The sequence below is a fragment of the Palaemon carinicauda genome, chromosome 28 (genome assembly GCF_036898095.1).
Source record: "Palaemon carinicauda isolate YSFRI2023 chromosome 28, ASM3689809v2, whole genome shotgun sequence".
Classification (NCBI taxonomy): domain Eukaryota; kingdom Metazoa; phylum Arthropoda; class Malacostraca; order Decapoda; family Palaemonidae; genus Palaemon; species Palaemon carinicauda.
The window spans coordinates 83,731,236-83,782,167 of NC_090752.1; the positions used below are offsets into that span (position 1 = coordinate 83,731,236).

At 39.5% G+C, this 50,932-nt stretch overlaps 1 long non-coding RNA gene across 4 annotated transcripts; it reads left to right on the forward strand.

Moving 5' to 3' along the window:
- Window positions 1-13,896: 13,896 nt before the first annotated feature.
- LOC137621681 (uncharacterized) lies at window positions 13,897-48,070 on the forward strand. Of its 4 annotated transcripts, none has more exons than XR_011040299.1 (5): window positions 13,897-14,139; window positions 15,636-15,910; window positions 16,426-16,560; window positions 38,535-38,654; window positions 47,994-48,070. It is a non-coding gene; the product is annotated as an uncharacterized lncRNA (long non-coding RNA). The 4 variants fall into 4 exon arrangements; XR_011040298.1 differs by lacking the exon at window positions 47,994-48,070 and adding an exon at window positions 39,593-39,812 and having other exon boundaries at window positions 13,898-14,139; XR_011040300.1 differs by lacking the exon at window positions 47,994-48,070 and adding an exon at window positions 39,593-39,805 and having other exon boundaries at window positions 13,943-14,139; window positions 15,636-15,837.
- The last annotated feature ends 2,862 nt before the right edge of the window (window positions 48,071-50,932 follow it).

A 50,932-nucleotide genomic window follows, 5' to 3' on the forward strand; every position in this document is an offset into this window, starting at 1 on the left:
TCCCCCCAAGCTAGGACCAAGGAGGGCCAGGCAATGGCTGCTGATGACTCAACAGATAGACATATTGGCTCCTCCAAAACCCCATCCTTAGTTCACAAGGATGGTGAGGTTGCAGACACTATAAGAATATATATATATATATATATATATATATATATATATATATATATATATATATATATATATATATATATATATCCCTTTTTGAGTGGTGATACCTTGATGTAGTGAAAGGGTTTGCCTATCGCTATGATCAAGCTGTAAGGCTACTATTTAGATTTTAGGGCAACCCATACTAGGTTGGTTTGCTGTGAGCGATCAGACCAAAGTCTCCTAACATCACCAATTTGCAGTGCCCAGCGTGGTGGTAAAAAGGACATGTCTGAGGCCGTTGTCCTGCTGTGAACTAGAAACGGCTGCATTTGTTGTTGTTATATATAGATAGCCTATCGCTTAATTACATTCATAAATCAGGTTTAATTTGTCTGTTCTTATTTTGTATTTGGAGAGAGAGAGAGAGAGAGAGAGAGAGAGAGAGAGAGAGAGAGAGAGAGAGAGAGAGAGATTAATCCATCTTCACTGTTATTTCAAAAGCACTCGGACTCAGGGAGCCTCTCTTATGGTCTTCATCTGAGTTGAGCGATATTCTCATATTATTTCGCCCAATAGATGTAACAATTTTCTTCGGATTTGAGCGATAGTTTCATATAGTTTCGCCCTTTTGAATATTGAGGAATGTTGAGTGCTTCGCCGAGTTCTATGGCTGAACATTTATGGTTCTGAGCGAAACATTGTGAGAAACAACTGAAGGTTTAGTCAGTATTTCCCGTTGTGATAAGACTTTTCTATTTATTTTCGTCTCCTTCAGAGTTTTACAGCAAATGCTCGAAAAGGCACAGTAGACCCACCGAGAAAGATGTCTAGCAATAAATGGCTAAATCTGCAGGAGACTTTTAAGACAGAAGGGCGTGATACAACCAACCTCCTTCTCTCTCTCTCTCTCTCTCTCTCCCTCTCTCTCTCTCTCTCTCTCTCTCTCTCCTCTCTCTTTCTCTCTCCTCAATGTTCCGGTTAATGAAACAAGACGATGTGTTCGAACGATCTCTAGAAGAATCCCAAACTGCCATTTCCCGCCTTTATTTCCCGCCCTCTAGTCTTGGGTAGTGCCATAGCCTCTGTACCATGGCCTTCCACTGTCTTGGATCAGAGTTCTCTTGCTTGAGGGTATACAATGACACGCTGTACTACCTTATATCTCTTCCTTTTTATTTGAAGTTTTTTATACTTTATATATGAAATATCTATTTTAATGTCGTTACTGATCTTGAAATGATTTATTTTAACTATTCATTACTTCTCAGGTATAGTTTTATTTCCTTATATGCTTTCCTTACTGAGCTATTTTTCCTTGTTTAAGCCATTGGTCTTATAGCATCCTGCTTTTCCAACTAGGGTTGTAGCTTGGCTTGTAGTAATAATGATAATAATAATGTGAGGGAGTATTGTAGCCAAGGGCCTCGGTTAGATTTCGCCAGTTGTGAGATATATTATTATTATTATTATTAGCCAAGCTACAACCTTAGTTGGAAAACCAGAAAGCTATAACTTCAAGGGCCCCAACAGGGAAAAAATAGCCCAATGAAGAAAGTAACCAATGAAATAAATAAACTATTATTATTATTATTACTACTAAAGCACTCGGACTGGGAACCCCTCTCTGTTCTTCCTCTGAATTGAGCGATATTCTCATATTATTTCGTCCGGTCGAGCGGGTAGTCCAGTGAGTAATTTTCCTCTGAATTGAGCGATATTCTCATATTATTTCGTCCGGTCCAGTGAGTAATTTTCCTCTGAATTGAGCGATAGTCTCATATTATTTCGTCCGGTCCAGTGAGTAATTTTCCTCTGAATTGAGCGATAGTTTCATATTGCTTCGTCCTTTGGAACACGCATTTATTTACATTACTAATATAATCTATGTGGATACACCAAATTGAAAATGAATTTGCAACATTCTAGAAGTTTCCTGTATACTGCAGAACAAAGGCCTCAGACATGACTTTCTACTTGGATCTGAATATGGCCTATCTATGCCAGTCCACGCCCGCAAGCTTTCTTAGTTCGCCAATTCATCGTCCCTCTCTCTCTCTCTCTCTCTCTCTCTCTCTCTCTCTCTCTCTCTCTCTCTCTCTCTCTCTCCTCTCTCTGTAGACCTCGTGGCATAGTGGTATAGTTTATATATGAGAGATCTTATTTGAATTCTGTTGCGGTTCTTAAAATGCTTTATTCTAATTGTTCATAACTTCTCTTGTAGTTTATTTCTTTCCTTGTTTCCTTTCCTTACTGGGCTATTTTTCCTTGTTGGAGACCTTGGTCTTATAGCATCTTGCTTTACCAACTAGGGTTGTAGCTTTGCAAGTAATAATAATAATAATAATAATAATAATCATCATCATCATCATCATCATTCCACAACTGACCCAGGTGAATGTGACGGAAGGTGAGAGAAAAATATATTATAATTATTATTACTTGCTAGGCTACAACCCTAATTTGAAAAGCAGGACAATATAAGCCCAAGGTCTCCAACAGGGAAAATAGTCCAGTGAAGAAATGAAACAAGGAAAAATAAGATACTGTAAGAACAGTAACATTAAAATAACTATTTCCTATATAAACTATAATAACTAAAACAAAACAAGAGGAAGAAAAATTAGACATAATAGTAGGCCTATGCCCGAGTGTACCCTCAAGCAAGAGAACTCATGCAAGCTACAAACCTAGTTTGAAAAGCTGGATGCTCTAAGCCCAGGGGCTCCAACAAGGAAAAATAGCCCGTTAAGGAAAGGAAATGAAATAAGGAAATAAATGAACAAGCGAAGTAACGAACAATTGAAATAAAAATATTCTTAGAACAGCAACAACGTTAAGAAAGATCTTCCGATTATAAACTATAAAAACTTATATATCCAACTATAGTGCAGGAAATAAAGCAAATAAAACTCTATAAAGAATATCTATAACCAAGTAAAGTAAAGGATATAAGGCTAATAAAACTATATATATACATCTATTGACTTCGAGATAGAACCTCCAATAAGTGGACTTGTTATACTCTCTCTCTCTCTCTCTCTCTCTCTCCTCCGCTCTCTCTCTCTCTCTCTCTCTCTCTCTCTCACACACACACACACACACACACAGCCAAACAGTTTCATGATTTGAATTTGTTCCTTTGCAGAGTGAGCGTTTAGCGTTAATAGATATAAATTTATTTCTAAAACCAGATTTTTCGATATAATATCTCAGCTTTTCCCCAGCTAAAAGCTAAGCCCTATCCTTGTAGCATTGGAGCTAAATTTTTAAAAATCATAGTTATAAAAGCTATTTTTTATTCTATCTTTTCATTTCATCTGAGACTTTCGTCTGCTAAAAATAAAACTAGATTTCTATCGCTAATTCTCAAACTTAATCTTATATTCCCTCTTCCTTCCGATTTCTTATCAGGACTTTCTGCTATTCTCCATTCTCTCTGATCATTATTATTATTATTATTATTATTATTATTATTATTATTATTATTATTATTATTATTATTATTATTAGCTAAGCTAGCATCCTGCTATGGGTTACATGGAGGTAAATTGTTGCTTATTCCTACATGACATAGGCCTAAATGTTATCATTCATTTGAGCTGTTCAATTTTCGTTCGAACCTTTCTTATATACACGAGAGAGAGAGAGAGAGAGAGAGAGAGAGAGAGAGCGAGGAGAGAGAGAGAGAGAGAGAGAGAGAGAGAGAGAGAGACCCATTTCCTTGTATTTCCTTAATTCCAGAAGTTAAAATACTAAAAATCTTAATTTAAGTAAAATTCAATTACCCACAGACTCAAAGTTAAAAATAAGATGGCAGTAAGCTATTTAAATGGCTGTTTAGGTCTAAATGTTATCATTCATTCGAGCTAAATTACAAAAAAAAAAAAAAAAAATATTCATACTTGTTTGAAAACCATTGCAAACTTCATTTTGAAAGAGCATACCGAATGGGAATAAAACTAAAACATTATAAGTGGAATGATTTAAAGATTGTACAATTTACTCTATATCATTATTACCTAACTTTAGGGATATCAATAAAAAAACATTAATTTCTGATACATCTAAACCGAATAAAAGTGTAACAAACACAAAATCATCAACAGAGAAGAGTGTAATTGCCCTAACAGCGAATGTAGAATAAGTATATTTGTGAAATGAATAATATAGCTATACTGATGAAAGGGAACTAGAATAAAGAGTTAAAAGCTAGCGAGAGAAAATATGCTTACTGTGGAAGCGCCTCATCCCGGGCGCATTAACCTTTAGCCATATTATTATTATTATTACTATCCAAGCTACAACCCTGGTTGGAAAAGCAAGATGCTATAAGCTCAGGGGCTCCAACAGGAAAAATAGCCCAGTGAGGAAAAGAAATAAGGAAAAGAATCAAGGCATTAATGTGCGGAGCATAAACACATCTCCATCGTGAATGTTATAATGTTGTACACAGTTATGTAATAACAACTGTAAGTTAGAGGAGGCTATAACGATCAACATACACATCATATATATATATATATATATATATATATATATATATATATATATATATATATATATATATATATATAATATAGTATATATATATATATATATATATATATATATATATATATATATATATATAATATATATATATATATATTATATATATATATATATATATATATATATATATATATATATGTATATATATATATATATATATATATATATATATATATATATATATATATATATATATATATATATATATATCCCTTTCTGAGTGGTGATACCTTGACGTAGTGAAAGGGATTGCCTATCAATATGATCAGCAAAGCTGTAAGGCTACTATTTAGGGCCACCCATACTAGGTTGGTTTGCTGAGAACGATCAGACCAAAGTCTCCTACCATCACCAATTTGCAGGGGCCAGCGTGGTGGTAAAAAGGACATGTCTGAGGCCGTTGTCCTGCCGTGAACTAGTAACGGCTGCATTTGTTGTTATATATAGATAGCCTATTGTTTAATTAAATTCATAAATCAAGTTCAAATTGCTTGTTCTTATTTTGTATTTGGAGAGAGAGAGAGAGAGAGAGAGAGAGAGAGGAGAGAGCGAGAGAGAGAGGAGAGCGAGAGGAGAGAGAGAGATTCCATATATTAATCCATATTTACCGTTGTTTCAAAATCACTCGGACTAAGGGAGGACTTATGTTCTTCATCTGAGTTGAGTGATATTCTCATATTATTTCGCCCAAAGGATTACATAATTTTCTCCGGAATTGAGCGAAAGTTTCATATAGCTTCGCCCTTTGGAATGTTTAAGAATGTAGAGTGCTTCGGTGAGTTCTATGACTGAACATTCATGGTTCTGAGCGAAACATTGTGAGACACATTTCAAGGTTTAGTCAGCATTTCCCACTGGAATAAAACTTTTCCATTTATTTTCGTCTCCTTCAGAGATTTATGGCAAATGCTCGAATAGGCACAGTAAATCCACCGAGAAAGATCTCTCTCTCTTTCTCTCTCTCTCTCTCTCTCTCTCTCTCTCTCTCTCTCTCTCTCTCTCTCTCTCTCTCTCTCTCTGTCTCTCTCTCTCTCTCTGTCTCTCTCTCTCTCTCTGCATATATATACGTGCGCACACTACTCAATGTTCCGGTTAATTAAATAAGACGAAGTGTTCGAACAATCTCTAGAAGAATCACAAACTGAGATTTCCCGCCTTTATTTCCCGCCCTCCTCCGCTTAGGTCAATTGGCCTTGACTTCCACTTAAAGCATAACGTCATTGTGCTATGAATATTACAAAAAAAAAATAATTCTTGAATCATATTAGTAATAAGTGTAATTAATGTGTGATAATTCCTGTTTATTTGCACAAGAAACGAATGACTTGATAACAACTTGTGTCAAACTTAAGTCTAAGTCAAAATGATAGTTTTGAATGATTGTGCTTCTGAGGAGAAGAGCCCTTCTTATTCAAGACGTCTGTTTTATCTTGCTAAATGAATAAACACAAACACACGCACGCACACACACACAAACTATTTATTTAGGATAAACTTTACAAAATTTCTATTTTAGACAATAAATAATAAAATATATAATAAAAACAATTATTTGAAACTAAAGAATTCATAGAATTACTTTATTAGATATAAAATATTATTCAAAACGTCAAAATAACGTCTTAGTTCAATATAATTTTTGTCAGCCGATAGCATTGGAGAAAGGTAAGCATAATTTCAACAATTATTTTGCTTTATTATGTCCTGATATTAATTATTCATTAAGTTTTCAAACAAACATCTGATATTTAAATGTTTATCAATATTATTTATAGTCGGCAATAGATAATAACAATCGGAAATTTATGAAAATTCAAACAAAATTTTTAATGAATGTTGAAGCGGTTATTTACGATTGTCACACAAGACTCTTTTATTTTTAGACATTTTTCACATTTACGTAAATAATTAGCTTTTTTATCCCATTTTATACAGAAAGATAAAGCTTATCTAGTCCATCCTCATACCTTCTTGTTAGAATAGTGTTAATAATAATGTTAATAAAAAATATTAATAATAATAACAGTAGATATTAAAGGAATTTTATGAAATACGAAATTTGATTTCAAATTCTACTCGAAAATAGAATTTTTTTCCTCAAAGGAAACTGATTAAATTTCAGTCTGTCATTGGTGTGAAGGAATTGCATAAATGGGTAGTTGTATTTGATATCAAATACATAATGGAAAATTAATTACTTAATTGGGAAATAGGTTGGTAAGTATGGATTTATAAAATTACACTAAAGAACTATATATATATATATATATATATATATATATATATATATATATATATATATATATATATATATATATATATGTGTGTGTGTGTGTGTGTGTGTGTGTGTGTGTGTGTGTGTGTGTGTGTATACCCCCACGCCTAGAGAACAGATCCAGAAATATATAAACTGAATAATATGCTGTCTTTCTATACCACAATTGCAAGGAGCTCTTGGCAAAAATGGAAGAGCCATTATTTTCTATAGCACAATTCCGATGAAAGGAAATTCATTGGACATTTTCAAAAAGAAAAAAAAATTTCATTTCCTTTCAAAAAAAAGAAAAAAAACTCTTTGAATTGTATATAGTTGGATATGTCTTTTGGATGAATTTCGATCAGAAATTGAAAATTAAATATATATATATATATATATATATATATATATATATATATATATATATATATATATATATATATATATATATATGTGTATATATATATATATATATATAATATATATATATATATATATATATATATATATATAATATATCGTGATAGAAGAATTAGAAAATATATATATATCATAAGAGAAAGGTTTTAAAAAGTATAAAAGAGAAAAATTGAAGAATATATTATTATTATTATTATTATTATTATTATTGTTATTATTATTATTATTATTATTATTATTATTATTACATGCTAAGCTACAACCCTAGTTGGAAAAGCAGCATGCTATAAGCCCAAGGGCCCCAACAAGGGAAAACAGCTCAGTGAGGAAAGGAAATAAGGAAATAGGCTATAAGAGAAGAATATTAAGAAATAAAAGAGAAGTATGGAATAATATATAGAATATAATGTATTATAAAATATAATATTGTATACGATATATTATATAATATACGTTATACCAAAAAATATACAATAGATATTTGAAATATTGAAGATAATAAATGATAGAAAATGGTATGATATAAAATTAAATATATAAATAAAATATTTAAAACATATAAATTTTATATTATTTGAAATAGTATATAATAGGAATTAGATAAAAAAAGATAAATATTATGTATAAGATATAATATATAAAATATATAAAATATAATGTATTATATATATGTATATACATATATATATATATATATAAATGTATATATATATATATATATATATATATATATATATATATATATATAATGCACACACACACACACAAACACACACACACATATATATATATATATATATATATATATATATATATATATATATATATATATATATATATATATTCTATGTAATATATATATATATATATTCTATGTATTATATTCTATATATAATATTTATCTTTTTAAAATATGATATATATAGAATATAATATAATGTGGTATGTACAGTAGAATATATATATATATATATATATATATATATATATATATATATATATACATACATATATATATATGTGTGTGTGTGTATTTGACATTTTGATAATTTGTATCTAGGCCTATCCTTAAAACACTAACAATCCATACATAGTGGGAAAGAAAAACTGTAAAACTGTTTCGTAAACTCGACCGATATTCAAATAATCATAAATAATAACATGATATCGATATCTCTTATAAAGTACGTAATCTACCAATAGCCCTATCTCTTGACAGTAACTACCTATTTCCTCACTTCCTTTCCTCACTGGGCTATTTTTCCCTTTTGGAGCCCTCGGGCTTATAGCGTCTTGCTTTTCCAACTACGGGTTGTGGCTTAGCTTGTAATGATAATAATAACGATTATAATAAAAACAATAATGATAATAATAATAATAGTAGTAGTAATAATAATAAGGATAATAATAATAATAATAATAATAATAATAATAATAATAATAATAATAATAATAATAATAATAATAGTATGGATAATATAAAGAAAACTGTGATTAACTGTTATTACCATAAATGACTCCTATACCCCAAAGAGGAATTTAATTTCTAAAACATAATAAATAGTGGAGCCCCATTGATAAAAACTGTCCCACCCATAGAAAGGATTTCACATATACTAATTGAATAAACTTAATGTCTACTGAAGCCAAAATGGAGTTTTAGATATGTATAATAACCCACCAAGTTATCGTAACTAGACGTTAAAAAATATCTAAGAATTACTTAAAATTTGATTGTTTTCTAAGTCTAAAGTTTTTTTTCTTGAAAGTCATATCTTCAGTCTTTCAGATGTCTAGTAGTGCTGTTATAGTCTACATTTTATGATTATAAATATTATAGCCTCTATTCTAATATATCTCACAGATATATATATATATATATTATTTCTATACGCATATTGCATCAAATTTGTCCACTACAGTCAATTTACAGTTTAATTTTTGAAAATAAAAATGAAAAAGGTTTAGAAATTTTTTTATATAGTCTACATTTTTATATTTATATATATCAGAGAATCTATTCTAATATATCTTACAGATATATATTATTTCTATATGTATACAGCATAAAATTTGTATATTACAGTCAAATTACAGATTAATTTTAGAAAATAAAAAAAGTTTAGAAAATTTTGTAATATAGTCTACATTTTATATTTCTATATGTCAGAGCCTCTATTCTAATATATCTTACAGATATATATTATTTCTATATGCATACAGCATAAAATTTGTATATTACAGTCAAATTACAGGTCAATTTCAGAAAATAAAAAAAGTTTAGAAAATTTTGTAATATAGTCTACATTTTATATTTCTATATATCAGAGCCTCTATTCTAATATATCTTACAGATATATATTATTTATATATGCATACAGCATCAAATTTGTATATTACAGTGTAATTACAGTTTAATTTTAGAAAATAAAAAAATTTAGAAAATTTTGTAATATAGTCTACATTTTATATTTATATATATCAGAGCCTCTATTCTAATATATTTCACAGATATATATTATTTCTATATGCATATTGCATCAAATTTCACTAATACAGTCAAATTACAGTTTAATTTTGGAAAATAAAAATGAAAAAAGTTTAGAAAATTTCTTATATAGTCTACACTTTCATATTTATATATATCAGAGCCTATATTCTAATATATCTTACAGATATATATTATTTCTATATGCAGACAGCATCAAATTTGTATATTACAGTGTAATTACAGTTTAATTCTAGAAAATAAAAAAAGTTTAGAAAATGTTGTAATTTAGTCTACATTTTATATTTCTATATATCAGAGCCTCTATTCTAATATATCTTACAGATATATATTATTTATATATGCAACCAGCATCAAATTTGTATAATACAGTCAAATTACAGATTAATTTTAGGAAATAAAAAAAGGAAATAAAAAAAGTTTAGAAAGATTTGTAATATAGTCTACATTTTATATTTCTATATATCAGAGCATCTATTCTAATATATCTTACAGAGATATATTATTTCTATATGTATACAGCATCAAATTTGTATATTACAGTGTAATTACAGTTTAATTTTAGAAAATAAAAAAGTTTAGAAAATTTTGTAATATAGTCAACATTTTATATTTCTATATGCCAGAGCCTCTATTCTAATATATCTTACAGATATATATTATTTATATATGCATACACCATCAAATTTGTATATTACAGTGTAATTACAGTTTAATTTTAGAAAGTAAAAATGAAAAAGGTTTAGAAAATTTCTTATATAGTCTACATTTTATATTTATATATATTAGAGCCTCTATTCTAATATCTTACAGATCTATATTATTTCTATATGCATATGGCATCAAATTTGTATATTACAGTCAAATTACAGATTATTTTAGAAAATAAAAAAAAATAGAAAATTTTGTAATATACAGTAGTCTACATTTTATATATCAGAGCCTCTATTCTAATATATCTCACAGTTATATATTATTTATATATGCATACAGCATCAAATTTGTATATTACAGTCAAATTACAGATTAATTTTAGAAAAAAAAAAAAAAACAGAAAATTTTGTAATATAGTCTACATTTTATATTTCTATATGCCAGAGCCTCTATTCTAATATATCTCACAGATATATATTATTTATACATGCATACACCATCAAATTTGTATATTACAGTGTAATTACAGTTTAATTTTAGAAAATAAAAAGTTTCTTTATTTAGAAAATCCAAAATCCTGCTTGAAATCTTAAAGAAGAAGACTGGCGCCTTGTGTCACGTGACTTCTGTGTTTACAATTGTTGGTTTATTTTTCATCAGGGAATACTGAAGAAGACAAAAGTAGGGATAAAATAATAAAACAGGAATGTGAAAGAATTATTAGAAATCTAAATGAAGAAGAGGCATTGATGATATTAGGGGATTTCAACGGACATGTAGGATTTTTAGGTTACCAGAATTTAGACAGGAACGGGGAAATGATTCTCGATTGGATGAATGACCATGGGTTAGTCCTATTGAATGGAGATTCAAGATGTAAAGGTATATATACATGGGAAAGATTGCAACAAAAAAGTGTAATAGACTACGTACTAGTAAACGAACAAATGTATAAGCACTTTAGGGAAATGATTATAGACGACGAAAAATTGAATTTTGACATCTCAGATCATAATCTGATCACTATAGAACTGGAATTCATGAGTGAACAGAACAAAAATTTTAATAAAGGAAGGTGGGAGGAAGTAAAATACTTTAGGACAGATGAAAATAGTTTAAGAGAATATACAACAAGAGTAGAGGAAATTGTAAGACATAAACAAATAGACAGAATAGAAGGTATGGATCTGATAATGAAAGAGGCTGCAGAAGAAAAATTGGCAAGAATATATAAAAGGAAAGTTCTTGATGAAGAAAAGGTACATGAGCAACCCTGGATGAACGATGAAATAAGAAAAGGCATAAAGGAAAGGAAGGATTTAAACAGAAAGAAAAGAAATGAATCCAACATCGAAGTAAAAAATGTATTAGAAGAGAGATATGATCAAAAGAAGAGGGAAGTGCAAGAAATGATAAAGAAGGAAATTACTAGATTTGAAAAAAAGGTAACAGAAGAAATAAAAATGGATAAAAATAAAAAACTCTGGGAGAATATTGATAGAATAAGGAACAGACAGAAAGCCCATGGCAAAGTTATACAACTTTATGGAGAACAAGGAAATAAGCTAAATAAGGAAGAAACAAAAGAGGAATTAATCAAGTACTGGAAAACTATATATTGTAAACATGAAAATAGAATAGACTCAGTTTGGAATGAAGAAAAACAGATAGAATATGAAAATGAAATAGCACATCAGGAAGATACAACAAGAATAGATGAATATAATATCCCGGACATACTTAGGGAACACTATGACCTTGTAATGGTGACAAAAGGAAAAATAAAACCAATGAAAAATCCAAAAATCACAACAGAAAAAGTAAAGAATTGCCTGGGAAAATTAAAGGCAAAAAAAGCGGCAGGACCAGATGGCCTAAAACCCGAACTATATAAGGCACTAGGAAAAAGCAAAATATGTCTTGAAACCTTACAGAAATGTTATCAAAATGAGTCGGACGAAAAAGAAAAACCAAATATGTGGAAGAAGTCAAGAACAAAGATGATTGAAAAGAAAAGAAGGCCAATGGCAAAAGACTTAAGACCCATAGCTCTATTAAATATTTCTTATAAAATATTCATGATGATGGTGAAAGAGGAAATAGAAAACCACATAAGAATGAATGAAGAAGACAATGAATGTCAAGCAGGATTTACAGGTGGAGGCAGGATAGAGGACAATATCTTTATATTACAGTATTGTGTGGAAGAGAGCTATAGTAACAAGAAACCTCTAATAGTAACTGCGATAGATTTTAGCAAAGCATTTGACTCGGTAAAAAGGGAGGTATTAATAGAAGTTTTAAAAGAATATAAAATTAACACCAAAATCATAAGTGCAATTGCAAATATTTATCAAGGAGATACTACGGGCATTGACTTAGGAGAAGGTATAGAACAAGAAATGGATGTTGCAAGTGGAATTAAACAAGGTTGCACAGGATCAACTTCACTTTTTAAACTGATTACGTATATTGTCATGAAGAAAATAGAAGAGGAAGGAAACGGTTTCAGAAATCAGTTAATAAAGATAGAATCCTTATTTTTTGCAGATGATGCCTTAATAATTGCACAGGATATACATAATGCTAAGCGTAACATTCAGATATTAGTAGAAACTAGTAAAAAATGTGGGTTGGAAATTAATAAAGAGAAGAGTAATATTATGATATACAATATGAAAGAAAAGCCAGATAACATAGAGGGAATCAAAGTAGTAGAAAGTTTGACATACTTAGGAATAAAGTGATGATAGGAAAAACGTTCTGGAAAAGTATTGCTTTACCATCTATTTTGTATGGAGCAAATGTTATAAATCTAACAGAAACTGAAATAGAGAAACTACAAAGAATAGAGAATGGGGTATATAGGAAGATTTTAGGTGCCACTAAAAGCACAGCTAATACTGCTCTAAGAGGGGAGATAGGTGCATCTTCTATGAAAGCAAGGGTGATGGATGGGAAGCTGCAGTACTTAAATCGTACCCTGAATGGAAAGAAGGAAATACTGAAAATGATTATCCAGGATATTCAAGAAAAAGAAGGAAGATGGTGGAAACAACCTGCAAAGTATTTGGAAGAATTAAGTTTAGGTATAAGACAAATAAGAAGAATGAACGAGGCAGAAATAAAAACGGAAACCAGGAAGTGGGATACTGAAAAGTGGAAAGAAGAAATAGAAAGTAAAGTGAGCCTAGAAATATATAGAACGTGGAAGAAAGAAATCAAAGAAGAGTTAATTTATGACAATACATTTGCTTCAGTGATATTTTTTAGAGCAAGAACTAATACGTTAAAACTAAATATTGTAAATAGACACAATGGAGGGAATATAAACTGTAATTTTTGTGAAAATGAGGAGGAAGATTTGATACATTTTTTGTTATTTTGCCAGGAATATAGAAAAGAAAGGAATAAAGTAATTGAGCTACAACAACCATACGAGGAAGACCCAAAGAAAATAGTAGGATTATTTTTATTGAGTGAAACAAATATAGAAAAGAAAAAAGAAGTATTAAACATAATGTGGAAGAAAAGACAAAACAGTACAAGAAGATAAGCGTTAGAGGCGCCGTTGTAAAGGCTATGCCTCACCCCGGAACCTGAACCTGAGTTTATATTTCGAGTGTAAATAAAATCGTTAATATTATAATATATTGTAAGTTATATATCTTTCTTAGTGTTGCTCCAGTCTAAAAATAGTATAATAAAGAAATTCTTGTCTTCATATAAAGTTTTTTTTTTTTACATAAATAGGTCCAGTATATACGTATGTGTATGGCATCCTATAACCCATATCCTGTAGGATATCGAAGCTGCAGAGACGTATTATATTTATATTAATGGATAAATTTTGCCCTATATACTTTATCTAGGGGCCAGAGTTAACCTCCTGGCAGTTATACAAGCCAGGATCCCAAGAGCATTAGTATATAGGACCTACTTCAGGTTAGTTTTTACCTTGAGGTCAGGTTGACCTAAGGTCAGGGGCTAAGACATGCTGACTGAGGTTAAGAGGTCAAATATATATGGGTTTAATGATGTGATTTAGCCTTTATCCTTTTTTACTATTATTAAATATCTTATCCTTGCTCAGGGATTTTGGTTGGTATAGCCTGAATTGGATTTGATTTATGCGTAGATTAAATTGTGACAATTGACTAAGAGATCACCATTTCATATAATTTGAATTCTGCATCATATTATCAGCCCAAAATAGAACACTCTTAGGCCCCTGAGGTGTACTTGACACCCCTAGGGTGGGTGTGACACTCGATTGGGGTCTGCGCTTATGAAACTTTCGCAATAATTATTGTGGTATTTCAGGTTAATACATTTTCTCGAACTTTGCCTTTTTTCTATTTGACCCTCAAAACCTTGACAAGAAACCTGCCACAATGACCTGTATTTAACCTGTCTTGGCCTGCACATAGGCCGGCCACAAAATTACCTCAAATTGTAAACAAATTAATATTATAGAATATCTCCTTGTCAGTCTAAGGACAGAATAATCTCTGAGTTAAGTTAGTTAAGGTTTTGGTCAATTTCAAGGACGGTTCCTTCTGGGAGACGCTGGTTTTGGCATACCGTGCTCAGCGGGAGTAGGCGTCGCAGGACTTGTGGTCTGTTTATTCATGTGGCTATTTTACTTTCTGTAGCAATCTCTGATTTTGTTCCTTTTTCTTTCCTCCAATTTTACTCAAAGTTTTCTTCCATTTTCTATCGTTCAAGATATATACCCAATATTCAAATCTAAATGGTTTAGCAGATTGAATAGAAATGAATTACAGTTCTACGACAATGTACATCTATTCATTATCATTTATTCAATTGGGATTTATATTGAAAAATAATTCACTTAGTAATTTAAACTAAGACTATATCATTTTTGTTTATCTTATGTTTCAGACTTTTGCATCATCAAAATGAATTCTGTATTACCATTGAGCATTGACTGTAGACAGATGGTAGACTATACAGTACAGTACAATAATGTGTTACCTTGAGCAGAGTCAAACATCTGTCTTATTCCTCATAGTTTTAGCCTTTTCATTCCTTATTAAGCGGTTTTTCTATGTGATTAAGAATTCCATGCACAGCACAATATGCAGTATTTCATATTTTTTTCACAAATTTCTTTTTTATATTCCTCAGGAAGACGTTGTCATTGCCTTGTGGTATCAAGCTGATTGTCCTAATCTTTGCTGCGGCAGGAGATAACACCCGTCATATTGTCAGGAGTCTCACCGTCCAGCCCCATAGCAGCTCAGCTTATTTTCCATCATTGCCGTGACTCCAGAGCCCCTCCTCGTCTTCTACGGTGTCAGTAGAGTCAGACACTTCATTGGAGATGCAGGTTATCTATGAATCCAAGGTTCTCAGTGGCCTTTGGGTTAGGTTACTTCCATTCTCTATCTTCTCCTTTGACCGTAAGATTTTCTTATTTTCAAGTCTCTGCCTTTGATAAGTATAAGTCTGGCTTAGTAACTCTTTTAAAAGAATGTCTATATTCAGTATTGTATGATACTCTACCTACAGTCATTATCAACTTCTTGCAGAGGTTTTAGAAATGGATTCCTCTCTAGTGATAGAAATAAGACCACACTATTTTATGATACATTACTGTATTGAACTGTATTCTAATATCTACTGCTAATCAGATATTCATAACCAGGTTATGTCTATGACCATTCTGCTTTGGTGAAGAACAGGTTTACCTATTCTTTTGCAGCCTTGGGTTAGTTTTAATAGTATTCTGTAAAACATTATCTTTAACCAAGTCAAGCATTGCTCAATATTCTTCATAATTTGATCATTTTTATTCCTTGATAATTTAAGCTTATTTCTTCATAGGATTATAAATTATATGTTCACCACAATATGTTGTGTTTTAGGATTAAACTTTTATTTTTTATTGTATTCTTAAAGATAAATTTTGTTTCAGGGAGACCTTGAAATTGTAATTGAAGAAGTCGCACATCCCAACCAAGGTAATGCAAGGAGACTGCTGTGGTCATATTGCCAGCGTACACCGGGCTTCCACATCATTGGATTCAAGCTCTTCAAGTCATCTGTGATGGTAACAAAGCCCAGCTTTTCCTTCTTCAGTGGGGTAGCCACTTTTATCTATGATTCTAACATCTTCCAACATCAGCATAACATGAGTTTGTTCCTGTGCGGATACAAACATCCGAGTCATTTATATGGGTTTACTCCCAAGTTGTTTTGCTATGACCAGAAAGAAAAATATAAAACTGGCAACCATGTATGGTTACCAGGCAGTGCCATGGTTGGCTAGTGCACTTATACCTTTGAGATGCCGAATCACTCTATTTATAAATGATCTCCCACACTACGATCATGACCCCATGCTGGATTCTTTCTCTCTCCAGGGCTTTTTCTTTCAGTGTGCTTTGTGAGGTGAAGGGCTTTTAAGGTACAGTACTATGCTGACTTGCCCTGGTCTTGTTGAAGGTCGCCCTTGAGGAACGTAAGGTGGGTCCAGGTTGATCCGCACTCCTCGTACTTGAACTGCCGTGGTAAGCCGTGTGAAATTTGGTGGTAGTGGCCACCCTCCCAGTGGGAGAGGTTCCATGCACGTTGCAAGAAGAGAGCTAAGAAGGATGGGTCCCCTTCCCCGTCTTCTGTTGAGAGCAAGAAGCCTCCTGTGACCCTCTTAACTGGGGGTGCAGCCATTATCTCCATAATTTTCAGATTAGTGAAACTTTTTAATGTTTGGTTGCCCTTAGTTTAGTGCATAGCAAACGTTAATCCCTATGTGATACTTATCCTTTGGCTTCAGCTCCAGCACAGCCTGGACTGGACTAAGTTCCAGTATCTTTAGTTCCACATTACAGTGAACTCTCGCTACTTCGCGGTTCGACCATCGCGGATTCACCACTTCGCGGATTTTTTCCATAACCCATATATATACAGTAATATATATATATATATATATATATATATATATATATATATATATATATATATATATATATATATATATATATATATATATATATATATATATATATATATGTATGCATGTATTTATGTATATATGTAGGTATGTATATGTGTATACATATAAATATATATATATACACACACACACACACATATATATATATATATATATATATATATATATATATATATATATATATATATATATATATATATATATATATATATATATATATATATATATATATATATCTAAAGTAGGAAGATGTGATGTAGTTCTAAGGGAAAAGTATGGGAAATATGTCTGGGTAATAAGCAAAGCTCTACCTCCAGTTTGTTTCTACATTATGATCAGAGATAAATGTAAACAAAACATTGGTTGCCATTTTTTATCGTGCTTTTTAGTATGTTTAGGAAATGCATGATATAAAATCACCTTTAATATTTGTGCCTGTTTTAGTTTAGGGTACTGTAGTACATGCATTAAGTGTTCTGTACATTAAAGGGTAGTTTGTTAACAGTACTACGTACAAGGGAAGGTTTTAAAAGTCTGAATATACATGTTGAATAAATAGGTAAATATGGTGTCACTACTTCGCGGATTTTCACCTATCGCGGCCGCGACTGGAACATATCTACCGCGATAAACGAGGGTTCACTGTATACCAATACAGTATACTCAGATTCCCATCTCCACCCACGAGTGTGCTCATTGGTGATCGTCACGCTTTTGTTTCAGATTTTCAGAGCCAAGGTGACTTCTCACTTTAAGAGGACTCTCCAGGAAAAGTGCTGAAGATTTCACCCCACAATCATCTGAGAACTTCTTCCCATGTGCTGAATGAGAATGACGTGTCCCCCTGTATGGAGACGGCCATCCTGGAAGGTGCTTACTTTTCCCTGGCTTGTATGCACCAGTTTGGGTTGCTCTGTACACCAAGGGGCCCGCAACATCACCTTTCACCACAGAAAAACCCAACAATTCACCATTAACTTCTTCGGATGTTGATAGGACATCCACAGTTGTGTCCATGACAAATTCCACTGTACAGGTTTGGCTGTTTCATCAGAGTACGAACGTTGGCTTCCCCTTCCCAACGTCCCTTTCAGAAGGCGAAAGTTATAACAATGTCAACAAACGTCTCAGCTCCAGGTGTCTCAACCACACGTATTGGCATACCCTCACGTGTGTGTGCTAATGTCACAGATACGCCACCATCCCTGCGGGCGAGTGTGCAACCTGAACGTGCCACTATCTTATCACACACTTGTGGGGACAATTGACAAATTTGTGCTTTGACTCGAGCGCGTAGCCTTGTGGAAGTGGCTAATGAACGCGTGCTACTTTTAACTTTGGTTGATACCCAAATTGCTACTAGCCCATGAGTTCAAAACTCTTCCAGAACCTATCCCGTCTTTTAGACGAAATAATAAAATAAACCTAATATTTTACCAAGGTCTGCACAGACATATATTAATCCCAACTTACGTACAGTATTATCCCACAAGCTGCTGAGAGAGTAACAATTTCAGATATTTCTCTTCAGAGACATGAAAGGAAAGAGGTGGCAGAACCCTATATCTTCACCTCTTCTAAGAGAAGGACACTCCAAAATCTAACCATTGTTTTCTATTCTTGGCTAATGCCATAGCCTCTGTATCATGGTCTTCCACTGTCTTGGGATAGAGTTTTTTTTTGTTTGAGGGTGCACTCAGGCACACTATTCTCTCTTTATTGTTTATATATGACAGATCTATGTTAAAGTTGTTACTGTTCTTACGATATTTTATGTTGTTATTCATTACTTCATATATAGTTTATTTATTTTCTTAGTTCCTTTCTTCATTGGGCTATTTTCCCTGTTGTAGTCCTTGATCTTTTAGCATCCTACTTTTCTAACTAGGGTTGTAGCTTAGCATGTAATAATGATAATAATTGGAAAAAGAGACCCGGTTCTCCTCAATATTATTTTGCTTCCGGAAAAAGACGATTCCAAGTACAGTAGACCTCTCCTAAGAAATCTTTTTTTCATAACAGATTTCAAGTTCAGATTAAGAGTCCCTCCCCTGCTGTCCAACCTCATCCCAACGTGAATAGAGACTCTTATCGCAGGAGTGAATAAATGTGGCTCTGCCCATTCTTTTACAGCGGCCTCTTCTCACCGTCCGAGCCACAGGCGTGAACGTCTAAGGAAAGGTGAAAGCCTCCAGTATCTTTCTGAAGCAGGAACCTCGCCGCATAATTGCTAGGCAGGAGCCCTCATACAATGACCCCTGATGGAGCAAGAACCAGTTCTACTGGTGTAGCCCCTTCAAGATTCCAACCCTCACATACCAGACGTCAGATTTCCTTAAAGTTATGAGTCTTATACGTTAAGAGCCGTTACTGCACCTTTTTAGCATCTGAGATGCAAAAGATGCAGGTAGCTGCCATGTCAGCTATTGAGGACTGCTCCTTGCTAGACCACTGGTCAGGGGCAATGTCATGCTTTGCTACTACAGAAAATATGAAGAATCCTAACGTAATTAAACAGTTTGAGGAAATATCAATGTCTGGGGGCTAAGGCCTTGAAATTCCCGGTCCATCAATCTGTCTCTTTGTGGAGGTTGATTGATTTGGAGTGTACTGGCATCCTGACATCTAAGGTCATTGACAATTATCATTGTGTAGAAATTGTCTTCGATCATAGAGACAGTGTCTTGGCAAGGTGCTCCAAATAGTTGTCCCAAAATGATGCGCTATACCTGCAAAACTCTAACGTTGTGGACTTTCCTACATTTTCCTTCCACAGAGGTTGCTGTGGCAGAAGCCGACCAATCCTTGTTCATGAGAAGAGCTGCTCCTAGGATGCCCTTCCCTCAACAGCCTCCAAAACAGTGTCCAATTAACAGGGTCAGCAGCACTGGCTCCTCCCACCTTCAGACAGTCAGCCACCAAAAAAGCAGGATCGGAATCCCAACTTTGGCTGGAGGGTGTTGTGGCTCCCGCTAGGGAAGGCAGATCTCCGGACTCACCACCAGTAGGGGGATGCCTGCAGAGCTATAGAGATAGATGGCAGTTCTCCATTCAGAATATCACATCCCCTTCAGGGACTGACCTCCCCCATTAGCTCAGACTTTGATAGTCCCACCATAGAGGTGGAAGTCTCTCAGATGCTGGCTAAAGGGGCCATAGAGGAGGTCTAAGACAGATCCCCAGGCTTCTTCACCAACCTCTTCTTGATAGAGAAGTTCTCGGGAGGCTGGAGACTTGTCGTAGACCTCTCCCACTTGAACCAGTTTGTGCTCCAAACAAGATTCAAGATGGAGATCCCATGCACTGTTGTTCAAGCCTTTAAAAAGTACAACTTCATGTTGACCATAGACCTGAAAGATGCTCACTTTCAGATCCTTATCCATCCCAGATCTAGGAAGTATCTACTATTTAAAGGTGTTGTGCTTCGGCCTGTCCACAGCAACCCAGGTCTTTACCAAAGTCTTTGCCCTCGTCACTGCTCTGGCTCACGTCATTGGTATTAGGCTGCTGAGGTACCTAGATGACTGACTTCTCTTGGCAGACTCAAGATCTCAGCTACTGCACCACAGAGGTCTCCTCAATTTTTTTAGGGAGTTGGGAGTCCAGTTGAACCTTGAGAAGTCCAGTCTCGTTACCCAGCAGCGCCTTTGATACCTCAGTATGGACTTAGAATCTGTCCAAGCCAGAGCGTTTCCCTCTTCAGACAGGATGCAGAGGTTCAGACAAGTGGCAGAATCTTTTCTCAAAAGGGAAACTCTCCCAGCTTTTTTTCAGCAGAGTTTTCTGGGACATATAACCTCCCTAGAGAAGCTGGTTCCCTTCGGAAGGATGTGTCTTCTCTCATTGCAGTGGGCTCTAAAGAGTCAGTGGTCCCAGACATCAGACCCTCCTGGAGCTTTAGTTGAGGTTCCATGAGAAGTGAGAGGGGATCTGTTGTGGTGATCGAGGACAGAGAACTTGTTAGCCAGAACCCTACTACAGAATTTCTTCTCTTTACGGAGGCCTCTCGCCAAGGATGGGGAGCCTACCTTCGGAGATTTCAAGGATATGGTCACAAAAAGATAAAACCTTACACATCAATTACTGGAAAATGAAAGTGGCGAATCTAGCATTACTCCACTTTTCAGAGACCCTCAAAGGTCTCTCTATGTGGTGTTGATGAGCGGCAACTCCAAAGTGGTGACTTAAATCAACAAGCAAGGAGGCTCAGTATCCCATCTGTTGAGCGATAGCCTTGAGCCAAGTCTTTAAACTAAAAAGACTCGATCTCTTTTCCTTGTGGGAATTATCATCTCTTATCAGCAGCTTTGAACAGACCTGCCCACCTCAGGAACTCAAACCCCCGTCTTGGAATGTGACGAGGGTCTTGCCATACCTTAAGATGGCACCTTACGAACCTTTGAATAGGGCCTCAGACCGAGACCTGACCCTGAAGAAAGTTTTTTTCTTGGCCCTGTATAATTTGAATACCTTCAACTCTTACTGATATGTCAATTGTCGTAATTAACATTCGGATGCCACCGTTCACTTTAGGACAATTGACTTATTCAATATATGTGTAACAATGCAAACCTTGGCATAAGTCTCTTTTTATACTTTATTTATGAAAGATCTATTTTAATGTTGGTACTGTTCTTAAAATACTTTAATTTTTCATTAAATCTTTTGTATTTTATTTATTTCCTCTTCTCACTGTGCTATTTTTCCTTGTTGGAGCCCTTGCCTTTATAGTATCCTGCTGTTCCAACTAGAATAATAGCTTGGCAAGTAATAATAGTAATAGTGTACTTCACAGGCTTAGTTTAAAAGATTAAAAGAATGGCGGAGGAAGGGACAGTGTCATTGCGCTAGCAAGCAGGACAAGGCCCTAGAGACTGACCATATATACATATGATCAGTGCCCAAACCCCTTTTCCACCCAAGCTTAGACCAGGGAGGGCCAAGCAATGGCTGCTGATTACTCAGCAGATAGACCTATAGGTTTCCGCAAACCCCCCATCCTTAGCTCACAAAGATAGTGAGGTTGTAGCCACTAAAGGAACTAACAAGTTTGAGTGGGAATTGAACCCCCGTCTGGTGATTTCCAGGCAAGGACGTTACCAATTAGGCCACCACAAACCCTGCTATTGAATTAAAACTGGTACGTGATGTTGGAGACGGATGAATCTTCATATTTATAGTTGAGGTTGAGGGAAAGGCTGATCCCCACAGTTTCTTCTCAATTCTTTTAGTTCTTGAACAGTGCTGTAGTTGGATATGCCATGAAGTGACCTTAATAGGGAATCCATCCAAACCTGGTGCTCTGTAATGCAGAAACTTCCTTTAGGACAACGATCCTATGTCAAACAACATGCAATTCGTAGCCTAAGGTATACTGTACTGTACTCCTACCTAACCTACTGATTACACTGCATAGTTAACCTGGCAACTCAAGAATCTTGACTTACGGTTGGTGGCACAATTCCCATCACATGCAAGCTTAGCATTGAGCAATTATCAAATCGTGTAACATCGTCATAACAAGACTTAATAATTTGTTGTTTTTTTAAGAGATTAAGAGTTATGAAAACACGTACATCATAACTTAACACAATTTCATACCTTTTACAAGGGAGAGATTAGACTTTCAAATGATAATAAAGGAAGCAAAATCTCTCCCCTCTCGAATCATCAGAGTTGTCTTGATCGTAAACACAAATACTCCTCCTTTGTTTACAACACAACTCCTCCTCCTTTGTTTACGCTTACTTTACGCACCAACGTATGCACACTTGATCCTAAACATTCTCTCAATTTTGAGTGGTTGACTTAACATCTTGATGAGATCAAATCCAATTCTTTTATCCAGTCCACTAATTGTTAAGCGATTTACCATTAAGGTAAATGAAGAATTTCCACCAGCTAAGAGAGTGAGCAAACTGCATGGCTTGTACTATCATACCATATATCACATTCCAAGGGTTGGAAGAACCTTGCTTTCTACTCTGTTCCAGAATTTGTGGCTAAAACTCAAAATCCGGCCATAAACGACACCAGATTTGACTTTACCGTCGGCTTTTTGTCGATCGAAGATCTTTAATCTGTTTGTGAGCACAGGATGCACCGAAAAGATTCCTAAGAACACAATCTTTTTCTGGTTCCACTATCTCTTATCCTCAAAGTCTACAAATCCTCAGGAAAAGTTCCACCAGAGTTCGTGACATTCTTGGTCTTGCTGCAACCCCAGCATTTTGCGAGAACCATTCAGTAGTACAAGTCCTTAGTGCAGAAGTCTGGAAAGAACAGACTACCTTCACAGGCCACTACCTAAAGGATTGTACTCATAGATTGGTGGATACCTTTTCTATGGGTCCCATTGTTGCAGCACAACAGTTGATCTAGGCAAAGCTCTTACAGGACGCTCAATCTTCAGTCACGTCATCAGTTATTCTCCGCATTGAAGCGTGTGAACGTGGAATGTTGCCTTTCTTCAATTCCTTCTTCGTAAAATTCCAGTCGTCATCTGATATTGTCTTCACCAAAGGAACCCTTATGTCAGTCTGATTGTCATGTATTTGTAATTTTTTGTCAGTTTTGTGGTTACCTAACAGTGATGTAGTAAAACAGTAGGTAGAGACCAGTCCAACGGCTTCCTCCCGCCTGGGGAAGACTCCCATATAATTGACTCAGAGGTTTGTGTCCACATTGAAACAAGCAATACTCCATAACTAAGCCGGGAAGAATCCCAGTAATCCAAACGGTAATTTTCACTTGGAAGTTGTTTTGAAATCAATTGGAAAAGTAATATTATAGACAGGATGGGTGTTTGCCATATTAACTGTTTTCCCATCCTTTGTGGAATGTACAGTAACCTATTGTTCATTCTGGACTGCTCTCTCCTTTTGTGGGGAAATTAATTTATTCTTTGACTACATACTGTACCAGGTACTTACCAAGTACAGGGAAGGCCTTATCAGGCTATCTACCTCATGATGGCCAGATAGGGGTTGCTGGAATCTTCTCCTTTGCTATAGGTCCTGGAAGACTGGCATATTCCAGGGAAGTAAAAGAACCAAGTTTGGTTCCAGTGGGACTTCCTGTCCACCAATAAGAAAGTGCCTCCCTATTTTAAAGGATGAAAGGTCTGTATATGCATAGGATCAATAGGTTTAAAAGTAATTAAAATTTACCCTGGTTTTGCATTCCTTTCAAAGTTGAGCTTGCCCAGGACTGTGATACCCTATCTCGCAATCTGTTGGACGGAGTTTTCCTGATGGTATCTAGTAAAGTTTGGAGGAGTTATCAGCAGATGTTGGCTGAACCTTCCTGGTCCTAGCCTGCCTGGATAGGGTTTTGGTCTCTGATCATATGTATATATGGTTGTTATTGTTGAGGATGTCCTTTCCTTTGCTTCTCTGTCACTCAGGAGTGACCTTTTAAACCTCTACCACCCCTCTCAGCTCTGAGCCAAAGGTCAAAAGTTATGTCTCTTTGACAGGATGGGGGGGGGGCTACTCTACTATGCTCGCTCATTTTAGAGGACTGGTTTGTGTATTTAGTAATATACAAATGTTAATGTTTGTGATATTTGAAGAAGCAACTCGCATATTCAGTAAAAGAGTTTTTTCAATATTAATCTTACCCGATGATCATGTAGCTGTCAACTCCGTTGCCCGACAGAAATCTACGGTCGGGATACGCCAGCGATCGCTATACAGGTGGGGGTGTACACAACAGCGCCATCTGTGGTCAGGTACTCAAGTACTTCTTGTCAACAAGACCTCAATTTTTCCTCTGTCGTGCCGCCGGCAAGACCTACATGGATACGCTGTTGATTTTGGAGTCTTTTGTTCACGAATTGGTGAAGTATTTGCTCTGAAATTTAGCCTTCGCTGTACAGGAAGCTTTATCCTTAGCTTAGCAAGCTTTTGGAATTAATTTGATTCATTGGTTAACGATCTTTGCTTTACTTTGGAATTCCCCCTTGACTACTTCTAAAATTCAAGATGTCTGACCATTCCCAAGTTCCTAAATACAGGCAATGTAGTGTTAGGACTTGTAATAGGCGTCTTCCGAAGGCCTCTGTTGATCCTCACACCGTATGTTCCAATTGTAGGGGAAAATCCTGTCAATTGGAAGATCGATGTGGGGAATGTGCTGGGCTTTCGGAATTCGATTTTAATGAATTCCTCAGATATACACGTAGGTTAGAGAAGGAGAGAAATAGGAGGAGTTCTTCTCGCTCTGTGGATTTTTCCTCTCCCCATGCCCCTCAACCTTTTCCTTCCCCTGTGGTGGTGACTCCCGAACCTGCTACGAGTGCTCAGCCTGCAATGGCTGATATGTTGCGTGCCATTCAGGCTCTCGGTGATAAGGTGGAGTCGTTGGTTAGTGACCGCAATCAGCTCTTGGCAGATGTCAGAGAGCTGAAAGCGAAGAGTGCAGTGGGAAGTGTTAGTGCTAGTGCTGTGCATAGTGTCAGTGTCAGTGTTGCGCATGAGGATACATCTGTGCGTGCCAGTCGTCCTCCCAGTCCGGGACCTCTTGCAAGCTCCCAAGCCCAGGGGAGAAGCAATGTCGAAGGACCAAAGGGTTCGGCAGGCCTTGATCGGCGCACGGATGTATTCTCAATGGTTGCGGACGCATCTGCTAAGGATCGTCCCTTCCACTCCCAGACGAATGAGCCCTTACATTCCTCGTCTGTGGAAGAGGTTTCCAGGAGGAAACGGTGGACCAAGGTCTCACGACCGCTCAAACGTAAGGTCCCTTCCGAGCTAGTCCAACGGCCCAGGTGTAGCCACTGGGTCAGTTCGGACTCGCCGCAGTCCTCTGATGACTGCACACCTCCCAAGAGAGGTAGAGTGGTCCCTCAACAGGCCTCTGCACCGTCTGTTGTTGCTCCAACCACAGTAGACCCTAAGTGGTCCATGCTGCAGACTATGCAGTCTCAGCTTGCGGCTTTTATGCAGGAGTATCATGCAGAGAAGGTTAACACCCCTCCTGTTATTCTTCAACCCGCAGAGGTTGTGCGCTCTGCAGATACTGCGGCTGCCTGCTCCCACACCCTACCTGTGAGAGCTCCTCCACCGATGCGCAGTCCTCACTGCCAGACGCATGTTCTTGCTGCACCATCTGCTAACGTGCGTGAGCTGCCGCATCAGGAGTTGCCGGGTTCCAGCACTATGGGGCATTCTCCTCAGCCCATGCAGCATCATGCTCTGCAGACCTTACAGCATGCTCCGCATACCATGCTGCATGAGCCTCATACCATGCAGCATGAGCCGCATACCATGCAGCATGAGCCGCATCCCATGCAGCATGAGCCGCATACCATGCAGCATGAGCCGCATGCCTTACAGCATGCTCTGCATACCACACCGCATGCTCCTCAGCCCACCGCAGACCCTCCCACACACCGGCCCTCTGCTTTTGTTGTTGCCAGCTCACAGTCTGTCCAGCAGAGGCATGATGATGGATCCGCAGGTACGCGTGCATCCGTTCTGCAGGATTCAGCCGCTCAGCTTGCTACTCTGCCTTTGCCACTCACAACTCACCTTTCGGATGAGGATGTATCGGAGGATGAAGCTGCTCATCTGGATGATCCTCACTCTGATGTTGAAAGACCCAAGTCTTCGCCACCCTCCTTAGACTTTCGCAAGGTCCTTGCTTTGTTCAGAGAACTGTATCCTGAACACTTTGTGTCTGCAACCCCTCGTTCTCCGCCCTCCGAGTTTGCTATGGGCATGCAGTCTGCTGCGCCTGCCTTCACCAAGCTTGTTCTCGCCAGATCATCAAGGAGAGCTTTGAGGGTTATGGGGGACTGGTTGCATTCCAAGAAGCAACTGGGAAGGACCTCTTTTGTGTTTCCTCCTCCCAAGCTGGCTTCTAAGTCGAGCGTCTGGTATGCCACGGGAGAGGAACCTGGCTTGGGGGTTCCTGCCTCTGCCCAGGCCGACTTCTCAAGTCTGGTTGACTCTCCCCGCAGGTTGGCTATGAGACGTTCGAAGATCTGCTGGTCACTTTCCGATCTTGATCATTTGTTGAAGGGAGTCTTCCGTGCCTTCGAGATTTTCAACTTCCTCGATTGGTGTTTGGGAGCCTTAAGCAGGAAGACTTCCCCTTCTGACAAGGACTCGGCCATGCTGATCATGTCCAGCATGGACAAGGCAATACGGGATGGGTCTGGTGAACTTGCGGCTTCATATGTATCAGGGGTCCTCAAGAAGAGAGAACATCTGTGCTCCTTCTTATCTGCTGGTATCACTCCTTGCCAGAAGTCAGAGTTGCTGTTTGCTCCTCTCTCCAAGTGTCTGTTTCCGGAGGAGTTGATTAAGGGGATGGCTGCCTCTCTTATCCAGAAGGATACGCATGACCTCATGGCTTCTTCTGCACGTAAGGCTAAACCCTTACCTTCCGTGCCTAGACCCTTCCGCCCTTTAGCAGCTGATACACCTGCTTCTAGGTTCATCCCGCCCTTTCGTGGCAGAGCCTCCAGCAGAGGAGGTACCCGTGCAGACAGTCACAGAGGCAAGTCCAAGAAGGGTTCCAAGTCCGCAAAAGGCAAGTTTTGACTGCCTTCCTCTCCAGACAACAGTAGGAGCCAGACTCAAGACCTTCTGGCAAGCTTGGGAGAGCAGAGGTGCAGACGCTTAGTCTGTGAAGTGGCTAAGGGAGGGATACAGAATTCCGTTCTGCCTCAATCCCCCTCTAACTACATCTCCCATCAACCTCTCTCCCAACTACAAGGAGAAGGACAAGAGGCTAGCGTTGCAACAAGAGGTGTCGCTCTTGCTACAAAAGGAAGCAGTGGTCATAGTCCGGGATCATCAATCCCCGGGCTTTTACAACCGTCTCTTCCTTGTAGCCAAGAAGACAGGAGGTTGGAGACCGGTGCTGGACGTCAGTGCTCTCAATGCTTATGTCACCAAGCAGACGTTCACGATGGAGACGACGAAGTCGGTCCTAGCAGCGGTCAGGCAGGAGGACTGGATGGTCTCGTTAGACCTGAAAGACGCATACTTTCACGTCCCCATCCATCCAGACTCCCAACCTTTCCTAAGATTCGTCTTTGGAAAGGTTGTGTACCAGTTCCAAGCCCTGTGCTTTGGCCTAAGCACGGCACCTCTTGTGTTTACGAGACTGATGAGGAATATTGCGAAATTCCTTCACTTGGCAGACATCAGAGCCTCCCTCTATTTAGACGACTGGCTTTTAAGAGCTCCCACAAGTCGTCGTTGTCTGGAGAATCTCAGATGGACTATGGATCTGACCAAGGAACTGGGCCTCCTGGTCAATTTAGAGAAGTCCCAGCTCGTCCCATCCCAGACCATTGTTTACCTGGGTATGGAGATTCAGAGTCGAGCTTTTCGGGCTTTTCCGTCGGCCCCAAGGATCAACCAAGCCCTAGAGTGCATCCTGAGCATGCTGAGAAGGAACCGATGCTCAGTCAGGCAGTGGATGAGTCTAACAGGGACACTTTCATCGCTGGCCATGTTCATCGAGTTAGGGAGACTCCACCTCCGCCCCCTTCAGTATCATCTTGCTGCTCACTGGATAAAGGACATGACGCTAGAGACGGTCTCAGTTCCTGTTTCAGAAGAGATGAGGTCTACTCTAACGTGGTGGAAGAACAGCATTCTTCTCAAGGAAGGTCTTTCGTTAGCTGTTCAGACCCCCGACCACCGTCTCTTCTCGGACGCATCAGACTCGGGCTGGGGTGCGACATTGGACGGACAGGAATGCTCGGGAACATGGAATCAGGAGCAAAGGACACTTCACATCAATTGCAAGGAGTTGTTGGCGGTTCATCTGGCCTTAATAAACTTCAAGTCCCTCCAGCTGAACAAGGTGGTGGAGGTGAACTCCGACAACACCACAGCCTTGGCTTACATCTCCAAGCAGGGGGGACTCATTCGAGGAAGTTGTTCGAGATCGCAAGGGACCTCCTCATTTGGTCAAAAGATCGAAGGCTCACGCTGGTAACGAGGTTCATTCAGGGCGATATGAATGTCATGGCAGATCGCCTCAGCCGGAAGGGTCAGGTCATCCCCACAGAGTGGACCCTTCACAAGAATGTTTGCAGCAGACTTTGGTCCCTGTGGGGTCAGCCAACCATAGATCTGTTCGCTACCTCGATGACCAAGAGGCTCCCATTGTATTGTTCTCCGATTCCAGACCCAGCAGCAGTTCACGTGGATGCCTTTCTGCTGGATTGGTCCCATCTCGACCTGTATGCATTCCCGCCGTTCAAGATTGTCAACAGGGTACTTCAGAAGTTCGCCTCTCACAAAGGGACACGGCTGACGTTGGTTGCTCCCCTCTGGCCCGCGAGAGAATGGTTCACAGAGGTACTGCAATGGCTGGTCGACGTTCCCAGGACTCTCTCTCTAAGAGTGGACCTTCTGCGTCAACCTCATGTAAAGAAGGTACACCCAAACCTCCACGCTCTTCGTCTGACTGCCTTCAGACTATCGAAAGACTCTCAAGAGCTAGAGGCTTTTGGAAGGAGGCAGCCAGAGCGATTGCCAGAGCAAGGAGGAAGTCTTCCGAAGCTGGTGCAAGGCCAATGCAGTTTCCTCAACCAGTACCACTGTAACCCAGATTGCTGACTTCCTGTTACATCTAAGGAACGTTAGATCCCTATCAGCTCCTACGATCAAGGGTTACAGAAGTATGTTGGCAGCGGTTTTCCGCCACAGAGGCTTGGATCTTTCCACCAACAAAGATCTACAGGACCTCCTTAGGTCTTTTGAGACCTCAAAGGAACGTCAGTTGTCCACTCCAGGCTGGAATCTAGACGTAGTCCTAAGGTTCCTTATGTCATCTAGATTTGAACCGCTCCAATCAGCCTCTTTTAAGGACCTCACATTAAAAACTCTTTTCCTCGTGTGCCTAGCAACAGCTAAAAGAGTAAGTGAGATCCACGCCTTCAGCAGGAACATAGGTTTCACATCTGAAACGGCTACATGTTCCTTGCAGCTCAGTTTTTTGGCTAAAAACGAGCTTCCTTCACGTCCTTGGCCTAAATCGTTCGAGATCCCTAGCTTATCCAACTTGGTGGGTAACGAACTGGAGAGAGTACTTTGCCCAGTTAGAGCTCTTAGGTACTATCTAAAGAGGTCTAAACCCTTACGAGGACAATCGGAAGCCTTATGGTGTGCTGTTAAGAAGCCTTCGCTACCAATGTCTAAGAACGCAGTTTCTTACTACATCAGGCTTCTGATTAGAGAAGCTCATTCTCATCTGAAGGAAGAAGACCTTGCTTTGCTGAAGGTAAGGACACATGAAGTGAGAGCTGTGGCTACTTCAGTGGCCTTCAAACAGAACCGTTCTCTGCAGAGTGTTATGGATGCAACCTATTGGAGAAGCAAGTCAGTGTTCGCATCATTCTACCTCAAAGATGTCCAGTCTCTTTACGAGAACTGCTACACCCTGGGACCATTCGTAGCAGCGAGTGCAGTAGTAGGTGAGGGCTCAGCCACTACATTCCCATAATCCCATAACCTTTTTTAACCTTTCTCTTGAATACTTTTTATTGTTGTTTTTGGGTTGTACGGTCGGCTAAGAAGCCTTCCGCATCCTGGTTGATTTGGCGGGTGGTCAATTCTTTCTTGAGAAGCGCCTAGGTTAGAAGTTGTGATGAGGTCCTTTAGTATGGGTTGCAGCCCTTTATACTTCAGCACCTAAGAGTTGTTCAGCATCCTAAGAGGACCGCTACGCTCAGTAAGGAAGACGTACTTAATAAAGGCAGAGTAATGGTTCAAGTCGACTTCCTTACCAGGTACTTATTTATTTTATATTGTTATTTTGAATAACTAATAAAATGTAATACGGGATACTTAGCTTCTTTGTTAACATGTATACTGGTCTCCACCCACCACCCTGGGTGTGAATCAGCTACATGATCATCGGGTAAGATTAATATTGAAAAATGTTATTTTCATTAGTAAAATAAATTTTTGAATATACTTACCCGATGATCATGATTTAAAGGACCCGCCCTTCCTCCCCATAGAGAACCAGTGGACCGAGGAGAAAATTGAGGTCTTGTTGACAAGAAGTACTTGAGTACCTGACCACAGATGGCGCTGTTGTGTACACCCCCACCTGTATAGCGATCGCTGGCGTATCCCGACCGTAGATTTCTGTCGGGCAACGGAGTTGACAGCTACATGATCATCGGGTAAGTATATTCAAAAATTTATTTTACTAATGAAAATAACATTTTAGTTATATGCAACTTCTTATGAAAATGTGAACATTAGAGTTAAGTCTAAAGAATAATAAAGTTGATTTAATGATTACGTATTGTAAATGACATTAAGGATGAAACACTGGAGTGGTTTATATAGTACAATTTTTCAATATTAAACTTAGCCGGTGATCATATAGCTGTCAGCTCTGCTGCCCGACAGAAAAACCTAAGGACAAAATACGCCAGCGATCGCTATACAGGTGGGGGTGTACATCAACTGCGCCATCTGTCGAGCAGGTACTCAAGTACTCCATGTCAACACAGAACCAATTTTCTCTCTGTCGTGCCACTGGCAAGACCTACTAAATACGCTGTTACTAACTGGATTTGTTTTCACAACTATTTGGTGAAGTACACTATTCTAGTTTTGAGCTTTCACTATGCAGGGGTTTTATCTTCATCTCAAAACTTGAACTCGTTTTGGATAGATTTAATTATTGTGACAAAGAGAGTATGGACTCTCTTTCACTTTTGAATGGCCGACCCTTCCCTTAGACGGAAGTGTGTTTAGGTTTTTAGTAATTTTGCTTAACACGTTATAGATCTATATATTTTATATCTCTCTGCCTTTATTAGGCCTCTTCGATTAACTTTCCATTTATTATAAACATATAAAAATAAATTTTTATGTTTTGTTTATATGCGACCTTTCCTGATAGTAGGCGGTCCTAACTTGGAACCGAAGTTAATCAACGTTGAGCCCGTTATATCGTATTTAGCCTTTAAAGAATTTAAAACTTTTTAAATTTAATGTTTTATGAAAGAATTTCTTTGATAGTCTCGTACTGTTTTCAAAGATGAACTAACGTTTAGTTTTTTAGACTACGCAGTTGTTGACGTTCAGGACGTTCAACATGCGCTCTATCGTTACGATAGAGAGAGAGTGTATCACGGTTTCACTTTGCAGTGAGAGTAAATCGATTCTGACGTTTCGTTCATTCTTTCTTAGCTTAAATGGTTTAAATTCTAAATTAAAGGAACTTTTTATTTGGAAACCTTTCAGTTTTTTCCTTTAGCCAAATAACATGTTTTGACGATATATAATTGGGCTCTTCTCTCAGGTGCGAAATCAAGAGAGAAAGAGAGAGAGAGATAGAGACGGAGGGAGAGAGAGGAGAAAATAACGTTCCGTTCAAGCGGGTAACGTTGTTCTCGTGTTACTCTCCTCCCTAGTCGCTGTACGGGGAAGAAGGTAAAACGTTTCTAGGGTTTTATTCTTGTCCCCAGGCTATGTGCGGTGAGAGATTATAAACGTAGTTTATTTGAACTAGTGTTTAGTCTCTTTCCCAGCCACTGAATTCTTTATCTTTATATATGTTTTCTGTTTTTGCTAGTATTAATGAGCTGCATTATACGACTGTTTTCGCAATTACTACCTTTTAATGAAGGGTAGGATTGCGTGTTTCAGGTAGAAATCAGTAAAAGTTTCGATTTCAGTGAAATAAGTGCAAAACAGAAAATCGAAGTGATAAAGTGATATGCGCAAAGTGTTACAGTGTTGCGTCCGAGGGTTCGTCTGTTCGTGCCTGTCGTTCACCTAGTCCGGGACCTCTTGCAAGCTCCCAAGCCCAGGGGAGAAGTAATGTCGAACGACTTATGGGTTCGTCAGGCCTTGATCAACGAACAGACGTTTTCCCTCCGTGGTTTCGGGCGTATCTACCCAAGATCGCCCCACCCACACAAAGACGAGAGAGCCCATTTACTTCTCGTCTGCGGAAGAGGTTTCTCGTAAGAAACCTTGGACCAAGGTCTCGCAGCTTATTAAGCGCAAGTCGGTCCCTTCCGCGCAAGTCCAACGGCCCAGGTGTAGCCACTGGGTCAGTTCGGACTCGCTGCAGTCTTCCGATGACTGCACACCTAAGAGAGGCAAAGTGGTACCGCAACAGGCAGTAACACCGTCTGTTGCCGCACCTGCTGCTGTAGACCCTAAGTGGTCTTTGCTACAGTCTATGCAGACACAGTTAGCATCTTTTATGCAGGAGTATCGTGCGGAGAAGGTTGACGCTGCACCCGTTAGCCTACAACCAACCACGGTTGTGCGTACAGTAGACGCTGACGCTACCTGCTCCCGCACTCCGCCTGTGAGAGTTCCACCACCCATGCGCAGTGTACCCTGCCAGCCGCACGTTGACGTTCACAGACGCACGCTACCCTCCGTTGACGTTCGCGAGTTACCACAACAATAGGAGGGTGGAGTTAAGTTGCTTTGTTTTGACGCTGTGCGTCAACCTCCGCAACCCACTGTGGTTACCGCTACTCACCCGCAGCAGACTAGTCAGTCAGGAGTAGAGGCTTTGCTTCCCCACACAGCTATGGTTGTTGCCAGCTCACAGACTGTCAAGCAGTTACATGACGTTGCCTTCTGGTCTGCTACTAATGCACCAGTGCTGTATGTCCTCACGCACCTGTTGTGGTTGACAGTTCAGTTTTTGACAGTTCACAGACTGTCAAGCAGTTACATAACGTTGCCTTCTGGTCTGCTGCTAATGCACCAGTGAGACCCTCACTGAGATAACCTAGCTTTTATCGGACAAGGTTCCTGTAGATGAGAAAGTGCTGTTCTCCCTCCTACTGATATTCCTTTGAGGACTCTGTCATTTGGAGAGGAGCCTTAAGCTGCTTAGCCTCCTATGGACTTTAATTAAATCATGATGATTTTTTAAGGATCTTCGTCCGGATCTTGTAACTGCTGCTCCTCGTTCGCCTAACGTCAGAACTTACACTAGGCCTAGCTACTTCGAAGCCGTTGTTGTTAAGCTAGTGCTCTCTCGCTCTCCTAGAGAGCGTTACGTTGGCTAGGCGACTGGTTTTTGCACCAGGAGGAGTTTTAGGGATACAGCCTTTGATTTCCCTTCTTTTAAACTGGCTTATAGAGCGAGAGTCTGATAGGACACGAGAGAAGTTCTCGGCTTGGGAGTTCATGCCTCTGCCCAGATAGACTTCTCAATTCTGGTAGACTCGCCCTGGCGCCTAGCCAGGAGACGCTCCAAGTTGTTTACAGGTCAACTTCTCAACTTTTGTCAAGCCTTTGAAGTTTTGCTGTACTATTATGTCACACTTAACAAGGCTTCCAGGGATGGTAAATGGTTCCGCCTCAGTCGCTAACCCCGTCTGTTGCCACACCTGCTCCCGTAGACCCTAAATGGGCTTTGCTGCAAGACATGCAGTCCAAGCTTGTGTCCTTGATAGAGGACTTAAATACGGAGAAGAACCTTCTGGCCAACAACCCTCCAACCGGTTGGTTATGCGCCCTGTTGACGCTGAGGTATCCTACTCGCGTCTGCCAGTTGAGGTGGTTCCTCCACCGATGCGACCCAGTGTGGGTTGCCAGTCGCACGTTGACGTTAAGCGACGCTCGGAGGTGGTTGTTGACGTTCAGTGTGTCACTAGGAAGACGTTCAACAACCAGCAGAGGTGACTTGTTGTGACGCAGTGCGTCAACCTCAGCAACCCGACAGTTTCGGGTTGACGCTGTACTTCCTCGCGCACCCATGGTTGTTGACAGTTCACAGACTGTGCAGCAGTGCCATGATATTGCGTCCGGCTCCGTCACGCATCCACCAGTGCGACCGGATTCAGCGAGTCAGACGTTGCCCACTCCGTTGCCGTTTCCTCATCAGTTTCGGATGAGGAACCCTCTGATGAGGACGTTGCTGAACAAGACGATCAACCCCCAGCCCTGCTATCCATCCAGAAGATGCTGAAGAAGGAACGCTGCCCAGTCAGGCTGTGGATGAGTCTGGTAGGGACACTGTCATCCGTGTATCAATTTGTGTCACTAGGAAGACTACACCTCCGTCCTTTTCTATACCATCTAGCTTTTCACTGGAAAAAGGACAAGACGCTAGAAGCGGTCTCGATCCCGGTTTCCGGAAAGATAAAGTCTGGTCTGACTTGGTGAAAGGACTATATCAACCTTAGAGAGGGTCTTCCCCTGACTGTTCAGACTCCCAACCACGTTCTCTTCTCGGACGCATCGGACGTAGGCTTGGGTGCGACATTAGACGGTAGGGAATGCTCGGGATTATGGAACTCGAGTCAAAGGACAATGCATTTCAACTGCAAGAAGCTACTGGCAGTACGTCTGACCTGGAAAAGCTTCAGGTCTCTCCTTCAAGGCAAAGTGGTGGAGGTGAACTCGGACAACACCACGGCTTTGGCGTACATCTCCAAGCAAGGAGGGACCTACTCTCTGACATGGTACGAGATCGCAAGGGACCTCCTCACCTGGTCAAAAGGTCTAGACATTTCACTAGTAACGAGGTTCATCCAAGGCAACTTGAATGTCATGGCAGATTGTCTCAGTCAGAAGGGACAAATAATTCCAACAGAATGGACCCTCCACAAGGATGTATGCAAGAGACTTTGGGCCACCTGGGGCCAGCCAACCATAGATCTCTTCCCAACCTCGATGACCAAGAGGCTCCCAATATTTTGCTCACCAATCCCGGACCCAGCAGCAGTTCATATAGATGCCTTTCTACTAGATTGGTCACATCTAGATCTATATGCATTCCCTCCGTTCAAGATTGTCAACAAGGTACTGCAGAAGTTCGCCTCTCACGAAGGGACAAGGTTGACGCTAGTTGCTTCCCTCTGGCCCGCGAGAGAATGGCTCACCGAGGTACTTCGATGGCTAGTAGACGTTCCCAGAACACTTCCCCTAAGGGTGGACCTTCTACGTCAGCCACGCGTAAAGAAGGTACACCAAGGCCTCCACGCTCTTCGTCTGACTGCCTTCAGACTATCGAAAGACTCTCGAGAGCTAGAGGCTTTTCGAAGGAGGCAACCAGAGCGATTGCTAGAGCAAGGAGAACATCCACCCTTAGAGTCTACCAATCGAAGTGGGAAATCTTCCGAAACTGGTGCAAGTCAGTATCTGTATCCTCGACCAGTACCTCTGTAACTCAAATAGCTGACTTTCTCTTATATCTGAGGAAAGAACGATCTCTTTCAGCTCCCACTATCAAGGGTTACAGAAGCATGTTGGCATCAGTCTTCCATCACAGAGGCTTAGATCTTTCCAACAATAAAGATCTACAGGACCTCCTTAAGTCTTTTGAGACCACGAAGGAGCGTCGTTTGGTTACACCTGGTTGGAATTTAGACGTGGTACTAAGATTCCTTATGTCAGACAGGTTCGAACCTCTACAATCAGCCTCCCTGAAAGATCTCACCTTTAAGACTCTTTTCCTGATAGGCTTAGCCACAGCTAAAAGAGTCAGTGAGATTCATGCCTTCAGCAAGAACATCGGATTCTCATCCGAAACGGCTACATGTTCTACAACTTGGTTTTCTAGCCAAACACGAGCTGCCTTCTCGGCCTTGACCAATATCGTTCGATATTCCAAACTTATTGTATGGTTGGAAATGAACTAGAAAGAGTCTTATGTCCTGTAAGAGCTCTTAAGTTCTATTTAAAAACCTTTACGAGGCCCGTCTGAAGCTTTATGGTGTTCAGTTAAGAATCCATCTTTGCCTATGTCAAAGAATGCTTTATCCTATTTTATCAGACTGTTAATACGAGAAGCTCATTCCCATCTGAATGAGGAAGACCAAGCTTTGCTGAAGGTAAGGACACACGAAGTTAGAGCTGTCGCAACTTCCGTGGCCTTTAAACAAAATAGATCTCTGCAAAGTATATTCGACGCAACCTATTGGAAAAGCAAATCAGTGTTCGCGTCTTTTTATCTTAAGAATGTCCAGTCTCTTTACGAGAACTGCTACACTCTGGGACCATTCGTAGCAACAAGTGCAGTAGTGGGTGAGGGCTCAACCACTACAATTCCCTAATTCCATAACCTTTTTTAATCTTTCTCTTGAAATGTTTTATTATTGTTTTTGGGTTGTCCGGAAGGCTAAGAAGCCTTTCGCATCCTACTTGATTTGGCGGGTGGTCAAAGTCATTTCTTGAGAAGCGCCTAGATTAGAGGTTTTGATGAGGTCCTTTAGTATGGGTTGCAACCCTTCATACTTCAGCTCCTAGGAGTCGCTCAGCATCCTATGAGGATCGCGAGGCTCAGTAAGGAAGACGTACTTAAAAAGGCAGAGTAATTGTTCAAGTCGACTTCCTTACCAGGTACTTATTTATTTTATGTTTGTTATTTTGAATAACTGCTAAAATGAAATACAAAATACTTAGCTCATAATAATGTCAACATGTAATGCTGGTCTCTACCCACCCCCCTGGGTGTGAATCAGCTATATGATCACCGGCTAAGTTTAATATTGAAAAATGTTATTTTCATTAGTAAAATAAATTTTTGAATATACTTACCCGGTGATCATATATTAAAGGACCCTCCCTTCCTCCCCATTAGAGACCCAGTGGGCCGAGGAGAAAATTGGTTCTGTGTTGACATGGAGTACTTGAGTACCTGCTCGACAGATGGCGCGGTTGATGTACACCCCCACCTGTATAGCGATCGCTGGCGTATTTTGTCCTTAGGTTTTTCTGTCGGGCAGCAGAGCTGACAGCTATATGATCACCGGGTAAGTATATTCAAAAATTTATTTTACTAATGAAAATAACATTTTACAAAACTGTTCTTTTCTTTTGTTTTTGTTTCTCGAAATATACAGTGTGTTAGGTATCACAACTGCCTTATATGGCTACAAATAAGATTGAAAATATTCTTTTAAAATCTTTTAATTTAGTTCTTGTATGATTTTGGGCTTAAATATGAGTACTCAGTCACCCAAGTTGTGGGTGACCATTTTTCTTATAGCAACTCCAGGTAATGCAAAACATTAGACTAAACTTTTCATTTGGCAGCATAAATTTGTTGCATATTGGAATCCTGTTAAGCAAGGCTTTCATATGATTTGTAAATTTCAGATAATGTCAACAGGCATCAAATTGCGCCGATACTCGGACATGACATAAGCATGTTAGTGGAAGGACCTGTGTCGCTAGAGGCCACAAGACATTTCTCGCAAATATAGAATGATGTGAAAGGTGAGAAGTGTTCTGAAATGTCCACTGCATTACTTCCTTTTCATTTATTCATCAGGGATGTACCCTTTTTGTTCCAATCTTCATGGGTAGCCACTTCCACTTATTTTATTAATTAGTATCTTCAGGCTTTCTGTCATGTGTTTCTATCTTGAATATTCTTGCTTAATAAGGCCTTCCAGTCTAGTCTTCTCTCTCTCTCTACCCTCCTGATGGCTGTGCTTGTCCAATCCATCATTGAATTATTTCCTCAGCAGTTTTTCCTTCTGCAGTACAATCTTCTCTTTCTCAAGAAATAGATCCATGTGAAAAAAAATTCTAGCTTTCATCAACATTGTTTACTTCCCTTTTTGTGGGTTTATACATTACAAAGGGACATCCTTACCCTTGTTAGCAGTACAGTACCAACATACTACATTCTTCTCGATGATTCTATTCCCACCTTCCCTCTCGTGATGTCCTCTGTGAGGCATGACCTCTATCCTTCCCATCCTTTGCTTGAATGTGCAACATTCCTTGCTGAGGCGCCTTCTCTCCTCTTCTACTAGCATTGGCCGTATTGATCGCTATAGCTTCTTTCATGGGTGAATCTCCCATTTCTTCCCCTCTGGTACCTGCCTTGTGTACTCTGTTTTATTGCTTGTTTCCTTCTCCATTTCTCATTGTTCCTTCTGGGTACTTCATTGTTACCTCCTTCCTCTATTATTCCCCATACTTTTTTGGCTTTTTTCTCTTCCTTGGTTTCCTTCCCCTTGTCTTTGTCCACCTTTTACCCATTCATCCTCATCTCACTTGTTCAATTGCTTCCCTTATCTTCCCATTCTCTCTCTTCTTTCTCTATCTCTGTCATTAGGCTCTTCCTTTTCTTTCACCTGCCTCTTGAATTAAGGTCTTTTTCCTGAAATTTGTTGGAATAGTATGGCTCTGTTCATCTCTTTCAGGTCCTCCTCATAGCTGTTCAAGTGTCCTAGAATCGTCTACTCTCCGCCACGTCAATCGATGTCTCCAACCTTTCCTTTTAGCTTCTACACTTCTTTTTCTTCAATATTAGCATTGTATATCTTTATTTTAGTTTTCTGGTCTGCTTTTGTCGCAGTAATTCTGTAATTTTAAATATTTAACTTAGCCGGTGAATATATAATAGCTGCAACTCTGTTGCTCGACAGACACATACATAAAAAAACTCGCCAGCGATCGCTATACAGGTTGCGGGTGTGCCCACCAGCGCCAACTGTCGGCCAGATACCACTCTCGATGTAAACAAAACCTCAATTTCTTCTCTGTCGACGTGTCGACAAGACGTACTTTTACTCGCTGTAGAACCTGGAGTTTTTCCCATCATATTTGGTGAAGTACTTTAATTTGGTTTGAGCTTTCGCAGTGCAGGTGTTTTATCTTCATCTTAAATCTTGAACTCGTTATTGGATAGATTTAATTTTTGATGACAAAGAGAGTATGGACTTTCTTTGACTTTTTAATGGCCGACCCTTCCCTTAGACGGAAGTGTGTTTAGGCTTTTAGCAATTATCTTATCACGTTATAAATTAATTATAGATTTTCCTCTATATATTTTATATCTCACCGCCTTTATTAGGCCTCTTCGATTAACTTTCCATTTATAATAAACATAAAAATGAATTTAATGATTTGTTTATATGCGACCTTCCTGAGAGTAGGCGGTCCTAACTTGGAAACCGAAGTTAAACAACGTTGAGCCCTTTCAATAGCTTTTAAAGAGCTAATGATTTAAAACTTTTTAAATGAATATTTTTTAATAGATATTTTATGAAAGATTTTCTTTGAATAGTCTTCGTACTGTTTCAAAGATGAACTAACGTTTAGTTTATTCATACTACGCAGTTTGCGCTCTATCGTTACGATAGAGAGAGAGAGTATCACGGTTTCACTTTGCAGAAAGAGTAAATCGATTCTGACGTTTTGTTCATTCTTCTTTCAAAGCTTAAATGTTTTAAATTCTATTTTAAAGGAACTTTTTAATTGAAAAACCTTTCAGTTTTTTTTTTCCTTTGGTCAAATAACATGTTTTTTTGACGAAACATAAGTGGGCTCTTCTCTTAGGTGCGTAATCAAAGAGAGAGAGAGAGATAGAGACGGAGGGAGAGAGAGGGGAGAAAACGTTCCGTTCAAGCGGGTAACGTTGTTCTCGAGTTACTCTCGTCCCTAGTCTCTGTACGGGGAAAAAGGATAAAACGTTTTTACTTTTTTATTCTCGTCCCCAGGCAATGTACGGTGAGAGATTGAAAACGTAGTCTTGAATGAACTAGTGTTTAGTCTCTTCCCAGCCACTGAATTTTTTATCTTAAAATATGTTTACTGTTTTTTGCTGGTATTAATGTGCTTGCATTATACGACTGATTTCGCTATTACTACCTTTTGATGAGGGTAGAATTGCGTGCTTCAGGTAGAAATCAGTAAAAGTTTCGATTTCAGTGAAATAAGTGCAAAACAGAAAATTGTAGTGATAAAGTGATATTGCGCAAAGTGTTATCAGTGTTGCGACCGAGGGTTCGTCTGTTCGTGCCTGTCGTTCGCCTAGTCCGGGACCTCTTGCAAGCTACCAAGCCCAGGGGAGAAGTAATGTCGTACGACTTATGGGTTCGAGAGGCCTTGATCAGCGAACAGACGTTCCCTCTATGGTATCGGGTGTATCTTACCAAGATAACCCCTACCATAAGGCGAGAGAGACGATTTTCTCCTCGTCATCCGAAGGCTTTTCGCATAAGAAACCTGAAACAAGGTTTCGAGGCCCTTAAGCGAAAGTCAGTCCTTTCAGGACAGGTCCAGCGTCCTGGTTGTAGCCATTAGGACAGCTCTGACCCTATGCAGTCATCGGAAGACTGCTCGCCGCCTAACAAAAGCGTAACACAGACTCCGAGAGTCTTTTTGTTGGCAAGGTTTTGCGGTCACAGACGTTACCCTCGTCTCTTACCGCAACCATTTCCGTTGATCCTAAATGGGTTGTACGGCAAGACATGCAGAATAAGCTTGCCTCCCTTATGGAAGACTATTCTGCCGATAAGTCCGTTGAGCCTAGCCGTTTTTCTCATCGAAATCCTGGCTTTCAGCCAACCTAACGTTCCTTTGTGCGTCCTGTTGACGTTGGCGTAGCTAAGTCACGTCAGTCAGGTTGTTTAGAACCACACTCGATGCGGTCTCGTGTGGATTTTCAGCCACATTTGGACGTTAGGCCACTTGCTGATGCTCCTGTTGACGTTCAGGACGTTCGCTAACAATCGGAGTTGACTTGTTTTGACGCTGAGCGTCAACCTCCGCATTCTAGAGTTGTTTTGACTGCTCAGTCTAGGCGGTCAAAGCAGTCTCGAGTGGACGCTGTGCGTCCTCACGCACCTGTTGTTGTTGACAGTTCACAGACTGTCTAGCAGTTACATGACGTTGCGTCCTGGTCTCTCGCACCTGTTGTTGTTGACAGTTCACAGACTGTCAAGCAGTTACATAACGTTGCGTCCTGGTCCGCTACTAATGCACCAGTGCGTGTGGACTCTGCTTGTAAAGCATTGCCACCACGGTAGGTCTCTCCCTTGCTTGAGACTCAGCTATTATCGGACAAGGTTCCTTTAGATGAGGAAGTTGCTGTTCCCCCTCCTACTGATATTCCCTTGAGGACTCTGTCAGACGGAGAGGAGCCTAAAGCTGCTTAGCCCTCTATGGACTTTAAATAAATCATGCTGATTTTTAAGGATCTTTGTCCGGATCTTTTTGTAACTGCTGCTCCTCGTTCGCCTAAACGTCAGAAGCTTACACTAGGCCTAGCTACTTCGAAGCCGTTGTTTTATAAGCTAGTGCTCTCTCGCTCTCCTAGAGAGCTTTACGTTTGCTAGGCGACTGGTTTATCACCAGGAGGAGTTTGGGGGATACAGCCTTTGCTTTCCCTTCTTTTAAACTGGCTTATAGAGCGAGAGTCTGATATGACACGAGAGAAGTTCTCGGCTTGGGAGTTCCTGCCTCTGCCCAGATAGACTTCTCAAATCTCATAGACTCTCCCTGGCGCCTGGCCAGGAGACGCTCCAAGATTTTACAGGTCAACTTCACAGCTGTTTTCGAGCCTTTGAAGTTTTGCTGTACAATTATGTCATGCATAAACAAGGCTTTCAGGGATGGCTCCAATGATCTGACAGCCACGTTCTCTGCAGGAACAAGTCCCTCAGGGATGGCTCCATGATTTGGCAGCCATGTTCACTGCAGGAGTACGTAAGAGGCAAGTGCGCTCAATGTGTTCATTGTCAAGACAAACTTCACGATGAAGTCTACCAGGCTGTCTTGACAGCATTTATGGAAGGCGACTGGATGGTCTCTCTCGACCTTCAGGAGGCATACTTCCGCATTCCTATACACCCGGATTCCCAACCGTTTCTGAGGTTTGTTTACAGGAATGTGGGGTACCAGTTTCGAGCTATCGGAGATCAGAGCCTCCCTGTACTTGGACGACTGGCTTCTCAGAACCTCTTCCAGTCATCGCTGTCTGAAGGATCTCAATTGGACTCTAGATCTGACCAAGGAATTGGGACTCCTAGTCAACTTGGAAAAGTCACAGCTGGTCCCATCCCAAACTATTCTGTATTTAGGGATGGAGATTCACAGTCAAGTTTTTCGGGCTTTTCCGTCGGCCCCCAGAATAGATCAAGCCCTGCTCGCCATCCAGAAGATGTTGAAGAAGGAACGTTGCTCAGTCAGGCTTTGGATGAGTCCGGTAGGAACGCTGTCATCCCTGGAGCAATTTGTCTCGCTAGGAAGGCTACACCTCCGACCTCTACAATTCCATCTGGCTTTTCACTGGAAAAAGGACAAGACGCTAGAGGCGGTCTCGATCCCGATTCCCGAAAAGATAAAGACTTGTCTGACTTGGTGGAAAGACAATATCAGTCTACGAGAGGGTCTTCCCCTAGCAGTTCAGAAACCCAACCACGTTCTCTTCTCGGACGCATCGGACTTGGGCTGGGGCGCGACGCTGGACGGTCGGGAATGCTCAGGTCTGTGGAACTCGAGTCAGAGGAGCATGCATATCAACAGCAAGGAGCTTTTGGCGGTTCATCTGGCCTTGATAAGCTTCGAGAATCTCCTTCGAGGCAAGGTGGTGGAGGTCAACTCGGACAACACCACGGCCTTGGCGTACATTTCCAAACAGGGAGGTACCCACTCATTGACTCTGTACGAGATCGCAAGGGACCTGCTCATCTGGTCAAAAGATCGAGGCATCTCCCTAGTAATGAGGTTCATCCAGGGCGACTTGAACGTCCTAGCAGATTGTCTCAGTCGGAAAGGTCAAGTAATTCCAACCGAATGGACCCTCCACAAGGATGTGTGCAAGAGACTTTGGGCGACTTGGGGTCAACCCACCATAGATCTCTTTGCAACCTCGCTGACCAAGAGGCTTCCAATCTATTGCTCTCCAGTCCCGGACCCAGCAGCAATACATATAGATGCCTTCCTCCTAGATTGGTCACACCTAGATCTTTACGCATTCCCTCCATTCAAGATTGTCAACAAGGTACTGCAGAAATTCGCCTCTCACGAAGGGACAAGGTTGACGTTAGTTGCTCCCCTCTGGCCCGCGAGAGAATGGTTCACCGAGGTACTTCGATGGCTAGTAGACGTTCCTAGAAGTCTTCCTCTAAGAGTAGACCTTCTACGTCAGCCACACGTAAAGAAGGTACACCAAAGCCTCCACGCTCTTCGTCTGACTGCCTTCAGACTATCGAAAGACTCTCGAGAGCTAGAGGCTTTTCGAAAGAGGCAGCCAGTGCGATTGCTAGAGCAAGGAGAGCGTCTACCATTAGAGTCTACCAATCGAAGTGGGAAGTCTTCCGAGACTGGTGCAAGTCAGTTTCCGTATCCTCGACCAGTACCTCTGTAGCCCAAATAGCTGATTTTCTCTTATACCTGAGAAAAGTACGATCCCTTTCAGCTCCTACTATCAAGGGCTACAGAAGCATGTTGGCCTCGGTCCTCCGGCATAGAGGCTTAGATCTTTCCAACAATAAAGATCTGCAAGACCTCCTTAAGTCTTTCGAGACCTCTAAGGAGCGTCGTTTGGCTACTCCTGGGTGGAATTTAGACGTGGTCCTAAGATTCCTCATGTCAGACAGGTTTGAGCCTTTACAGTCAGCCTCCCTGAAAGATCTCACTCTTAAGACTCTTTTCCTGGTATGCTTAGCCTCGGCTAAAAGAGTCAGTGAGCTTCATGCCTTCAGCAAGAACATCGGGTTTTCGTCAGAAAAAGCTACTTGTTCTCTGCAGCTTGGTTTCCTAGCCAAAAATGAGCTACCTTCTCGTCCTTGGCCTAAATCTTTCGATATTCCTAGCTTATCGGAGATCGTAGGCAATGAACTAGAAAGAGTCTTATGCCCTGTTAGAGCTCTTAAGTTCTACTTAGCTCGTACTAAACCTTTACGAGGCCAATCTGAAGCATTATGGTGTTCGGTTAAGAAACCATCCTTGCCTATGTCAAAGAATGCTTTGTCATATTTTATCAGATTGTTAATACGAGAAGCTCATTCACACTTGAGTGAGGAAGACCGATCTTTGCTTAAGGTTAAGACGCATGAGGTTAGAGCTGTAGCAACTTCCGTGGCCTTTAAGCAAAATAGATCTCTGCAAAGTATCATGGACGCAACCTATTGGAGAAGCAAGTCAGTGTTCGCGTCATTTTACTTGAAAGATGTCCAGTCTCTTTACGAGAACTGCTACACACTGGGACCATTCGTAGCAGCGAGTGCAGTAGTGGGTGAGGGCTCAACCACTACAATTCCCTAATTCCATATCCTTTTAATCTGTCTCTTGAAATGTTTTAATGTTGTTTTTATGGGTTGTCCGGAAGGCTAAGAAGCCTTTCGCATCCTGGTTGATTTGGCGGGTGGTCAAAGTCATTTCTTGAGAGCGCCCAGATTAGGGGTTTGATGAGGTCCTGTTGTATGGGTTGCAGCCCTTGATACTTCAGCTCCTGGGGGTCTGTCAGCATCCTAAGAGGATCGCTGGGCTCCGTAAGGAAGACGTACTTACAAGGCAGAGTAATCGTCTAAGTCGACTTCCTTACCAGGTACCTATTTATTTTGGTTTGTTATATTGATAACTGTCAAAATGAAATAAAAAACTCTTAGCTTATACGATGTAAACATATTTAACTCTGGTCTCTACCCACCTCCTTGGGTGTGAATCAGCTATTATATATTCACCGGCTAAGTTAAATATTTAAAAATGATATTTTAATTATAAAATAAATTTTTGAATATACTTACCCGGTGAATATATAAATTAAACGACCCTCCCTTCCTCCCCAATAGAGACGCAGTGGGATGAGAAGAATTGAAGGTTTTGTTTACATACAAGAGTGGTATCTGGCCGACAGTTGGCGCTGGTGGGCACACCCGCAACCTGTATAGCGATCGCTGGCGAGTTTTTTTATGTATGTGTCTGTCGAGCAACAGAGTTGCAGCTATTATATATTCACCGGGTAAGTATATTCAAAAATTTATTTTATAATTAAAATATCATATTTCCTTCCAACTCTGGCGTCTCTGGTCTAGCTCTTGTGTTTTCTGTAACATATAATGTATAATTCCTCCTACATTACTTCCCTATTAATTCCCCATTCACACTTTCCTGTACTTGTTTGTACATATTTTTATTGATAGGAAGCAACCCAAACAGAATCCAAACAGGTCTTCTATTTCTGGTCTTTTCTAGATCTCCATCACATTTTGTCCCTAACCCACTGATCACATTTGTCGTATTGCACACAACGAACCACATCAATTTTCACACATCATAGCACATCTATTATCCTCCACTAAATTGTGTTGGGTATTTAAAGTTGATACAGTCATTATTATTACTAGCTAAGCTACAGCCTTAGTTGGAAAAGCAAGATGCCATAAGCCCAAGGGCTACAACAGGGAAAAATAGCCCAGTGAGGAAAGGAAATAAGGGAATAAATAAACGATATAAGTAGTGAAAAACAATTAGTATAAAATATAAAAACATTAACAACATTCAAACAAATATTTCTTATACAAACTATAAAAAAGACTTACGTCAGGCTGTTCAACAAGAAAACATTTGCTTGCAAGTTTGAACTTTTGAAGTTCTCTAGATTCGACTACTCTACCTGATTAGGAAGATCATTCCATAACTTGGTCACAGCTGGAATAAAACTTCCAGAACACTGTGCAGTATTGAGCCTCATGATGGAGAAAGGCCTGCCTAGTATTACAAACAGGATGGAACTGTCCGGGAAGATCTGAATATATAGGATACTTTTCATTGCTTTGGATAGGCACATTTATAATTGTATTAAAATTTCTCTCCAACTCGATGCTTAAAACAAATCTCTTGACTGCTATATGACACATTGTGTATATTTCATTTTCATTGTCCTGTTATTATAAGAACAATATACACACAATGCCGTATAGCAATCAGGAGATTTTTATAAGCATAGAGATACACAGAAAATTTCAATATGTTTCAGCAGACCTAAGAAAATATTAACAACATTAGTATGAAGTATGAAATTGTATTTCCTTGCCGGTTTCTTACGGATTTTTTCAGGTCTAACAAATGAAGTCAGTCTTTGTTGATATTAGCCAGAATCAATGTCGTCAGTTTTCAGTGATATTGTCCTTGAACAAGATGGTACTTTCCCTTAACAGAGACAGACAAGAAAGGGAACATTTTCCAGTATACTGTTTATGACCCAGGAACCCCACACTTGTTTCCAGATTAGCTGGGAGTGCTTTGTTGATCATGTAAGCTAAGAGTTCTCTTGCTTGAGGGTACACTCAGGCACACTTTTATCTTATATTTTATTTATCTTCCTCTTGTTATGTTAAAGTTTTTATAGTATATAAAGTGATATTTATTTTAATATTGTTGCTCTTCTTATAATATTTTATTCATCCTTATTTCCCTTCCTCACTGAGCTACTTTCCCTGATGGAGCCCTTGGGCTTATAGCATCCCGCTTTTCCAATTAGGGTTGTAGCTTACCAAGCAATGATGATGATAATAGGGTCAGTATTGCAGAGTATATTTTTATTTTTTTTATATTTTTGTAGAGCGCAGCCATATGATGTGAACTTAATAACATATGGTTTAGCTATGTGTGATGACTTTCTTATGATCATTTTAAAAGCAGAATATTTGATATATTGTAGAAGAGTATATTTTATTGGTGGAAGACTTTAAGTAGTCATGGTTGGAACCTAATTCTTCACCACTGTAAATTATACGCAGGATGATTGGGTTGAGAGCTTCCTCTTTGAGTTGATCATAGTGTGGTAATGTCTTTTGCTCCGTTCTCATCCAGCTAACATGAGGCCTGCCTCGAGATTGCCCTTAGGGCACGTATCCATCCGCATAGGCCTATCACCACAGAAAACGGAAGTAGGGTAAACTACACAAAACTCTGGGCGGTTGAGAGGAGGTTCCAGGTAACTCCTAAGAAAGTAGTTCTCGGTAAGTATGTTAGGAAAAATACAAATTACCAATAATTTGTGATTTTTTACTTCTCTGTAAAGCCACCATAGAAGTAGAGAGAGGAACTGAACAGCTTGCACTTAGGACCAGATCAAGAACTTGAAAGAAAGGACAGCACTGCAGCCTTATTCTCCATTGCCAACACAAAATCTTTGAAGGCAGACACTTAAGAGGGGATTCTGGATACCCAGTTTGCTTTCATAGTCCTGATTTTCCCTGCCTTGTCCATTCCAATGCCTCGAGATTGAGAACTTAATCATTGGGACATCCTGAACGAGGGTGTCTCTGTAGCGCTATTGGCATCCCTGAAATTTTTTGTTAGGGTGAAATGACTGCCTGTGGATTACATACATGACATAAAAAATGACAGCTTTGCTGGTTGTTTCCTTAGGCAATGCATTTAGACATTTTAAATGTCTTCTAATATTACTTTCAGTTTGTTGCCATTTCTCATTCAGCCTTCAAAGATGAATAAGCAATGTGGAATTTCAGTACATTTGTGTCCTCCAGTGAGTTCTTGAAGGCAAAACTTTCCCCTAGTAGTTATCACCGGAGAAACTTTATGAAGCAGATATATTCTGTAACAGACTTGCCTTTTTCTTTCCTGAAAGTCTTTTTCACACTTATTGATTCAAAGTTGTTCAATTTAACTGTTAATCTCCTCCTTGAAGGAGGCAAGTATTCAGAGTTTTTCCCCTATGAATTTCACTCAAGTCCTGTCTTGGTGACATTCTTTGGGATCACAAACTCCTTTTGATATGCAAACCAAACTATTTGCTGTAAGCCCTTAGAATAGGTTGACCATTTCTGTGTTGATCACTTGAAAACAATGCTGTACTGCTGGAAAGTCCATGATTTTTATGCAGTTTCTTGATGCTTGGGTCCATATGAAACACTCTTTAACTTAACAGTAATTTCATCAACAACAGGTTTTTATGTAAAGTCATTTTATTTGGGTCATTGATGTCATTGTGATGTGTCAAAGTCCCGGTTTTTGGTTCTCATCAGTAAATATACGTTTGTTTAAGATCCATACTGTATTGGCAGTCCTTAGTTCTTTGTGTATCAGGTGACACTGAACAATCATAGGCTGAGTTGCAGACGCAAACATTTCTAACATGAAAGTCTGGACTACTGTTCAATCTTCCACCAGCAGAAGATGCTCTTGCAGATCATATTGAACGTTCTGCTGTTTTAATGATCATAAACAAGTCATCACACATACTGTAGCTAAACCAAAGGTTGTGGACTTCACATAAAAAATTCAGGTCTTTGCAAAAAGAAACTTTGAAATACTGACTCCAGTTTACATGAGCTAAGAATAACTCCCCTGGAGGTGAATATGAAAAATATTATGTGCTGGGAATTGTCTGCAGCAAGAATAATGATTGTTTTATTGGCTGTCACTTTCAAGGGAAAGTACCAACTTTTTGTTGAAAATGAGCTTGTGGGTCATCACAAAACTAACCCTGTGTTGAAGTCCCTTCCAAATTCCTAAAAGCCAGACAAAGCTAAATGCATTTTATAAGACTGTTGTTTATGAATAATGACAGCAAACTGGGCATTGAACTCCCAAAATGGGATCTTTTGACTTTACTCATTAGTATATAATTACCCTCTGAGCCCACCACAATACTGTCCATGCACCCTGTCCTCTGTCTCCCCCTCCATCCTCCCAGTGAGACTTAAATACTCCTATTTTCTCACCTTACGTCATGCCCAACGAAATTCAATCTTGTCTTTCATATATCCCTTACCATTTCTCTCAGCACTATAAGTCTTGCCGGTTATTAGTTACTCTGTCCTTCAAAGATATTATGATAATCCTTCTGTATAACCACATCTCTGCTGCATTTAGCTTGTATCTCAGCTCTCCTTATTGTTCAGCTCTATGACTCAAACATATGAGGGTGGACCACACATCTGTTCTTAATGCTCTTTTCTTGTTTGTGCACCAATTCTATTATTTGTCAGTATTTTTTTCATGTTTTAAAGGCATTTTGCCTATTAGGATTCTCCTCTCTACCATTTTGCTCTACTGTCCAATCTTGAGTCACCATACTACTCAGGTCATTGATTGATTGATTGAAAGTTTTCAGACATCCTACCCAGGTAAAGAAAGTTCTTTGATTCCTTTATTCTTTCATTAGTTATTATGTTGCATATTGGGGGTTCTGAGGTCTTTAATGCCACTACCACTACCTCCTGATACATACATACATATACCAAGGCACTTCCCCCAATTTTGGGGGTTAGCCGACATCAACAAATGAAACAAAACAAAAAAGGGGACCTCTACTCTCTACGTTCCTCCAGCCTAACAAGGGACTCAATTGAGTTCAGCTGGTACTGCTAGGGTGCCACAGCCCACCCTCCCACATTATCCACCACAGATGAAGCTTCCTAATGCTGAATCCCCTACTGCTGCTACCTCCGCGGTCATCTAAGGCATTGGAGGCAGCAGCAGGGCCTACCGGAACTGATACATACCCTGTACAAATATATTTTACAGTTTTCTACCTTTTGTCATTATATTCTTCCACAGGGACCATTTGTTCTTCGATTCTTACACCCTAATTCCTCATGTTCTACAATTTTCAAACTATCTGCTTTCATCTTATGTCAACCAAATTTATCATCTTATTTCCACATTAATTTGACTCCTCCTCCTTACATTAGCTCTTTGTTGTTCATCTATTAGTTGATTTCTCAAATTCTCGTCATGTTCTGTTGGTTTACGCAGCTGGCTTCACTTATAAATCTTTTTTC